The sequence below is a fragment of the Alligator mississippiensis genome, chromosome 4, assembly GCF_030867095.1.
Source record: "Alligator mississippiensis isolate rAllMis1 chromosome 4, rAllMis1, whole genome shotgun sequence".
In the NCBI taxonomy this organism is placed as follows: domain Eukaryota; kingdom Metazoa; phylum Chordata; order Crocodylia; family Alligatoridae; genus Alligator; species Alligator mississippiensis.
Window position 1 is genome coordinate 1,871,584 of NC_081827.1, and position 60,948 is coordinate 1,932,531.

The following is a 60,948-nucleotide window of genomic DNA, read 5'->3' on the forward strand; positions in this document are numbered from 1 at the left end:
CTTTTTTTTTTGAGGTCTGTTTTATCTTTATAACGCAAGTCCCCCCCACATCACCCCACCCATGCCTTACAAACGCTGTGAGAATATATATTTTTAAATTCAGTCTTTATTTCCATTAAAACTTTTACAATATTTTACTAGTTTATTTTGTTACCCCTTCTCCTAAGAAGGATTGTTATCATTTCTAGTGACCATTAAGTCTCATTGTTTTATCTTTACAAAAAAACCCTATGTGTATGTGATTAGAGATCCAAGACACTAAAGCAAACGCTAAAATACATTAGATGTCGAAAACTGTTGTTGGTGTGTTTTACAACCTCACATTCCCCAGGCTCCCACCAAGAACAGCAAAAGATATATGCTCCAACCCCATTTTAATGCTGATGTCATGCACCACATGGGGGGGGTGATGTCACACACCGTAAAAGGGGAAGGGGGGTGAAGGGGCGGGACTTCAAGTCCCGCCCACCTGTCACATTTGCATTGAAGGGCAGAGAGCCTATATACTACTCGCCCTGACATGAAGTAGTTCCTACAGACGTCTAATCTAAACCTACTCTTCAACAACTTGTGGCCGTTATTCCTTGTTATCCCGGGGGCACTAGGGGCAACAAGGTCTCCCCCAAACCCTTCTGGTCCCCCCTAGTGAGTTTATAGACGGTCACCAGGTTCCCCTCAGCCTTCCCTTGTGGAGGCTGAACAGGTTCAGGTCCCGTCGCCTCTCATTGTAGGGTCTGCACTGCTGACCCCTGACCATGCGAGTGGCCTCCTCTGGACCCTCTCCATGCTGGCCACATCCCTCCTGAAGTGCGGCAACCAGAACTGGACACAGTACTCCAGCTGCAGCCTGACCAGTGTCGCGTAGAGGGGGAGGATCACCTCCTTGACCCTACTTGAGATGCATCTGTGGATGCACGATAGGGTCCGGTTAGCCCCGCCGACCGTGACCTTGCATTGTCGGCCCATGTTCATCTTGAAGTCATCTTTGGCCCCTACTGCGCTCTGAGCTGATGCTGTTCAAGACCCGTCTACACTGACTCCAAGGTCCGTTCCCTGAGCCATGGGAGCTAGCTCAGAGCCCGGCACTGTGGACATACGGGTGAAGGTGTTTTTCCCCGGGGGTGTTACCTGGCTCCGTGCCCCACGGGAGCAGCTTCCTCCTCTCGCTCAGTGCACGTGGTGGTTCTGCTTTCCTGCCAAACATAACCTCACATAAACCTCACATAATAGGAGCGGCATCCTCCCACCCTGAACAATACCTGGAAGTAACAGGCTCCCCCGCCTTCCCCCCTCCCCTCCCCCAGCACGGTGGGTGCACCGACAAAGTTATCCCGGGGGCGCTAGGGGAAACAAGGTCTCCCTCAAACTCTTCTGGTCCCCCCTAGTGAGTTTATAGACGGTCACCAGGGTCAGAAGGGACCTTGTAGATCTTCAAGTCCGACCCCCTGCCTGGGCAGGAGAGAAACTGGGCTCAAGTGACCCCAGCCAGGTAGGCATCGAGCCACTTCTTAAAGCCCCCCAGGGTAGGAGCCAGCACCACTTCCCTTGGAAGTCGGTTCCACATCCTAGCCGCCCTGATTGTGAAGCAGTTCCTACGGATGTCTAATCTGAACCTACTGCTAATGCTTTCCTTTCTCTGAGCCAAAATGATGGGTGAGGACCTTCCCAGTACATTCCTCAACGGCCCATAGCACTTCCTCCCTCTCCCAAAGGCCAAGCAGCGAGGGGTTTCATGGGTCACGAATCCTGCCTCGACCTCCGGAGCTCCCTGCCAGCCCCACTTCTCTCCAACTATTACTCTATGATTCACATGGGATTATTACCAGAGCGCAAAGGGTTTAAATTGGGTTTAGCTAGCGACAAGGAAGTAGAGAACAAAGGTGACCCAGATAAAGACAAAGTGCAGAGGCAACAACGGGAGTCTTGACAAGGTCGTCAAAGGGAAATTAGGAGAGAGACTCGGTGGGATGGATAGCGCTTGTGGCTGGACCGCTGCCATGAACGGGTGTCGCTTGTTCAGGTGGGCCTGGCAGGAGACAGAGACGAGGGGACGCTGCTCTACGCACAAGAGAGACGTACAGTTGTTCTGAGGCTCCGCACGACGGAGGACCCAGCCCTGGTGAAAGCCTCTGGGTCAAGGTCGGAGGGGAGATGAGCAAGGATAATGCCATGGTGGGCTCCTTCAATCGACCACACGAGCCAGGTGGAAGTACTGGAATTGCAGGGCTCTGTCCTGGGCCCGCTGCTGGTTAATAGCTTTATTACTGATCCGGATGATGGGACTCAATGCACACTTAGCAAATTTGCAGATGACACCAAGGTGCGCGGAGCTGCAGACCGTCCGGAGGGCAGGGCTGGGATCCAGAATGACCAGGGGAGACTGCAGCAACGGTCCAACATTAATCAAATGAAATTCAAAAAGGACAAATGCAAAGACCTGCCCTGAGGTTAGAACAACCCACTGCACAAATATACTCTGGGCCTCGGCTGTGGTATTGCAAAAGGGGCCGGGGGGATATGATGGGCGGCAAGCTGCGTACGAGCCAGCGGTGTGCTCGGGCTGCAAAACAAGTTGATGCCTGGCAGGGCTCACCTCTTGCCCAGGGCAGCAGCTCTGCAGCGAGGCTTATCCAGGCCAGTCCATGCAGGACACTGCCTGCCTCTGGGATTTATAAGAGGGACGTGGTGATGAAGGCACCGGTGCAAATAAGCCGATGCACCTGCTCCACATCCCAGCGCCAGAGCAGACAGGTGAGAAGCCGTTCAACTATCGGCTGAGCTCCCTGCCAGCCTGGCAGAGGGGGCCGTGGAGCGGCCGTGGCGGAGGAATCGTTGCCCCTCCACAACTTCCAGGGAGAAAAGGCTGGAGCAGGCGCAAAGACAGGCGGCGAGGATGAGGAGCGCTGCGAAGGGGCTTCCCTCGGAGGAGAGACTCAGGAGGCCAGGCCTGGGCAGGGCAGAGATGCTGGAGAGGGCAGGAGAAGGGATCACAACACACGAAATGGCCAAGAGAAAGTCCCTGGGGATCGATCATTGCCCGTCTCTACCCAGACAAGTATGCGGGGTCACAGCATGGACCGAGCAGGTGTCAGTTGGACACGAACACCAGGCCACTCTTTTCTCCCCACGTGGCATTAAAGTGGGGGCTCATGGCCACCAGCTGCGGTGGGAGCTGAGAGCTCGGCCAGATCCACCCCAGACTGGACACGGGCTTGGAGGAAAGGAGCACGGGGAGCGTGGGACAGAGGGAGAGTTGAGAAGGGCATCTCCTTGGGGCAGGACCTATGAAGAAACCTGAAGTTTGCAAACTGAGCCTTTGTCCTTGGCTGTGGGAAGGGAAAACCCAGCCCCCCACTTCCTCCTGGCCCATTCCCAAGCCAGCTCACTCTGGCAGCCTCTGTCTTTGGCAGCGCTCACAAGGGTGGCCCTTGATAAGCCTAAGCCTGCGTGGCTCTCATCTGGCCCCCATCGCCTGGGCCAGGCCCACCTGACGCTCTTGTTCCAGGCAAATTTGCAAACACAAGCTGAGCCAGGCAGCAGCTACAAAACGGGCACTAGTCAGACACGCGGACACCACGGCTCAGACACCCGGAAACAGGGTTGGTTTTTATTTGTAAAAAAACCCAAAAATCTGTGTCTTTCTATATGTACAATGACTCCCGGGGCTCTGCTCGTACACCAAGGAGGGGCGGGAGAAGGTACAGCGGCTCTGCAAAGCAGTGACAAGGGTCGGACAGCTGTCGAGCGAGGCGGCGCTGTACGGACGCCCGACTAAACGCCAGGGGAGCCCGCCGGCCCTCTTCCATCGGTTCGTGTCGTGCATCAGGAGCGCCCTGTGGAAGTCCAGGAGGCTCCTGATGTGCCGGCACACGGACCTCGAGGTGGTAGCCTGTTAAAATGGCCTTGAGCGAACGCCAGTCCTACTAGCAGAAATCAGTAGTAGGGGACAGGGAGGTCACAGACAAATCCACCTGGCACAGGCACACTTGGAGCAGGGTCGTTCAAGACCACCCAAAGCAGGGGTCAGGCCACCTGCAACTCCGGCCCTGGGATCACACTCACGGGAAGGCCTCTAGCCCCAGCTTAGGACTGAAGGGCTTGCTTTGTGCAAGAAAGAGAGCAGGTGTCCATGACTTCTCTAGAAATCTCTTGACGGGAAAGCTGAAGAGAAGTTTAGCCGACCCGAAGAGCAAGAAACACACTCACCCCCGGGACCCCAGCATCTCCAGACTCTTGTGGGTCTGTCTGTTCCTCAGGTCCTTCGATGCCCTCGATCTGCCCCAGGTCCCTAAGCACAGGGATGCAACCATTAATGGCATGCATCTGCCTATGCTTTGATTAGGTAAATGTTAATGCAAAAGGTTGGTCACAAAGCACCCCCCCGCACAGCTAAGGGAAGAATTTATAGGAAACAGGTGGACAATCCCCATCCCTCGTGCCCCCGTAGGACGCCAGGCTCAGCAAAGCTGCGTGCAAGCCGGGAAAGGAAGAGTTACAGCACGCGCCACGGGGCTGGCAGTGGGCAGTGCGTGGACAGTCAATGCATTATTTGGAGTGGTCAAACCGGCTAGGGTGGCACGGTCCCAGACAGCGAGCAGAGTCCCTGTGGGAACCGAGCACTTCAGCACGTCCCTGGAAATCTCCTGTCAGGTGCTGCCACTTCAGGGTCCCCCCCAGCCAACCCCCACCTCGCCCCTGCCCGCTGCAGGCATGTGCATGGACCGCAGGGCACCGGCTTCCCCGCCCTCAACACGCTGCCCTCGGGAATCGGATCTGGCTGACGTCTATTCCTCAGAAAGGCCTCCTGGCCCCGAGCCCGTGGCCTCCGTGCTTTGCCCACAGCCCGGGGGGGGTCTGTAGTCTGGACCGGGGGGCACTTGCATCCTGCTCCTTGCTGTGCCGTAAACCCCTGACAGAACCCCGGGGGCTGCAAACCCCAACGTGAGAGCAGTGCTCACGCTGCGTCTCCCTGGCTGGACCCAGGCACTGGCGCACCTGTCCCCACTTGGGGAGAGCTGCCCCGGGCCGCCCAGACGAGCAGGGCACGGGCACTTCCACTCGCATCCCCAGTGAGGATGGGCTCCCAGTGTGGAGCACACAAACCCAAAGGAAAAATAGTGGGAAGGGGGGAGCGAAGCCTCTCCGTCGTGGGCGGACATGAGTGAGGGACTGTGGCTCTCCCCAGGCCAGGCTGGGCTGCAGGAAGCTGGCCAGGGCGGGCAGATTCCTGCCTCTGTTTGCTTTGGGAGCCGGTGACGGGCTTGGACGTCTGGTTCCTGTGCCAGGGCAGTGGGGCTACGGGCTCCTCCGCCGCACGGGACCATAAATCCCCAGCAGCCGATGTCATAGTTTCATAGTTGGTCGGGTCAAAAGGGAGCTGAGCAGATCATCTGGTCCGACCCCCTGCCATGGCAGGAAAGGATGCTGGGGTCAAACAACCCCAGCAAGGTGTCTATCCAGCCTCCTTTCGAAGACCCCCAGGGTAGGAGTGGGCACCACTTCCCTTGGAAGTTTGTTCCAGATCCTAGCTGCCCTGACAGTGCAGTAGTGCTTCCTGATGTCTAGTCTGAATCTACCCTCTGCCAGCTTGTGACCAGTATTTCTAGTCGCTCCTGGGAGTGCTCGGGGGAACAGGGACTCCCCCATTGCCTGCTGGTCCCCCCAGACTAGTTTGTAACAGGCCACCAGATCCCCCCTCAGCCTTCTCTTGTGGAGGCTGAACAGGTTCAGGTCCCGTCGCCTCTCCTTGTAGGGTCTGCCCTGCTGTCCCTGGATCATGCGGGTGGCCTCCTCTGGACCCTCTCTATGTTGTCCACATCCCTCCTGAAGTGCGGTGCCCAGAACTGGGCGCAGTACTCCAGCTGCAGCCTGACCAGTGTCGTGTAGAGGGGGAGGATCACCTCCTTGGACCTGCTCGAGATGCATCTGTGGATGCACGACAAGGTGCAGTTGGCCTTCCTGACTGTGTCCCCCCACCGTGTCTGTCCCAGTGTGTCTCCGCTCCCTTCCCACCCTGTGTCTGCAGGGCCAGCACTGGCAGTGGACAGCTGGCTCTGCCGCAGACTATGAGGCCTGGCACAAGAACAGCTCGGAGGACTTGTATGACGACTCGGACTTTCCTTGCTGCAGCCCAAGCCCATTGCTTCTTGTCCTGCCGTCTGGCCCCACTGAGACCAGTCCATCTCCATCCTCTTTGCAGCCCCCCTGCAGGGAGGTGAAGGCTGCTATTCAATCCCCCTCCGTCTTCTCTTCTGCAGACTCAATCAGCCCCGTTCCCTCAGCCTCTCCGCACCAGTCCTGTCCCCCAGCCCCACAACCATTTTCAGGACTCTTCAATGTGCCCACATCCTTTCTGCAGTGCAGGGCTCACAGCTGGACACAGGACTCCAGATGTGGCCTCCCCAGTGCTGAATAGAGGGGAGGAATCATTGCCCTCCATGTGCCGGCACCGCTCCTACCAATGCACCCAGGATGCCCATAGCCCTTCTTGGCACCAAGGACACCCTGTTTCAAGGAACCCCAGGCACCTGCTCTAATACCGTGTTTTCTTTTTATTACCGTAAATACAATAAGCAAGCCCCATCAGCCCTGCAGGGCTCGAACTCCTACTTCCAGAAGAACCCAAATGCTCCCAGACCAGGCCAAGGTAATAAGAAGCTTTGGGCACTTGGGGACACACAAAAAATAGGTGTGAGAATCATTTTTGCTGGTGTCCCCCCACACCACCACCTTATGGTCCGTGCGTGCCAATGCTCCTGCTGGCACCAACCCCGCAGGGTCCTGGCTGGAGGGTCTTGCCCCTGCACTGACACTACACTGGGGCAGGAAGGGATTTCCCCCCTGCTCAGACTGGTTGCACTGAGGGGTTCCCCTTCCTCTGCAGCGGGGGCACGGCTTCGACTTGGGCTCTCTGCAGTGCCCACGACCCCCTGGCAGCAGCAGGACGTTGGTGTCCGCGGCCCTGCTGTATCCCAGGGGCAGGGGCAGGGGCAGGGGCGATACCTGGGGCTGTGTCGGGGGGCGACTAGTTTTGTAAAAAGGTCTCATTATGGTTTATCTGGGCTGGTTGGGACAGGGCTGATCCTGCCTCAGTTTCCAGCTCCGGAGCCCTCGAGGGTCCTTCCCCGGGGGCTGCCTCTGAAGGAGTTGACCAGAAGAAGCCGGAAGCGCGGCGCTGGCCAGACAGCTGCGTCGTTAGTTGATATGTTGGATTGGTAATGCTGTGTCCTAAGACTCAGGCGTATTTCCAAGACTGTTTTTTAACTATGCCAATGCGTCACTGCAGTCGGCACGCTGCTTCATGCCAGGCGTGCTTTACAAATGCCCTGGAAACTCACTCTCATTAGGAGAGGTTGAGAGGCCTTTGGGTTTTGCTAGATTTGGGAGTGGTTTATTTAACAGGAGCCTAGACTGAATGAAAGCCATGTTGTGATTACAAGACATGAGCAGAAAGATATATGGAAGTGGTGTTTTTGGCACTTGGACAACCATGAAGACAACCAGATCTGGAAACCTGGACTGCCAGGGAAGAGGAGATGCCACCCTTGGTGCCTTGCTGCGTACTTGCAGTCTGTGCCTGCAGCGGCTTTCAGGGTCAGTCCTAAAAGCAGCCCCCGCCCAGCGTGCACCTCCTGTCCCTCCAGCACGTTCTTGCACAGCCCTACGGACCTTTACTTGGAAACCTCGTGGCAGCACCAGGAGACGGGAAAGCAGGAGCAGCGGAGACGGCGCGTCGTGGACCGCATCAAGACCCCGGAGCGCAGACCTCCCACCCCTCGCCTGCCTTGCCGTGTTACTGCATTACACTGAGGCAGTCCCTGGGGGCCAGACGCAGCTCCCCACTTCCGGCTCTGTCCCTGAGCTTCTCTGCCCAGACTCAGCCCCGGGGTCTCTGTGCTCCCCTCGGGGTGCTTCCCCTTCAAGTCTCTTCCTTCTCAGGCCTCCAAGTCTCCAAGCCAGTTCCCAAAAGCAAATCTCTAAATGCCATTTTCAAGCTATCTGGGGCTTCATCTGCCCCAGCCTTGACCCCCTTTTCTCTACCGGAGCCCATGGTCCTGATCCTCTGCCTCGGACCTCAGCTCCTGGGCTTTGGCCCTTTGCATCTGTGCCCAGAGCCGGTCTCATCCTGCAGAGCACACCTGGTGCCTGCGATGGGGCCTCCACACCTCCCCGGTAGCCACAGCCCAAACCACCCATGCAGCTCAAATACAAAGCACCAACTCAGACGGTCACAATTCAGGTCTCCACTACGGCTCCTAACCCCGGTCTGGGCTGTGGGACAGACTCAGCCCCAGAGCTACGGGGCGACTCTGCCCCCGTGCAGCCTTCCCCGCCCCTCTCGGCTCTCTCCTCGCCCCGGGACCCTCCGGCTGGAGCCCGTGCCTCCCTCCCTCCCACGCCGAGCCCAGCTCCTCGCGGGTCTGCAGAGCCGACGCTCTGCATCAGGGTGCGGACGGGGTAAAAGAGGCTGCAGAGGAGGTAGATGCTCAAAGGGAAGTTTATTGATTCAGAGTAGGGACGTGGCGGCCGAGGACACGGCTCCATGGGGAAGCAGAGAGGCCGGATCCACCTGACCCCGGGGCCCGGGAGCTGTCGTGGCACAGGCGAGCGCTGCCCTAGGCCGTGAGTTTGCAGACAAATGCTTTCTTGTCGTCGCAGGAGGTGCTGCCCCACGTCCGGTACCCTGGGAAGAGGAGCAGGGGGAGTGCTGGGGCCGACTCTCCCTGCCCCACGCCCCTCACCCCACAGAGACACGGCGGCTGGGGTGGACATGGTCCACGAGCAGCCGTATGCTTATGGCTCGGCCAGCTACATCTGGGTCCCAGGCCAGCTGCAGGCAGGAGGCCAATCCCCACCGAGGGTGCAGGACCGGGGAGAGGGGCCGTGTGGGGACAGGACACTGCCTGCCCCCCTCATCCGTGCCCCGGCCCCGCACCTGCTGCTCACCTGAGTCTTCCTCCAGCATGACGCAGAGCTGTTTTCTGGGAGAGACCTCATCCGAATCCGAGTCTGAGTCCGGGTCCGAGTCCAAGTCGTCATACAAGTCCTCCAAGCTGTCCTTGTGCCAGGCCTCATAGTCTGCAGCGGAGCCGTCCATCCATTGCCAGCTATGGTCCTGCAGACACGGGGTGGGAAGGGAGTGGAGATGCACTGGGACAGACACGGGGGCAGCCTGGCACGACGGGCAGCCTGGTACCGAGGACTGGAGGGCTGGCAGCGCACGGCCGTATTTAAAGGGGGCTCTAGAGGGCACGTGCGGTCATACCGCTGTCCTGGGAATACTGGTCGAAATAATAATAAAACCCAAAATTGCCCACCACGGGGCAAACACGACGGGCTGGGGAGGCATCAGCGTGGGGGTGTGAACAGAGCAGAGATGCTGCTCACACAGACACGGTTTGCAAAGGAACAGCATGGGGCTGGCGGGGGCAGGACGGGCACAGGCAGGGCGGAGGGCCAGGGTGCAGGAGCCCATGGTACAAGGTGGCACTTCCCTGCCAACGACCCCCTGAGCCCGGGAGAGATGGGCCGTCTGGAGCTGGGGCCTTGGCGGCCGGAGGTGGGCAGACACTGGGCACTCACCCCCGCCGGCAGCCAGAATCCGATCCAGACGTCGTCGCCGTCCTCGTCCTTGTCGCTGTGCGGCTGATGGCGGCTGACGAGGGCGGCGACGGCGCGGTGCTCCTGCTTGTCGTGGAGGGAGGCGAGGTGGCTCCCCTTCCCCAAGCGCCGACACCAGGTCTGTGATGAGGACGAGGCGGCTCAGCCCCACGGGCAGCAGGAGGGGAGAGAGCGGGAGGCGAGGGGCCAGGCCGACAGCAGGTGCCGGAGCACAAACAGGGGCTGAACCCCGGGGGCTGATAGATTTGGGGCAGCAAGGATGGCTCTGGCTGATGTGCCAGGGACATGGGCACGACGAGGCCAGGCCGGCAGATGCTGCGAGGTGGGGCAGAGCCGTCACCGCCGCACCGAGAAGGCAGGTGTGTGGGGCGCCGGCCGGAGCTGTGCACACAGCCGGCAGAGGAGGAGGAGGGCAGTGTCCCTGCAGCACGAGCCCCTCGGGGTGGCTGCTTCACTTCCCCGCTGCCCCCGGGAGTGCCTTGGGCCCCCGAGCCCACTGCGTCCTGGTGCCACGACCGCTCCTCAGCGCCCTTCCCGCAGCCCCGGCCCCGGGGCAAACTCACCTCGGCACGCATCCAGCTCAGCTCTTGGGAGAAGTACCTGTAGCAGCCGCCGTCGGAGTTGTCCCAGCCCTGGGGACAGCTTGCGCCTTGAGCCCCTGCCCAGCCAAGGGGACAGGGGAGGAAGACACCGTGGTGAGAGGCCGTTTCAGGGCCAAATTGCTGCTTTCCTGCAGCCCTGACAGCACCGGGGTCCATGCGGGCATGCACGGCGGCCAGGCACCCCAGCCCTGGGGCTGCAAGACTCAGCGGGGCTCCCCCCGGTTCCCCAGCAGCCCCTGAGCCCCAGCCCTGGGCAGGGGTAGGGGCTGGGTTTGCAGCTCCATCTCCTCAGGGCGGCTCCGGGCCCCTTCGTCCGCCAGCCCCCGAGGTTGTGGACTCCCAGCACCAAGGTGGATCCTAGACCTGCGGGTCCCTGCACCCGCCCTCCGCAGCCTGGGGCAGGGGAGCCCCGTGCAGCCCAGCTCCGCAGGCCCCAGGGACTCAGTCTCACCCGTGCCCGTCCCATTGCCCCTGGGCTTGTGCTGAGCTGCCTGGTGGGGCTGGGTGAAGGGACCTGGGGGGAAGGGGCTGTGGGGACCCCGCTGTGCTGGTCTCTCCTGCCCGACGGTCCAGCTCGGAGCAGGGGACAGGACTCACTGGCCAGCGACAGGTGGAGCATGAGGCAGCCGAGGAGGCCGAGGCTGATGCCAGTGACCGGCCCCATCTTCTCACGTCCCTGGGGGGAACGCGTGGGAGACGACGGGCGATGGGGTGGGTGCAATGAAGGCAGCCGGGCCCAGGCCAGGAGCTGAGCATTGGCAGCAGAGGAGAGATGGTGAGGGGCACTGTGCCCAGTCCCCTGGGCTGGAGGGGACAGGATCCGGCCTCCCGGGGCATGGGGGTGGTGGCAGCCCTGGGTGCAGGGCCTGGGAGAGAGATGCCCTCACCTGTCCGTCCGTCTGTCCGTTTGGCCCACGGGGTGCAAGTGCTGGGGCCAGTCGTCGGCTGCTGGGGATTTATAGTCCCATGCAGGGGAGGAGCCCGTAGCCCCGCTGCACAGGACCCGGGCGTGCAAACCTGTCACCGGATCCCAAAGCAAACAGAGGCAGGAATCCGCCCGCCCCAGCCAGCCTCCCGTGGCCCAGCCCGGCCTGGGGAGAGCCACAGTCCCCCACCCGTGGCCCCCACTCCAGCAGCAAGTCCCTGCCGAAGCCCCGTGCCCAGGAGACCGTCCCTCACCCGCAGGGCCCGGGCTCTGCGGCCCCAGGTGTGACCGCGAGGCAGTGGCAGCAGCGGTCAGAGAGGAAAGCAATGGTCAGGCTGGTGATGCTGGTGCCTGGGGACCCACGGGAGATGCGAACATAACGGGAACAGGCACTGCCTGTTGTCCGAGTCCAAGCGGTGACATGGCAGAGCGGGGAGGTGACAAGCAGCACAGCAGCAGACCCGGCAGAGAGCAGAAAATAGGGGTGCAAATCAGATAGAGAGCAGGGAACAGAAAGTAGAGCAGCAGACAGCACAGGGCAAGGGGGGCCGGGCAGGGAGAAGAAAGCGGAGCAGCAGACTGGGCAGCAGGCACAGGGCTGGGAGCAGAAAGCAGAGCCGCAGACCGGGTCCCCAGCCGGCAGAGCAGAGGGGTTGCAGCACTCTCCCTGTGGGCCCAAACCTCAAACGTGTGCCTGCAGAAGGGACGACGTGCCGTGGCGGCCCGTGGTGGCAGGGCTGGACACTGAGCCACGAGCCCCGCTGCTGTGTTACCCAACCGGCTCCCAAGTCTGTTCTTAAGGCACCAGGTCATGGGCAGTCTCACCTAATGGTCAAGCCACAGAGGGCAGGCAGGAGCCAGGGTCTGAGTCAGGATTTGGGAGGGAAACCCAAGGGCAGAGTCCAAAACAGGCCCGGCCGGGGCTGGGACCGGCGCGCGGAGCCAGAAGGCCCGAGGGACAGTCTGCAAGCCAGAGTCCATGGGATTGCACCAGCGTTGCTGGATCTGGACCGAGCCCAGACCTCGGACAACTGGGCAGGCCCAGTTTCCTTCCACGCTCGCTGCCACGTTCCCCATGCAGAGACCTCGCTGCTCAGGTCTTCCTGGCTGACCCCGCACTGACTAATCCCTTACAGTAACTGCCCGCCCAGGGGATTTTTATTCCCCTCCCTCCTCTCCCCACAGGGGTTTTGCAGTTGACAGCACCGTGAATCCGGACAGACCAGTTTGTGAACTCCAGGTTCCTTTTAGTTATTGCTACCTGGGTGTAACATGGCAAGAAAAGCAGGGGGGCACCTCACACCAGCTGGCAAAGGGTCTCGGCACTGCAGACTGCATGGGGAGGAGCCGGCTTTGAAGCTGGGATCCAGTCATTGATTTATGTGTCTATTGATTATCGTAGAAGCAGGGAATCCCAGGAAAGTCAGGCTGGAAGGGAGCGGTGGGGTCACAGCCAGTCCAAGCCCCAAAGCAGGGTGAGCCCTGTCTAAACCAGCCCAGCAACAGGATGTAGCCCCTGGCATTGCCCCAGCCCCTTCGATTTCTGCAAAAGCTCAGGGCAGCTTACAATAAAGGAGAACCATGGTGCACTGCACGGAGGCAGGCTCCAGCATAAAGCAGGTAGCGCTGTGGGCAGTGCCAGGGCTGGGGTGGGTGGGAGTGGCTGAGCCACTCCCTGCTTTGTGCTTGGGTTTCCCCAGAATTTGCAGACAGGCTCGGTGACGCCTGCGTACCAGCTGCTTTGACCGCAGGGCTGGTGCCTCGGGCTGGTTGGACCCAGCAGCACTTGCAGGGCACTTGGTGTGGGACCCAGGGTGGGGTGTGCAGGGCCCATTCCCCCAAGCAGCTCGCAGGCAGCTGGGAGGCAGATCCGAGGCTAGCCGAACTAACAGAACAGCAAGAGCGTTAAAAGGACAGGGGGTGTTAATGCCTCTGGAGTGAAGAGTTTAGCAGGAATTGGGGAGATGCCAACGAGCCACGAACTCCCCCAGTGCTGCCCAACTAAACATGTCGCTGCCTCGGCAAAGCCGTCGGTGTTGATCTTTGGGTGGAGCAGGAAGATAGGGGTGCAAGTGCCCCAATGCACCCCCTGCACCCACCCCTGCTCCAGGCCTGGGAGGGCACAGAGCTCCTCATGGCACCACTCCCTGATCCCCACATCGGACCCCCAGAACAGGCCCTCCTTGAGGGCTGCCAGGGGCAGATGGAGGGGCTGCACTGGGGCATTCCCCCCCCCCCAGCTTCCTGCTCCGCCCAGAGCTTGAACCCAGCGCGGGGGGAGGGTGCCTGGACTTCACAGCTCACTGCCACCCCCCGATTCCTGCTAAACTCTTCACTCCCCAGGCGTTACCACCCCGCTCTTTGCTTCAACAGGCTTGCAGTTGCACCCCTCCAACTAGCCTCCTCCTGCTCCTGGTAGCCCGCAGCCTGGCAGGTGGTTTTTGGCTCCTTCCTGCGCAGCTGCATTTGCACTTCCGTCCCCGGCACCAGCAAAAGCAAAACTCCTGGTTTCTAGGCAAAACTCCCGGTTACCAAGCAAAACTTCTGGTTTCTGAGCAAAACTTCTGGTTACTGAGCAAAACTTCTGGTTTCTGAGCAAAACTCCTGGTTTCTGAGCAAAACTCCTGGTTTCTGAGCAAAACTCCCGGTTTCTGAGCAAAACTCCCGGTTTCTGAGCAAAACTCCCGGTTTGTGCCCCACTGGAGAAGGCTGAAGCAGCAAAGGGAGGTGCTGCGGCGCGTGCCCTGCACCCCTGCTCCGGGGAGGGCGGCCCGAGGCGGCGGGGATGGCCGGTTGCCGGGAGACCCGCAAACAATGGGCCGGGCCGGCTGGTGCCTCCCGGCCGCGCTGCCCGTCAGTGCTGCGGCCGCTGCCGCCGGTGCCAGCGCCCCGCGGGTCCGCAGGTGAGCGCCCCGGCTCCGCCCGGCCGGATCGGGCCCCGGAGCCTCTTGCCCCGGGGCAGCTGCCCCCCCAAGCCCCCCCAGGACTGGCCCCGGCCGGGGTTGCTGTGCAGCTGGGCGGCAGAGGCGGGAGGACCCGGCCGGGAAACTGCCCCAGCCCCAGCCCTCGGGTGTCGGGGCCCCGCGGAGGCTGCGGGCGGGGGAAGAGCAGGAGGGGGACCCCCCCAGCCCGGCTCCCTGCGGCAGACCCCCCTCGGGCTGGGGCGAGCCAGGCGGGGGTCTCACGAGGACCCTCCAGCCCCAGACGCCTGTGAACCGTGGCGGCACCCCGGGGGGGCGGGGGGCAGGGGCTGCGGACCCCATCCTGCCTAGCCGGAGGGTTTGGTGGGGCCGCGCCCGGCTGAGGTCACAAAGGGGCTTTCACCTCCCAGCTCTGCAGCCCCCTTGGGCACTGCCGGCCTCAGACCCAGCTCAGCCAGTTTGCCCGACTTCCCAAGGAACCCGCTCCAGGCTGAGACCCAAAGCCATGGGGCTGGGGGAAGCCCGCAGGCAGGACCCTCTGCTCCCCGAGAGGGAGGGGTGCTCCGGCCCCAGCCGGCGCTGGTGGGGTGCACCCGCTGCTCCTGCCCCTCTCTCTGAGCGGGACCTGGGCACTGCCGCCCACCCCTCGCTGGACTCAAGGCCCCCACCCTGGACTTGAGACACCCCACACTAGACTCGGGGCACCCACACTAGACTTGAGACCCCCCACACTGGACTCAAGGCCCCCCCCCATAACTTTTGTGAATTGAGTGGCACCAGTTTCACTTGTCTGCTTATCTCCTCACACCTGGCAGCACCCTTCAAAGGCCCTGGCAGCACCCCAAGGGGCCCCAACCCCTGCTTGGGAATCACCAGCCAAGGGACGCTGGCGTGGGAACGCTTGGCCTCAACAGCCAATGGCCCCCTGGCATTGGGGGAACAGCTGTCACCTCCTAACACGGCTTCTCCTCCCCTTCGCAGCTCCGAGACCGTGCCGAGCGCCCAGCATGTCGGCTGATGTGTGGGTGGGCCCATGGAGGCCCCACCGGCCCCGCGGTCCCATCGCCGCGCTCTACAGCAGCCCCGGGCCCAAGTACGGGCTCCCAACAAACGTAGGTGAGAGATTCACGGGAAGGGTGCCTGCCCACCCCGAGGGACTGTGCGTGAGTCAGGGCTGTGCTTGAGTCAGCCCTGGGCTTGGCACACTCGGCCCCGCGACCGGCTGTGTCTCTCCTGGCCCCGCAGGCTACCAACTCCACGACGCGTCCCGCTTCCGGGCACCCGCCTACAGCTTCGGCCTGCGCCGCCTCCAGCAAGAGGACGACTGCTCCCCCGGGCCGGCCTACATGCTCCCCGCCAAGACGACCATGAGGGGCAAGGACGGGACCCCCGCCTACTCCATCCACGGCCGCCCCAGGGACCTGCAGAGCTTCCGCACCCCCGGGCCAGGTCAGCCCTGCCGCCAGCCCGGCCCCCGGGGCACCGCGGGGCCGTGGGGCAGGAGTTGGCTGCAGGAGCAGGGGTGGGGGGCTGCTCCAGCCCCAGCTGGGGGCACTGCGGGGCTGGGGGCAGGAGCCGGCTGTGGGGGGAGCTCCCAGCTGCCCCAGCCCTGTCAGGGGCGTGTGCAAGCAAGGCCACCCCTGGAACCCGGCACCACCACCTGCCTGTGTTGCAGGTCGCTACTACCCAGAGAAAGCTGGGAAATGGGCCTTTCCTACGGCCCCCATCTACTCCCTGTCCTCCCGCACCAAGGAGTTCTCCAATGACCAGACGCCAGGTAGGATGGGCAGCACGGCGTGGTGCATGCCAGCCCCCCTCGCCCCTAATGCCCCCTCCATCCTCCCCTCTGGCTGGCTCCTGCCTGCCCTTGGGGGTACTCAGGTCTGACCCATTGTCCCCCCAGGGCCTGCTGCCTACGGGCTCCCCCCGATGATGGGGCCCAAAGTCATTGGCAAGAGCTCGGCCCCCAACTACTCCATCCTCGGGCGCAGCCTGATCGGTAGCTTCTGCGAGGACTTGTGCAAAGTGAGTGGTAGCCGCGGGGCCAGAGTGGGTGGGTGGTGTGGCGTGGCATGGTGTGGCGTGCAACATGAGCTCTGCTCCACTCTCCCCCTTGCACAGACACCAGGCCCCTGCAACTACCGTGCGGTGGACTCCAACGTGTACAAGACACGGGCACCCCAGTTCAGCATGCTGGCTCGCAACATGCTCCCCGGTGACAACACTCAGAAGCCCGGTCCGGGCACCTACAGCCCTGAGAAGGTGAGGGGGGAAAAGGGATGCCTGGGCTGTCCAGGCAGGGGAGCTGGGCATGTGCTGGGCAGGAGGGAGACCCCCCTGACACAGGGAGTGTGACACAGGTTGCATGCTTGATGCCACATGTGCAAGGGTGATGGGTGGGGGTACAAAGGAGAAGCCAGGGCTGCTACTGGAGGGTGGATCGGAGATCTCAGGTGGGTGTGCATGTGTGTGCATGTGTAAGATGGGGGGGTGAGGTCCCCTGAGGGAGGGGAGTGTATGGATGGTGAGGACAGGAGATGAGAGGTTATGTGGAGTACGTGTGCACACGCATGTGTGACATGCACAAGCTCATGCAGGATTGCAGCAGAGAGACAGAGCAGATGAGATCACATGCTGCTTGTGTGCCTGGGTGGTTTGTGTGCATGCAGGTGCATACATGTGCATGCATGTGAAATGCATGAGCTTGTGTGATTTGCTACGGGGAGCAGGCATGCACAGCTGCAGCAGGCATGTGTGGGTGTGTAAAACAGGGGAGCCGTGCCCTGGCACGTCCCCCCTCGCACCTGCATGATGACACCAGTGCTGCCCCTCCTTCTCCCCGCAGTACTCCCAGCACCGTGGGCAGACCTTCGGCATCCGCCACTCGGACTACCTGGCTCCTCTCATCGTGGACGTGGCAGATTAACCATGATGCGCTGGGTGGCCTGGCACTGCCGTGGGCGCCCAAGTAGGATGGGCTGGAGAACAACCGGGCATTCGTACACGTGGGCTCCTGGTGCTTAGTGCCGTCGCAGCGGCTCCTCCAGCCCCGGTGCACCCAGAACCAGGGGCTGGTCTCCCTCCGCCCTCCCCTTCCACCACACGCTCAGCCCTGGGGTGGACCAGGTCAGCTCGGCTCCGTGGCCTTGGTGGCCTCTCTCAGGGCCACGTGACCCAGGGACCCCAACATCCTGGCTGCTACATGGGGAGACCGGGAGGTTGGGGCCGGCAAACACCAGCTGTGCCAAGCCAGCCACGGACAGGTCTCCCCAGGGTGCCCAGGCCCCCCTTGCCCCTCCTCACTGGCCTCTCTCTGAAGCCCACATATGCCCCTGCTTCAGCCACCCCCTTGCCCCATGAATCACAGGGACGTCGGGCTGGAAGGGACCCCCCAAGTCACATCTAGTCCAGCCCCTGCTCAAGGCAGGATCCTCCTTGCTTGAACCAGCCCAGCCACGGGTCTGTCGAACCCGCGCTGGAAAAGGTCCACGGATGGAGAACTTCTCCGGGCGCCTGTCCCGATGCTTGACCTCAGTTTCCCCAGCTGCAGCTGGAGTCCGTTGCTCCTGGTCCTGCCCCCTGCAGCCATCTCCATCGTCTCTGCCTTCACCCTTCAGGGATTTGAAGGCTAAATCCCCATGAATAGCCCAATTCATCCCGCACGAGCGGCCGGGCTCTCCTCCATGCTATTCCCCACCCCAGCAGGTCAGAGAGCGTGGGAGGCATCAGGAGACAGCCGGAGGGGGAAGCGCGGAGGGTTTTCTCTGCCCCCCTGCCTGTCCTAGACAAGGATGATGCCGTGAGCGCTGTTCCTCCACCGTCTCCGTTCCAGGGCTCCTGCATGACCCCTTGTCTGGGCTCCCCCTGCCCTGGGATGAGGGGTCTCCGAGTCCCCCAGCCGCTCCTGCAATGCTGTGGTCACCAGCCTTGGTCTGGTTTCTTCTCACCCACCCTCCTTGCCCGTTGCTGCGGGTCGAGCATGCCCCTCGACCCACAGCTCCAGGCAGCAGCTCCACTTGGGAAGGGCCCCTGTGAAATGGGAACGCAGGGGTGGGCTCCCCTGTGCTGGTGACAGCTTAACACCCCCCACGCGTGCACACACACACGCTCCTGCTGGCTAGTCCCCGGCTGACACAAGCTGTGTTTTCTGCTCCCGTCTTGCCCTGGCTGCTCACACTCAGTAGCTTCCTACCATCCCCTCTGTGTCCTCTTCGGCACGGCTGCCCCCCAGGACACCGTCCCCGCGGTCCTTGCATGGAGACCTTGCATTTGGCTGTGCTAGGAGTCACGTCACTGAAAGGAGCCCCGGGCAGAAGCCGTTCGGGTCCATGCGTACGCTGCCCCCGCCAGCCGTCGTTTACCCCACCGGCAATTTTGACATCAGCTGCTAGTTTTACCAGCCGTGATTTGATACGGTCTAAAGATGATGAATAAAATCCTTGAATAGCATTTAGCTTCCCTTATCAATCGCCTGCATGTCCTGTGTGCTGATCGCTCCCCCTTGCTACCCCTTTCCCTGTTTCCCATTTGCTGTAGGCTGGGAGATGTTTCTATTTCTGCCGTGATTTCCCTCTCATCCTGGATGGCTTCTTCCCCAGGGAAATCTCCTGTGGGCACAGGTTGTGCTTTGCTGGGCCTCGAACGATGCATTTCAGTGCTTTTCCAGCTCTCACTCACATGCTTGGATTTAAACTTTTCCTCTCACTCAATTAAGCCCTGGGTTGCTTCCAGCCTCAGGGAACCTCCAGGGCTGAGATAGTGCAGGGCATTTGGGTGTCTAGTGCCCCTTGTCCCCCAGTGGCAATTTGGTGCCTATATCCCTTGGGGTCTATGGCCCAGCTGTCCTCAGCACTTATACCAAGTCCACCTGATCATGATACCTGCAAGCTTCAGAAACCATCAGCAACCTGGAGGATGGGATGCGGTGCACCCTCAGCAAGTTTGCAGATGACACCAAACTGGGGGGAGCAGTAGATATGCTGGAGGGTAGGGCTAGGATGCAAAGTGACCTGGACAAATTGGAGGATTGGATCCAAAGGAATTTCATGAGGTTCAACAAGGACAAGTGCAAAGTCCTGCACTGAGGAGAGAGTAATCCCCTGCACCGGTGCAGGCTGGGGGTGACGGGCTGGGCAGCAGCTCTGCAGAAAAGGGCCTGGGGGTGACAGGGGGCAAGAAGCTGAACAGGAGGCTATGGGCTGCTGGTGCTTCGCTGGGAAACATGTCTGCGTCCTGGGAGCCGCGCGAGTGATGCGGTGCGAAGTCCTGCCCAAGAGCTCCAGCCGCAGCCTGCCAGACCGGGCTGCTCAGTGCGTGGACCTCCTCGTGCCACGTGTCTGTGCCTCTCCTCCCTGCCATGGCCAGCGCCTCCTGCTCCTCTCTTCCCATCTGCATCTCCTTTCACGGCGGCAGGACCACCATGAACTTCATCGAGGCAGCGCTGCTCATCCAGGGCTCTGTCTGCATCTACAGCGAGAAGGTGAGCGCCCAGAGTGAGGGCCGTGTCAGGCCCCTGCTCCCAGAGCCAAGCCGCGGGCGCCGTGGGGAGCTTCGCCAGGCTCAGCAGGGACCGAGGCAGGGCCCAGCCTTAAGGCCCGTTGCTTTATCCGGGCAGGTGGAATATCTCTACTTGCTGGTCTACCGAACCCTCAACTTCATCTCCAACAAGAAGTAAGTCAGGGCCCAAGGGGCCTCTGCTGCCGACTGGGCTCAGCGCTGGGGGCTCCCCCAACGCCCCTGCAGCCAGCTCGGCCAGCAGATCTGTGCCCCACCGGTGCAGTCCTTTGCCCTCCCCAAGCCTCTTCCGAGCCAGGGCCTTGCAGCGTGGCGCGGGGTCAAACCGGTCCCTGCAGCACTCGCTGCCCTTGGCGGGGGGAGAAGCTGCCTCTGGTTTGTGGTTGGCAGCAAAGTGACCTGCCAGGTCCGGGGAAGGAGGCGCTGGCAGAGCTGGGAGCCAGTGCCCCACCGTGTGCTGATGCGCAGCTCCAGGCGTGGGGTCTGCTCCCCCGGAGCTGCTGATCCCCGGGCGATGCAGCGCTGCACGAGGCTCATGGGCATCCCTGGTTCCCTTTAAGGCCAGCTGGCAGGGATCCAGGATTGTGGCCTTGCTTTGTGGCTGCGTTGCGCAGCACCGCTGTTGCAATTGTGTTGATGAAGCAACACGCTGGCATCGCCCAGTCCTGGGGACCAGCGTCTGCTGTGGGGACCCCTGACCTGCTGCCCCTCATGTTGGCAGGACATGCCTGCTTCAGTGCCATGCCACGTGTCTCTGCGGGAGCATCCTCCTTGCCGCATGCCCCCGACTGTCCCCGGCGCTGCCCGAGGCGCTCCCCCATGTTGTCTCGGGGCTGGTGGCAGCTGCAGCTGTTACCGAAAGCCCGGAAGAGCGAGGCTGTCACTACCCTGATGTGAAACTAGCACCAGGCTTTTGCCCCACAGCCGACTTCCCCAGTGAAACCTGCTGTGTCAGACATTGAACAACTTCATACTATTTTGCCCATGCCGTGGTATGTGTGCTTTCTAGAGCCGTCTGGGACCTCGCTGTACAAAATAGTCCGGGGGATCCGGTCTCCTCCCATCCTCCCGACGCGGCCGAGCCATCGCACCCCTCTCTCCTGGATGGTGGTTTCTAAGCGTGTCCGTCCCATGCGCTCCACCACCTCCGTGCTGCATGTCTAGGCAACAAAGAGTCAAAATAACCCAAAGAGACCGCTTGCTCCATCGGTCCTGGAGTCATGACAGTTATATGGATGCTTTATTCAGATTCATAAAACAAAACCTAGCCTTCTTGAGCAGCTTGACAGCGCCTCCCGTGCTTCCTTGGCAGTGCTAGGAGGAGTGCATGGACTACCGCCCTGCACGGGGCAACCGGCTGCACGGTGCTAACCCCCAGTGCACAGCCACACACGGGTGCCTCTTTCAGGCTGCCTTGGCCCCCTCCTTCTGCCCCAGCCCCAGCCCCAGCCAGCCCGGGCTGCATTGCAAAGCCCCATCCAGCCAAATAGGAGCCGGCCTGGCTCGTGGCAGACACGTGTGGCCCGCCCCACGGAGGAGCGGCTCAGGGCAGGGCAGGGCAGGGCAGGGCAGCCCTTGCCCTAGTCCCTGCCCCTCCTCCGCGGGGAGGAGCCGCCCGCCCGCCCGCCGGTCCGTCGGTCCGGGCCATGGAGCCGGCGGAGGAGGATGCGGGCGGCTTCCCGCGCCTGATCCAGAAGAAGCGGGACGGCGAGCAGCTGCAGGCGGCCGAGATCCGGCGCCTGGTGCGGGGCGTGTGCGGGGGCAGCTTGCAGCAGGGCCAGATCGGTGCGGACCGGGCCGGGGGCTGGACGGGGCGGGCGAGGCGGGCGGGGGTCCGGGACCCGCACCCACGCGCGATCCTCCGCAGGGGCGCTGCTCATGGCCGTGCGGCTGCGGGGCATGGACACGGGCGAGACGCTGGCGCTGACGCGGGAGATGGCGGCGTCGGGGCGCGTGCTGGCCTGGCCGCGGGGCTGGCAGCCGCGCCTGGTGGACAAGCACTCCACGGGCGGCGTGGGCGACAAGGTCAGCCTGGCCCTGGCCCCTGCCCTGGCCGCCTGCGGCTGCAAGGTAAGCCCCGCCGCGCCCGGCCCAGCCCCGACCCCATCCCGCGTGCGGCACAGCCCCGGGGTACAGAGAGCCGTGCCCCCGCTGCAGAGGAAGGGGAAACCCCCCAGTGCACCAGTCTGAGCAGGGGGGAAATCCTTCCCTGCCCCAGTGCAGCGGGGCTGAGCCTGAGACCCTCCAGCCGGGACCCTGCGGGGTCGGTGCTGCGCAGCCCGCAGCACCTCTGGGGGAGGCTGCAAACCCCCCGACACATGGAGCAGAAAGGGGGTTCCCTTTCCCCGGCCAGCCCACAAAGGAGGCTGGGAGCAGGAGGCATCAGTGCCCTGCAGCGGGAGTCCTTGCTCCCGCACCCCCTTTGGGAAATCCTGGGCCTGGCCCCAGAGGCAGGAAAGGTGGCAGCCGTGTGCTCGCACCCCTCCCAGAGCTGCTGCCAGCAGAGATGGGTGTCCCCAGCATCCACATGCCCAGCACGGGATCCCCTGCCCTGCCCTGCCCTGCTGCCCCTCACCAGGCCCCATGGGCCGCTCCTCCACCGCCAGGTGCCCATGATCAGCGGGCGCGGGCTGGGCCACACCGGGGGCACGCTGGACAAGCTGGAGTCCATCCCAGGGTTCAACGTCTCCCAGAGCCCGGAGCAGGTGAGGGGGTCGTGGGGGGCAGGGGAGGGAGCATGAGCATCGCATGAGGAGCCGTGGGGTGCATGCCTTTGGCTCTGGGGGAAGCATTTGCCATCTAGGGAAGCCGGGCTGCAGGGCTGAGCCCAGGGAAATGAGGTCCTTGCTCCCAGAAGTGGCGGAGGGGGAATTGAACCATCAGGAGCTTCCTCTCCAGCGCTTCCTCTCCGGTTCCAGTGCCAGGTGGCACGTGTCACGATTGGGGCGTTGCTCAAATAAGGAGCTGGGCTACAATTGGCCACGAATCATGGGGGTATATGTCATGGGGACCCCCGGCCTGGGGGCAAGGCTTGGGGGAGGCTCAGGAAGCTGGGCTAGGCTGGCGGCACATGGACCATGGCTCCTTGGGACACCCATGCACAGATCCCTGCAGCTGTGAAGCCGGGCTGGAGTAGCTGGGCTGCGGCACTTCCCAGTGCGGTGAAAGGTCATGGAGCTCCCCTCAAAACGCATGCCCTGCCCTGCTTCTTCTCAGTTGTGGGGCCAGATAGGAGTGCAGGGGAAGCCATGCACCAGGCTTGGGGTGCAAAGGAAGCCTTGCACCAGGCGGGGGTTGCAAGAGAAGCCCTGCACCAGGCTGAGGTGAAGAGGAAGCCTTGCACCAGGCAGGGGTGCAGGAGAAGCCTTGCACCAGGCAGGGGTGCAGGAGAAGCCTTGCACCAGGCTGGGGTTGCAAGAGAAGCCCTGCACCAGGTAGGGGTGCAGGAGAAGCCTTGCACCAGGCTGGGGTTGCAAGAGAAACCTTGCACCAGGCTGAGTTGAAGAGGAAGCCCTGCACCAGGCTGAGTTGAAGAGGAAGCCCTGCACCAGGCAGGGGTGCAGGAGAAGCCCTGCACTGGGCTGCAGTGTCTGCAGTGCCACCCAAAACATGAATCTGGAAGCAGCTAATCCCTGTCTCCCAGTGAGAGGGTGGGGAAGGCAGGACAGGGAGGCTTTGCCTGGGAACGAGTTGCCAGGGGAAGAGGAACCGCCAAGGAGGAAGCCTCGGAGGGAGGGCACGTGAGCTGATGCCGGCCCCTGCTCCAGGCTGCAGCAATGTACAAGGCGGCAGGTGCAAGGACGAGGGAGCAGGTGCCTGTCCTGGGCGCTGTCCTGGCAGGACAGAGGAGAGGTCTTGGACGTGCAAAGTGGCCACCGGGAGAGAGGGTCTGGAATTGCCAGTGCTTGCGCTGCACACGCAAGTGTGGAAACCACTGCTCCAGGGGCATGTGGGCAAGGGTCAGCGGTGACCCACCAGGAAGGGGACAAGACAGAGCAGCAGGTGGGCAGTTGGGGAGCCGGCGGGAAGGCCGAGATGGACACATCAGAGCAATCCCCAGCTCTCCAGGAGTTGCCTGCGGCAGACGTCCCTGCTGCGCGTCCTTGCTCTGGGAGGCAGGAACTCCTGCGAGAGGACACGGGAGGCTGTGCTGCCTCCTGGAGATGGCCCCATCAGCCTGGGCTGGAAAACAGTCATTGGGCAAGTCTCTGCCAGTGGCTGCATGCATCGCATTGGATTACACAACTTAGATGCCTGCAGGGATCTTACAGGGCCACAAAGCAGCCGAGCTGGAGAGCAGTGGGGGAGTCATCCGGGCCGGGCCTAGGTGCTGCCCTGCCTTAGTCACCCCAACATGCATCTGTCTACCCTGCTCTTAAACCCCTCCAAGGATGGAGACGCGGCAGCTTCAGTGAGGACAGAAAGTCCCCCCTCGCCTCTGCTACAGTCGAAGCCATCGTGTCCTGTCCCCAGGGGACATACACAGCAGCTAATTCTCCATCTTATAGCAACCCCTTCTTGTGTCAGAAGCTGTTGTCCAATCCCCACCTTCTCTTCTCCAGACTAGGTCACCCTAAGTGCCTTCAGCCTTTTCTTACAAGTCTTCACCTCCGGGCATTTTTGTCGCTCTGCGCTGGACTGTTTCCAATCTGTGCACCTCCTTGAAGCAAAACTGGACACAGGACTCCCCTTAACCTGCATAGGATGGTCCTGCCAATACCTCCCTTTTGCAGCCACGCCGAACCAGTGGCTCCTATTCAGCTTTCCATCCACTGAAACCCCTGAGTCCTCTTCTGCATGGCTCTTCTCCAGCCAATCGCTCCCCAGGTCTTATCTGTGCCGCCCGCAGTGCTGGTCTTTGCCCTCGTCCCGGCTCAACTTCACCGGACTGATTTTTGCACTCGAGGAAAGTCAATTGCAAAAATCAATTGCACTTGATTTTTGCAGTTGGCTGCAACCCTGTCCCCTGCCACACCTGCTCCCAGCCCCCCTCGGCACGGCCTGCAGATCTGCAAAGCAGGCCCTCAGCCCTTTCTTGCAAGTTGTTAGTGCAGATATTAAAAAGTACAGGATCCAGGACAGACCCCCACACGGTACCTTCCCCTGTTAGGCATAAGCCATTGAGGACTGCGCTTGGAGCACAACGATCCAACCCGTTCTGCATCCCCTTGCAGGACTTCCACCTAGCCTGTCTCCTTAGCTCATTAGTGAGTCACAGGAGACAGGGTTGAAAGCCTTGCTATAATCACTTATCACAAATCAAGGTGCATCACGCTTGTCACAAGGTGCATCGTATACGAGGAAGGTCCTAGTGGTATTTATAGAGCAAGATGAGGCAAAAAACACTGGCTCTGCTACCAGGCTGGGCTTTTGGACTCGTGGAACAGGGTCAAAGATCAACAGTTAATCAACAGCAGCAGCAGGAGTGCTTGAGAGGCCGCGATGGCCCCGAGCCAACCCGGAGAGCAGGCCGAGGGATCCCAGCAGCGGGAAGGCAAGGTGTCTGGGGCTGCTGAAGAGCTGACAGTGACCCAGCAAGATCGATCCTGCACCCGCTGCGATGGAGCGGTGACTTGGACCTGGTTGTGATGGATAAAGACTAATTTTTAAGGAGGCTTAAATGCTTCCAAGGGGCTGGACAGAAAATGTCAGAGGGAAAACTATCATTAATGCCTGGCAGCATCTCTGAGAGGAGCTCTTTAGAGACGCATTTAAAAAGAAGAGAGGTTTGGTGGAGAGCCGCTCATTTTGGGGCAAAGCGAAGGCAGTAATTAGAGATATGAAAGCAAAATATAACACGTGGCGCAGGAGGCTCAAGAGACAGCAGAGGAAAGTGTGAAGTTGTGATCCAAACCGCCTCCCAGTGCACACCAGTCTGCGCAAGGGGGAGATCCCTTCTTGCCCCAGTGCAGCGTGGGGCTGAGCCTGAGCCCCTCCAGGCAGGACCCTGTGGGGTTGGTGCCAGCAGGAGCCCAGCGTTGCAGGAGGATCTTGCCCCTTGCGACCAGCCAGACCCCTACGCACCAGCAGATGGGCACGGGGGCCAGGCCGAGCTGTGGGCTGCAGAGTCCTGCTCCCAGACTGCTGCTCCCCGCACGGTGCCCCAAGCTGCACCCCAGCCAAAGCCCCGCTCACTCTGCCTTGCCCCAGTGCATGCCCAGAGCCTTCGGCATGGGCACGGAGCTGCAGCAGGCACTGGGAAGGCGGCCAGCCGGAGCTGCGCTGTGGTCCCGTTCCTGGGTGCTTTCAGGATGTGACATGGGTCCCTGGAGCCGCTCCGTGCCGCTACCCCTGAGCTTTGCGCCTCAAACCGGAGCAGGGCGGGTGCAAAGGCCAAGGGATGTGGCCGTGCAGGGGGCTTGGCTGGTCCCTGCCCCAGCTGCAGGGCACATGGGGGGACAAGGGGCGAGGGCAGACACTGAGGAGCGGCTCTGGCCACAGATGAGGCAGATCCTGGAGCAGGTGGGCTGCTGCATCGTGGGGCAGAGCGACGAGCTGGTGCCGGCGGACAAGGTGCTGTACAGCCTACGGGACGTCACGGCCACAGTGGACAGCCTGCCCCTCATCACAGGTACGGGGCAGACTCCACACGGCTGCACCGCGTGAGGGGAGAGGCCGAGGTGGGGGCAGCGCTGGGCTCCCGCACCCCAGGGCTGCCCCGGAGAAGGAGGTGTCTGGGCTCCAGGGCCTGAGCGACCGCCTCGGCCTGCAGCCTCCATCCTGAGCAAGAAGGCGGCGGAGAACATCTCGGCCCTGGTGCTGGACGTGAAGTTTGGCAGCGCCGCCCTGTACCCTACCCTGGAGAGTGCCCGGCCCCTGGCCCAGAGCCTGGTGAGTACCAGGCAGCAGGGGGGACCTAGCAGGCTCTGGGTTTCCCCCCACCCGGGCACCGGCCACTCTCCTCCGCCCTGCAGGTGTCGGTGGGCAGCCAGCTGGGCATCAAAACCGCGGCCGTGCTCAGCGAGATGGACGGGCCCCTGGGGCAGCGTGTGGGCCACTCACTGGAGGTGCTGGAGACGCTGGAGTGTCTGCACGGCGGGGGCCCCGCGGACCTGCGTGAGCTAGTCACCACCCTAGGTGCGGACCCGGGGGTGGCGGGGCTGCCGGATCCTGCACCCCTTCAGCCCAGCCGCCCTTGCACCTGGGGCTGCAGCAGCAGTGCCCAGCCTCGCTCTCCCCGCGCAGGGGGCTGCCTGCTGTGGCAGTGCGGCGCAGCCGAGTCAGCGGAGGCAGGGTCCGGCTGCATCGCGGCAGCGCTGGACGACGGCTCGGCGCTGCGCATCTTCCAGGCCATGCTGCAGGCGCAGGGCGTCGCACCCAGCGTGGCCCAGGCCCTGTGCACAGCCACAGAGGAGCAACGCTACCAGGTGCTTGGCCGGGCCCGCACCCAGGAGGAGCTGCTCGCACCCCAGGACGGTAGGCAGGGGCCGAGGCCGGGGCAAGGGGGGACGGGGAGAGTCCCACCAGCTCCTGGGGCCTAGGCTGCAGCTCAGCACCACGGGGCAGTGCCAAGAGCTGCACTGGGCACGGGCTGGAGCCTGGCACAGCCCCGGGCTGACAGCACACCCCTACTCACTATCCAAGCCTCGTTACTGGCAGAAACGTACGTGCACACGTGTGCAGACACGTGTGCCTGTTGCATACACAGTATATACTACAATGCACGTGTTGTGCATACGCATTTGCACATCTACATGTGCATTCACCCATGCAGTCATGCATGTGTGCACTTACACACGTGCCAGCACGCACAGATGAAGGCATGCACACGCATGTATACAGGCTCGTGTACACATGCACGCTCCCCAGCCCCCCAGCCCCGGACCCACAGCCCCACCACGGCTGGAGGGGCCGTGGTCCAGCCTCCCCACCCTTCTCCCCTTACTCTGCCATTGGGTCTGTCTCAGCGCCCCCGGCCCGGCCCAGCGACTCCATCCCCCCAACCCCTGGGCTCTGGGGCTGCTTGGCCGAGGTCAGTCCCCATGCCTGGCTCCCATCCCTCCCGACCCAGTCCACCCGGGTGACCAGGTGCACACTCTCCCGGTGCTGGGGTTGGGGACCCCAGTGACGTGGGCTTCCCCCGACAGGCACGGTGCAGGGCATCCTGGCGCTGCCCATCGCCCGCGTGCTGCACAGCCTGGGCGCCGGCCGCACGCGCCAGGGGCAGCCCCTCAACCCCCGCGTGGGCGCGGAGCTGCTGGTCACCGTGGGGCAGCGCCTGCGCAAAGGTGACGCAGGGCAGGGGCCAGGCGGGCTGGGGCCGGGGCCGGGGCCAGGCGGGCTGGGGCAGGACTGACCCTGCGTCCCCCCCCAGACCAGCCCTGGCTGCGGCTGCACCACGAGGCGCCGGCGCTGGAGGCGGGCGCGGGCCGGGCGCTGCGGGACGCGCTGCTGCTGTCGGACGAGCCGCCCTTCGCGCCGCCGCCCCGCGTCCGCGACCTGCTGCTCCCGCCCCCGCCCTAGAGCGCAGCGCCCCGCCCCGCCCCGCGCACGTGTGTCCGCGCCGCCCAACCCGCCACAGCGCCGCCGCGCCACTGCGCACGCGCCACGGCTAGCCCCGAGAACTGCGGGGCACTACGCATGCGTCCCGCGGGCAGGGGGTGGGGCGCGGGCTCCGGCTCGGAAGTGCTACTTCCGCAAGTGTTGCTGGGGGAAGCGCTTCGTGACCGCCCAGGCGGAGAGGGGCAGCACGGGGCTTGGGGGGCAGGTGAGGAGTTGGGGGGGGTACTACGGAGGGGCGTGGGGGGCAGGTGGGGAGTGGGGGGCTTGGGGGGCAGGTGAGGAGTGGGGGGCACTACGGGGGGGGCAGCACGGGGCTTGGGGGGCAGGTGGGGAGTGGGGGGTACTACGGGGGAGGATGGAGGGGCTGTGGGGGGCAGGTGAGGAGTGGGGGGGTACTACGGAGGGGCGTGGGGGCCAGGTGGGGAGTGGGGGGCAGCACGGGGCTGGGGGTAGGGGCAGGTGGGGAATGAGAGGCACCACGGGGCAGGTTGAGCATCAGTCCAAGGCCCTGCCCCCCCGCCCCCCCAACTCACACCCACACGCACGCACGCACTGTGGCCAGGGCAGCGCCCAGCCCGGGGCTCCCTTGTCTTCCAGCCCAGGATGCTGCCGACCCTGCTGCTGCGGCTGCGCAGGGCCGCGCACGCCTGCGCTGCGCTGCGACGAGGGTGCCCCCCGCGCCCTGCATTGCACACCTGCCCTTGGCCCAGCCCGAGGCTCCCAGCATGGGAGCCCCTCGCCAGCCCCGCGCGAGCCCTGTCTGGGCGGGCAGGAGCCGGGGGCAAGGCCCCGCTGCCCCTGCGGACGCGGCTGCTGGTGGCGGTGCTGCTGGGGGCCGGCGGGCTGGGCACGTGGCTGTACCTGCGCCGGGAGAAGGAGCTGCAGCAGTTGGAGCAGCGGGTGGAGCAGCTGCGGCACGTGGCCGTGGGCCAGGGAGACTTCCAGCTGGTGGACCACACGGGGCAGCCGCGGCGCAAGGCCGACTTCGCCGGGCAGTGGGTGCTGCTCTACTTCGGCTTCACCCACTGCCCTGACATCTGCCCCGAGGAGCTGGAGAAGCTGGTCGAGGTCGTGCACCTGCTGGAGAACGACTCCCACCTGCCGCCCGTGCAGCCCATCTTCGTCACCGTGGACCCCGAGCGCGACGACGTGGCCGCCATGGCCCGGTACGTGCGGGACTTCCACCCGCGCCTGCTGGGGCTGACGGGCAGCCCTGAGAATGTGCGGGAGGTGGCAAAGGCCTACCGCGTCTACGCCAGCGCTGGGGATCCCGACGTGGATGGCGACTACATCGTGGACCACACGGTGCTCATCTACCTGCTGGCACCGGACGGGCTCTTCCTGGACTACTACACCCGCGGCAAGAGCGAGGCCCAGATCGCCCAGAGCGTGCGGCAGCACATGGTGACCTACCGCCCTTTCAACCAATAAACCCCCTGGCCCCAGCCTCTGCTCCTGGTCTCCATCTCGGCTCCTGGCCCTACAGCAGGCCACAGCCCCGAGCCCTCTGTGTGGGCACGGCCAGCCCCTGGCATGTGCTCTCCCTCCCTCCTTTGCACGCACGGGCTTGTTGTGACACGACCTGCGGGTAGAGCCGTACCAGCAAGAGTAGGAGCCAGCTGTAGTCTCATGCCTGGTCCTCCTGGCCCTGCAGCCTAGGGTGCCACTACCTCTGCCAGGCCGGCCCCGCCTTCCTCACCCACTTGTGGCAAACAGGCTCACATGCTTTGGGGCAGGGCTGGAGCCAGAGCCACGGCCCCAGGGGCAGCGGTGACCTCAGCGTGGGGGGTGCCACAGGCTGGGGAGAGGCCCGGCCCTGTCCTCCTGGCCTGGGTTCAGCAGTCCCAGCCTCCACCCAAGCCAGGAGCCTGGGGTGCAAGGGGGCAAAGCTGGGCACAGTGCAGAGTGACAGGGATGGGGCTTTGTGAGCGTGAGCAGCCAGCCCCTACCCACAAGCATGGAGACAGCCGGTACAAAACAGCCAATTTACTGCACGAGGGGGCAGAGAGTAAGGGTAGGGCCCAGCTGAGGGGGGAAGTAGGGATGTCCAAGGGGCTCGCTATGTACAGGGGGCAGGACCGCAGCCACTCGGGGAGACCGTCAGGTGCTGGAGACGGATGGGGCCGTGTAGGTGTGGAACCGCTCGTGCGCCCGCTCCTGCGTGAGCAGGCGCAACCGCATGGTGTCCACGGCTTCCTCCAGCCCAGGCTCCTGCGCCACCTCCACCGTGTAGTCATTGGCCTGTGGAGGGGGGGAAGGGGTCAGGGTGTCTTAGTACCAGCTGCAGCTCTTGGGGCACCAAGTCAACCCCCCAGTACAAGGCTGTGGGGGGGACCTGGCTCCAAGCAAGGCAGCTATGACCTTATCAACCCCCTGATAAGAATGAGCGGGGAGGACCTGGGACCTGCACAGGACAGCTTTTCTATTGGAGACCAGTCCAACCACCCCTAGGAGGCCTGGGTCTTCCAGCACCATTTCCCTGACGCTAGAGCAAACCAGCGCTGGCCGGTGGATCAGCAACCCCCAGCACCCAGAAAGGCTGGAGTGGGAAGGATCCAAGCATAGCAATGCCCGTGCTCTGCTGTGGGGGTGTCCCAGGCTTCTGGGCTGTACTACTTGTCCCCCCACCCTGTCCTGCTCCGTGTGTCAGTATGCAGGGTTAAGCATCCGCCAGGGGTGCTGGATGGGGCTGGGCTGTGCCACTGCTCCTGCTGGCACCAACACCACAGGGTCCTGGCTGGAGAGGCTCAGGCTCAGCCCCATGCTGCACTGGGGCAGGAAGAGATTTCCCCCCCTGCTCAGACTGGTTGCACCAGGAGGGGGTTTGCCTGCCTCGGCCTGGGGTCTCTGCAGCACCTATGACCCCCCTGGCAGCAGCAGGACGTTGGTAGCTGTGGGGGCAATGTCTGGGGCTGTCAGGGGCGACTGTCGTGCGGCTCTGAGGTCGGACATGAGGTTTGTCTGGGCTGGTTTGCACAGAGCTGATCTTTCTTCAGGCAGGGCTAGGACTGGACGTGACCCTGCAGCTCCCTGCCAGCCCCGTGACTGGCATTTCTCTCATTTCTGTGAGGTGGCAGGGGGCAGAGCGGCTGACCTGCCCCGAGTCACAGGGGCACTGGGACGGGCAGACACCCCCCACCAGCACTCACCAGCTGCAGCGAGGCCAGCATGAAGCGACACACTTCGAAGGCCGGCTGCCCAGCCACCAGGCTGGCGAAGGAGCGCCATTCCCCCACGCGATCGAAGCGCGATGTCAGCCGGTCCCCGTAGCTGTGGATGTCAAAGACGGCCCGGTCCTCCTGCCAGGGAGGAGAAGCGGGCATCACCCCCATGCCCAGGGAATGAGGCTGGGGCTTCCCCTCCGAGAGTTACAGCATCCAGCCTGGCTGGGGGAACCAGCCTAGAGCAGGCCCCATCAGGACGGCTCTAGAGCCAGAGCAGGGCCCAACCCACCCCGAGGCAGGCAGGGAAAGGGCCTCACCTGCTCCTGCAGCAGTGGTCCCATCTTGTCCTCCCAGTCGCAGATGCGCCGGGACAGCACGGTCTCCCGCGCGTACTTCTGGGAGTTGGCTATGAACAGCTCCTGGGAGGGAGGAGGTGGGATCAGCATGGCCCCTCTGCCTGGCTCGGAGCGAGGGGACGTGCTGGGGGCACTTGCCAGGACAGGTGGAAGTGGAGCGATGCGAAGGGGCTTAGCAGGTGCTGAGGTCTGACCACGGCAGGCAGAGCCCCGGAGCTGCAGCTGGTGGGACATGGGGCTGGGCTAAGGTCTGCTCGCAAGTCTGTCCTGCTTGGCCCCGAGTAGGGAGCCCCAGGCCACTGACTGCAGTGGCAAGATGGGCGGGGGGAGAAGGGGCGATGGGCAGGTTGGGATGGGAGTCTGGCTCCCCCCACCACCACCCCACGGGAGGGGGCTACGTACCACGTTCTTCCGCACCAGCTCCTCGTAGCTCAGCGACTCAGGGATGTCCGTGGGGCCTGCAGGCACAGGGCAGGCTGTAGCGAGCACACTGGGTGCAGCAGGGACACTGCTTCCCCGCTTTAAGGCACTGCCAGTTTCCCCTTCCCCCACCCTCCACCGTGCGCTGGAGCAGCGGGGGCCGTACGAGCCCCCACGCAGCTCCCTGCCCCTCTTGCTTCCAGCGGAGCATCCCGGATGCTGCAGTTCTGCGCCTATTTCTTGCAGGCTCCCCCCACTGCAGGGTCTGTCTAGCAGGAGCCGGTGCTGTCAGTGCCTCCCACCCTGAGCTGGGCCGCGCCCACGGCCAGGTCTGCAGGAAGAGGGCAGTGGGGACCGGGCAGGGTACGTTACCTGGCACACCCTCGGCCAGCTCCACGAGGGGCTCCAGCGGGATGTTCTCGGGCTCCAGGAAGTCATCTGCGGGAGGGAGAACCCAGGTCAGGGCCCTTGCAGAGCTGTCGTACCTGCCTGGCCCCAGCCTACAGCCCAGGGCAAGGACTCGGGACCCTAGAGCCTGCCTGGGCCCAGCCCCCTCCGCAGAAGCAGGGGAGTCGGTCCAGAGCGGCTGGTTTGGGAAAACCTGGGCTTGTTTCAGCCTGGGGCCTCCCCTCCAGCTCAGCTTGGCCCCATGGGGCAGGGCTGCAAACAGCCAGCACAGGAGGTGTCTGTGCCCCAACCTAGTGCTGGCAGGGGCAGGGGCAGGGCCAGGGCCACTCACAAAACCCCAGTGCCGGGGAGAGCCCTGGGGTAGGGCTGGGTCGATTCCCTGCGTGCCCAGCAGCCCCCGCTGGGCGTGACCACACCTGCCTCACCGTCATCGCGGTCCAGGTAGTTGTCCTCCTGCTCCACCTCCACGACAGGCAGCTCCTCCTCAGGCTCGTCGGCATGATGCTCCGGCAGCTGGTTCAGCAGCTGCAGCCCCTGGCAGGCGAGACGCATGGGCATCACCACCAGCCTGGCCGCTCGGCCTTCGTGCTCGTTCAGCCCTGTCCCTGGAGAGCTCCCCTGGGAAAGCCCCCGGCTGCAGGGCAGCCTCCCCTCTCTGCCCACATGCCCAGGCCCAGCAGAGCGGCCAGGGACTGGCGCCCCTGCCCCACGCAGCTCCCCCCTTACCATCCTCCTCTGCAGCTTCTTCTGCACGTTCATCCGCTCCCGCAGCTGCCTCCAGTACATAACCTCCAGATCTGCACGAGACACGGCAGCAGCTTGGCAGGGAGACGGAGCCCCGGCCCAACCAGGGCCCCTACTGCTCCCATGGACCCCAGGAAACACCCCGGGCTGGCTGCAGTCTCACAGGCCACACAGGCTCCGTCCTCACTCCAGGTGGAAGGGGAACCCCAGCACAGGGTGGGCACCATGGGTAGTAGCTAGGCCTGCCAGAGCACCCCTGCAGCGGGCAGCTGCGTGGGCCCCAGTGCCCCGAAATGAGAGCTGCTTTGGCAGAGGTTTGCTGGAGGATGGGATGTTAGTGGGGGGAGGAGGCCAAGTACACCCAGGCCACTCACCAGCAAACGTGGGCCCTTTCCTCCTTGTCCTTCTGCTGTCAGCTCCGCCGTGCTCTAGAGAGGCCAAACACAGCTGCAGTTAGACCTGGCCGGAGGACGGCTCCGTCATACCGTGGCCCCCCTTGCAGCTGCTGCCAAATTGGGTCACCAGGAGGCTGGTGGAAGACGCGGGGGCAGAGGGGCTGGAGAACCAGAGCGCGGTACTCACGGGTGGCTGTGAACCACTTCATGAAGTCCTGCAGCTTGCTGAGCCGCCTCTTCCGCTTGCTGCCAGGCTGGTCGTCCAAGCCACGCGGCACTGAGAAGGGTCTCCCTGGAGCCGGGGGAGAAGGGGGTGAGGGCTGCACCAGGCAGCCGCTGCCTCCACTTCCTGCTTCCGTGGAGCGAGGCCGGGGCCAGGATGGCCCAGATGGAGCCAGAGCCAAGCAGACGCTGAAGCCCAGAGGCAGCCGGGCACCAGCCCTGCTACCCCCGCCTCACCTTTTTTAAAGGGCTTGTCCTCAGAGTTGTCGAAAGGGTCGAGGCTTCGCCACGGATCCAGCATCTCCTGGTGCAGAGAAGGCAAGCATGGAGAAAAGGCGCCCAGGCCGTCTAATCCCGATCCCGTCCCTGCCACCCACTTGGCACCAACAACGATGCAGTCGTCCAGCTCCGTGGCCACCCCCAATGGCTGCAGGGTCTGTGCTCGGCTGCAGTTGCCCCTGGCATCTGCAGGGCAGTGGGGGCAGTCATAGGTGCCTTCTGCACTCACCTCCAACTGGGCCAGTGCTGGCAGGGACCGGTCCTTTCCCTATCGGTGCATCACAACCTCTTACCTTTACGTGCGCGCTGTGGTCCATGGCAGCAGCCCTCTCCCGCAGCATGTAGCCCTTTGTCTGGGAAGCGCACTAGGAGACAGGACAAGCAGCGCCGTGAGGGATACAGCAGGAGCGAGTCCCAGCCCCCACCTTGCCCAGGGACCCTGGCACAGCCCCTACCTTCTGCTGCTCAACGTGCTCGACAACAGCTGGAGCTGCCTCCACGTCCTCCTCCGGGACATCAGGAAGGAAACCACCGCCACCATCGCCGCCACCATCGCCGCCTCCATCGTCATCAGCGTCACACTCGGGCGCTGCTGCACCTGGTAGGGGAAGCACGGTTAACTCCTCGGGAGGAAACACGCCTCCCCATCCAAGCAAGGAGAGCCTCAGCGAGCTCCTGCACCCTGCCTGAAGCCTCTCCTGGGGGAGGACAGTTGCTTATGTCCCTCCAAGCAGGACACCTTCAAAGCCTGGGAATGGGAAGAGAAGAAAGCACATCCATCCCGGTGATGCAGGGCTCGGCGCACCCACTCCCCTCCTCTAGCACAGGACAGGACTAGAGGATTACAGCATCACCATCAGATTTTGTACTGGAGAACCAGCCCCCCAGCCCTCCCTCTGTCGGCACAGTGCCTCCCCAAGACACGGGAGCCCCAGGTCATGCTCAGCTGCCAGGCAGCACGCCTCACCTCCGTCGTCAGAGAAGTTCAGGACCGGGATGGGGGCCTCGCAGACACTGACCTCCCTGGACCCGTCTCCCCCCCCCGGGGCGGCAGGCTGCAGTCCTGTCGGGGCTAAGGAAAAACAGGGGAGTGAGGACAACACAATTTTAGTACCGTAACGGGGAGGGATCTACCACACGTCATGACTCGTCTGACTGCTTGCTCGCGGCTGGCATTCAGATGATGACTGGATTTAAATAAATGCATAAAGCAGACAAGAGGACTCTGAGCTTGAGGGCAGGGAAGCTGGAAACAACTGGAAGGATGACAGAGGAGGGATGTGACCAGCTGTGCCAATGGTCTCACTGGGACTTAAAGCTGCAGGGTCCTGGCTAGAGGGTCCCGTCCTCCCCTCAGGCTCAGGTGGACACTGCGTTGGGTCAGAAAAGAATTTCCCCGATCAGATCAGTATGGATTGAGGGGGTTTTGCCTTCCCCTGTAGCCGGGAGCACGGCCTCTGCCTGGGACCTCTGGGGAGTCCCAGCTGCGGCCCCCCCGGCTTTCCCTGGGGCAGGTTCAGTGCGATGCCTGGTGCTGTGTCAGCAGTCACGGTAGTTTTCCTAACAGGTTAGAGGATGGATTTGTCCGGGCTGGTTTGGACAGGGCTGATCCTGCCTCGGCAGGGGGTTGGGCTTGGTAACCTCTGGAGCGCCCTGCCAGCCCCACTTCTCTGGGACTCAACATCCCCAGTCACCTGCACCGTGCGGCCAGCCCCGACCCCACTGCCCTCACCCAGCACGCGGGGCCGACTGCCGTGTTTATAAAGCTCAGCCTCAAAGGTCAGACATATCCTTCCCCCTCCTCGATTCCACAGCCCGTGGCTCCGTTTTGCAAGGGAGACTCAGCCCATTTATTTCTTATTTCAGTATTAAAGACATCGGAGTCCCCTGTGGTTCAGTGGTATAACCCATGTCTACCACGCAGGAGACCTGGGTTTGATTCCCAGACGCTTATACAACTACAGCCACGGAGGCACCAAACATCTGGACTCAGTCTGGTCTTTGGATTCTGTCTCAGTGACCTAAAGAGCGGATGGCAGGCCTGGGCAGCCTCCACTCCTCCAAAAAGGGAGAGACCGGGCTGCTGCCAAAAATGCAACAAGCAGGAAGTTCCCATCCTCTTGCAAACACACCTGGAAGAGGGTAAGCGACATCTTCCAGGAAGACAAGGAGGTTTGAAGGAAGGTCTAACAGCAGAAGACACACGTCCCAGTGCTGCATCTGCATGGGGATCTGCCCAGTCACCGGTTTCTTACGCAGCCACTACAACCAGCTGGTTTCTATAGTCGCCCAAAGCAGAACCCAGGTACGCGGAGCGCACCTGTTCTCACTCACTGCCGACGTGCAACCCCTGCGGCGCTGATCAGCTGGCCAAGCGCAATCCAAGCCTCTAGCTACGTTCCCTACGTCATTTCTTTACGTTTAAGTACCACGTGCCAATAGCCAGGGATGAAAACAAACCACACAGGGCCAGGGCTGGTCACAACCACGCTGCATACCTGCCGCTGTGTCACGGTTCCCGTCCTGGCGCTGTGCCTCGAGGTGCTGCATGGGCGAGAGGCCGGCCAGCTCCAGCATGAAGGCGCCGCTGGGGTGAGGGGTGCATGTGTTCATGCGGAAGTCCTTCCGGCTGGCCAGGATCTCTCCCTTCCGGCTGAGGGGGGGAAGACTCGTGTGAGAGGCCCCCTCTGATGTGGCACCACCCCCCCTCCTGGCAGCGTGTTCCCGGGAGCCGGGGCACGGCAGCGATTGAGGACAGACAGAACAGGGGGTTCTTGCACACAGCATGGGCGTTAGGAAGAGGAGGAAGGACCCAGTACGGACAGACCCTGTGTCCCATCCCAACCAGCACAGAACATGGGGCTGGAGGGATCACTCTGGAACCCAGCCCCGTGTCTGCCCGCTCCTGCGCACACCCAGCACCACACCACATGGGCACCCCCAAGCCCGTCAGGAAGGCAGTGATGGAAAGGCACCATGAGGCTAAACTCTACCTGAACAGGGGGTTGCCCTTCTTCTCAGCTTCCTCCGGAGGCACCAGGGCCATGGGAGTCAAGGGGACGATGTTCACGGTCTGTGAAGACAAGGCTGCGTGTCCTCCTGTCGCTCCGTCCTGCCAGGACACCACAGGCCCAAGCCGGGAGCTCCGAAGGCTCCCTCACCCCCCAACAGATAGTGACCAAGGTTTCTGGCTCCCTCCCCGCAGCGAGGAGTGCACCGCGCAGCCCGAGGGGCTCAGCTGCCCGTGCTCCCAGCTGAGGTGGGATCCACCCAAAACCCCTGCCAGGAAGGGGGTACAAGAGGCCGGGGCTGGAGACGGTATCTCTTACGCTGGGCCGATGGTCCTTCCTCATGTTCACATTATCTGCAGACGCATCCTGAATGTCATCCAGCGAGAGGAACTGTGCGGAGAGAAACGAAGAGCGCTGAGCAGGCCAGCGGCGGAGGGTCTGGAGAGCTGGATGGAGACGGCACGTCTGGGACGCCGACAGGCGGGTTTGCCAGTATCCACTCTGAGCCCCCAAAGAGCTCTTGCACCCGGCCAAGAGCACCGGACAGTCCACAAGAAGCTCCTGACAGCCTAGGACGACCTTGGACCTCCCTGCATGCCTCCCCGAAGCAGCGAGGGCTCGCCTGCCCCACGCCGGCCATCCTACCTCTTCCTCCTCCGTCCCGGTCCTAACAGTGGCGTCGGCATCGTGGCCGTCCTCTCCCACGGACGCAGGCTGCTTGTCCCGCCTGGGTCAGGAGGGAAAACAAGAGAGTGCAGGCATCTGAAACTGTCGCTGTCAGCAGAGAAGTTCCCTGGGGCTGCGACTGGGGCATCGGTGCGACCCCAACCAACGACACTGAGGAAGTCACGGCCCGTCTCCCCCAGCTCCAGGGCAGGCAACGCATGCAGCTACCAGGCATGTCTGGCCCTTCCCATGAGCAAACGTGTCAGAGACAGGCCTGGCCTCAGTTGCTGTTAAAGAGTCCAGGAGGGCAAACGAAGAGGGCGAGTCCCCCGATGGGCATGTGGCTTCTCCAGGGACAGCCAACGCTGAGCCTTCCCCCAGCAAAGGGCACAGCTGGCAGCGGGGCCACAGCCTGCCGCGCTGGAGGCAGGCCTGTACCAGGGTCTCTCCCTGCTGGCAGACGGGGCAGAGGTGCCGGGTGCCCACAAAACGCGCCAGACACACACCCATGGAGGCAGCTCCATGCGAGAGAAGCTAGCTGCAGTCCCCGGTGGCCCGTGGCATCAGGCTGCAGCATGGGCTGGTCCACCAGGATGCTTCAGAGCCAGGAAACGGGACGGGGAGGGAAGCAGAGACCAGGTCTGGCTCCATGACAGTCACCGTCACGCAGCTGCAGCAGCTCCAATGCCCCAGACACCGCCGGGCCCAACCCAACAGAGCGCAGCAAGGGTCCATCCCGGCGTAGAGGCGCCGGCTCTGACACAGCAGGTTTCACTGGGGAAGTCGGCTGCAGGGCAGGAGCCCAGCGCCAGTTTCACACCAGGGCGGTGAGAGCCTCGCCCTTCCGGGCTTTCGGTAAGAGCCGCAGCTGCCACCAGCCCCAAGACAACGTGGGGGAGCGCCTCGGGCAGCGCTGGGGACAGCCAGGGGCACGTGGCAAGGGGGAAGCTCCCAGAGACGCCTGGCACAGCACCGAAGCAGGCCTGTTCTGCCAATGAGGGGCGTTGGGCCCCCAACACGGCTGTCGTTGCCGCAACGCAAGGCCACGATCCTGGATCCGTGCCAGGGGGTCCCAAAGGGAACCATGGATGCCCACGAGCCTCGTGCAGCGCTGCATCGCCCGGGGATCAGCAGCTCCAGGGGAGCAGACCCCACGCCTGGAGCTGGGCGTCAGCACACGGTGGGGCACTGGCCCCCAGTTTTGCCAGCGCCTCCTTCCCCGGACCCGGCAGGTCACTTTGCTGCCAACCACAAACCAGAGGCAGCTTCTCCCCCCGCCAAGGGCAGCGAGTGCTGCAGGGACCGGTTCAACCCCGCGCCACGCTGCAAGGCCCTGGCTCGGAAGAAGCTCAGGGAGGGCAAAGGACCGCGCCGGCGAGGCACGGATCCGCCGTCCAAGCCGGCTGCAGGGGCGTTGGGGGAGCCCCCAGCACTGAGCCCAGTTGGCAGGAGAGGCCCCTCGGGCCCTGACTTACTTCTTGTTGGAGATGAAGTCGAGGGCCTGGTAGACCAGCGAGTAGAGATATTCCACCTGCCGGGATAAAGTGACGGGTCTGAGGGCTGGGCCCTGCGGCTGCCCGTCTTCTCCACCAACGCAGCCCCTGGAAGGGGTTTTCTCCCGGGCGGCCGATCCCTGGACTCGGCTTCCGCAGAGCGAGGCCGGGGCTGGAGGCAGCCACGCGTGGCCCCTGGCGAAGCTCCCTGCGGCCTGGCCTCGCTCCGGGCGCTCACCTTCTTGCTGTAGATGCAGGCGGAGCCCTGGATGAGCAGCGCCGCCTCGATGAAGTTCATGGTGGTCCTGCCGCCGTCGAAGGAGATGCAGATCTGGTCCAGCTGCGGGGAAAAGAGGAGCAGGGGCTGCTGGCCGCGGCGGGCAGGAGCGGCACGGACGCGCGGCCCGGTCCAGCGGGCTCTCCGCGCGCCGCGACCCCCACCCCGCCGCGCCGCGCCGCACCACCGCGTGTCCGCACCTCCTCCAGGTACTCGCCCAGCTGCGCCGCCACGTCCACCTCCCAGTTCTTGGTGAGGTCGCGGATGGGCTGCAGCAGGTGCAGGAAGCGCGACTCCGCGTCGTCCATCGCGCCGGCCGGCGGGGCGGGGGCAGGGGTGGGGCGGCTCCGTCTCCCTCTCACCCGTGTGCTGCCATCAGGGGCGGGGCACTGCTGGAGGGGGGGAAGCAAGGTGAGGGCTCAGCACCACACGCGTGTGCATGCACACGGGGACTCCCGCTGCAGGGGGTGGGGGTGCCAGGGGGTCTGCCGGAAATGGGGGGAGGGGGGATAGGGGGCCTGGGCTGTTCCATGAAGTATGGTGGGGGTCCGGGCTGTACCATGGGGTGGGGTGGGGGGCCTGGACCATACCACGGGGCACCCCAGGCTGTACCATGAGGCAGTGGGGGGGGGGTTGTGCGGTCCGGACTGTACCATGGGGCTGCGGGGGTTCTTTTGGGGGGTACCACTGCACCGTGGGGGGGGGGGGGCGCGGACCGCACCACGCACTCACCGGCACTGGGAGGGGTGGAGCGCGCTCCCGTCGGCCCCCGCGCGGCGGCCGTTTCGCGCTTCCCGCGCGAGAGTGACGTATACCGCGCGCTGACGTGTTCGGGGCGGGGCGGAGGGCAGGGGGCGTGTCCTGCGCGGGCCCCGCCCCGCCGGCCCGAGGCGCGGCGGCCGTTTGGCGCTTCCCGCGCGAGGTTGACGTGCGCCGCGCGCTGACGTGTACGAGGCGGGGCGGAGCGGGGCGGTGGGGGCGTGTCCTGCGCGGGCCCCGCCCCGTCGGCGGGCGGCTCCCGGAGCTGTGCAGCGCCGCGCACCGCCATGGGCGACCCCGCGGGCCTGGCCCGCCGCCTGCTGCTGGCCGGCATCGCCGCCGCCTACCTCGCCGCCTTCGCCTCGCTCTACCGCCAGCTGCCCGGTACGGGGGGGGGGGCACTGCACTGTGTACATGGGGGGGCGGTGCAGTGCAGTGCAGTGCAGTGCAGTACACACTGCAGTGCGGTGCAGTGCACGCTAGGGGGGTGGGGTGGGGTGGGGCAGGGGGAGGGGGTGTGCACGGTGCTGCACGCCCGCCCTGACGCGGTGGCGGTGTGCTGTGCGCAGGGCTGTACGGGCGGGACGGGGTGCTGCCGGCGCGCCGCACGCTGCGCTTCACGGGCCGGGCGCTGCGGGAGCAGCTGCGCGACGCGCCCACGCTGCTGTGGCTCGGGCCGCGCCTGGGGCTGGACACGGAGCAGGGCATGGAGCTGCTGTGCCTGCTGGGCGTGCTGGCCTCCTTCGGCGCCCTGGTGTGCGACCGCCTGCGCGACGCCCTCGTCTTCCTGCTGCTCTGGGCGCTCTACCTCTCGCTCTACCAGGTACGTGCCCCCAGACCCGCCCCACGACCGCACGCCTCCGTCAGGCTCGCACGCTGCTTCACACACGCACATACGTTTATAGCTTCGCACGTGGGCACACACCCGTGCACGTGGTTTGGCATACACATACGCACGCCTGGTTCAAACACGCGCACGTGCACAGTTCTAGCCTATTTAAAACTCGTGCACACACGTGGTTCTAGCCTAGCACGCACGCAGTTGTAGCCTGTTTAACACCATCACCACGCAGAGTAGTAGTTTGTTTAACACACGCGTGCACAGTTTGAGCCTGTTTAAAACACACAATTCTGGGCTGTTTAACGTGTGCATAACATGCGCGCACACGCAGCGCTAGCCTGTTTAACATGTACGCAACTCTATCCTGGTGCGCACGTGTTTAACACGCATTCACACGGTTACAGTGTGTTTGACATGTGCACCGCAGCGTCCGGGGCTTTGTAACGTGTGCACGCGGGTTTGGCCTGTGGAAGCGCTGTCTGGCTCTGAGGAGCTGGCGGGGGGGGGGGTGAGTCAGCTGCTGGGAGCAGGGGGGGGCAGTTTCTCTTCCTCGCGAAACCGAAGGAAATAAGCTCCGGACACGTCAAGCTCATGCTGCAGCCTGCTGCGAGCTCCCTGCAGGGCAGTGGCTGCGTTAGCCCCCACGGCGCCCGGGTGCAGCAAGGCCTGCGCGAGATCTGGGCCCAGCAGCACTGAACCCCCCTGGGTCCGAGTGCCCTGCCTCTTCCCAGCTGCAGCTGAGCCCCGCCCCCCCCCCCCCCCCCCGCCAGGCGTTCCCCTTGGGGCAGGGAGCCTGGGCCGCGTGGTGCAGGGGCTGCCGAGCCGTGGGGCTGGGGGTGCCCCCTCCGGAGCTCCCCCAGAGCCTGCGTTTCCCTCCTCCGGGCTGGGCTGGGCACTCGCTGCGTCTGCCCTTTTAAGGGGAGGCTGGAGAGAGACTTCCTCCCAGCTCCCTCCCTCCGGAGCAGCTGCAGCGATCGGTCTGCGGGCAGGGCCCGGGGGCCGTGCAGCACAAGCTGCCCCCGCGGATGCCCTTTGCCCCCCAGCTGCAGCCTCTCGCACCCTCGGGCCTCTCCAGAACGGACGGGAATGACTAAACCTGTCCCGGGCGCTAGGCCAGAGCCGGGCGGCTCCTCTTGCTGCCGCTCCTGGTACGGCCCGGCCCTGGCACACCGGCCGCAGGCACCGTCTTTCTCTGGGCTGGCCTTGGCCCCGTCCTTGGGTTTGGCCCGGCTCCAGGGAGCTGGGTGATATCCTGGCGACGGAGCCAGACGTCTCTGTCTCCCTGTTCGCCCTGTGCCTTCTGGAGGGGTGGGGGGCACCTTTCTCCGTGCCTGCTCACCCTGGCCCTCCCTCTCTCCGCAGGTGGGGCAGGTGTTCCTGTACTTCCAGTGGTAAGTGCTGCCCGTGCTGGCCTGTCCGCATGCACGCGTGTACATGTGTGTGCACACACGTGGGAGCTGGGCCTTGGGGCTGCCTGGCACCCTCGCTGCCCAGAGTTCGTAGCAAAGCTGGAGTTGTCCCAGGCCAAGCAGCCCCTTGATCCCAGCAACGCGCTGCCCCCCACCCGGGCGGGGAGGAGAAGGGAGGGGAATGACGCTTCACATCCTACGTGTGGCCTGGGGCTGTGGAGATGTGACGTGGGAGCCAGGACGTGGCTGTCGCGGCCTCCCGCAGCTCCACAAGCGAGGTCAAGGCTGCATTTGGACCCGGGCTGCAGCGACGGAGGCATTTGGGGCTCCGGCATGGGGGCTTCAGGGGCCCTTGCTCTGAGGCGAGGCAGGAACGTGGACTCCAGAAGCAGTGAGGAACACGGCTCCTGTCCTAGCAGCTCTGTGCCCCCACCAAGGCCTGAGTGCCCGGTCGTGGGGGGCAACCCTGTGTGACTGCCCCTCTGCCAGCACATGCCTTTATCGGCTCCTCCAGGGCCGGGGTCTCCGGCAGGCGCTGGATATTGTCCTCCGGCCGAAGCTCCCTAGCTTTGACCCCTGGGTATGTCCCCTCTTCTCCCCGCAGGGACAGCCTGCTCCTGGAGATCGGCTTCCTGGCCGTGCTGGTGGCTCCGCTGCACCTGCTGAAGTGGCGCAGCACGGCCTGGCGCCCCCACGACGGGCTCCCGTTCTGGCTGATGCGCTGGCTGCTCTTCCGGCTCATGTTCGCCTCGGGCGTGGTGAAGCTGACCAGTCGCTGCCCTACCTGGTGGGGGCTCACAGGTGAGGGCCCCGCTTTCCCCTTCAGGGCCACCCGGGCAGGCCCTGGTGCTGGTAGCAGAGTCCCAGCCCCTGCACCCACTGGGCCGTGCTGCCCCTCCGGGGTTTTGCCTTCCTCTGCAGCGGGGGCACGGCGTCGGCCTGGGATCTCTGCAACATCCATGACCCCCCTGGCAGCAGCAGGATGTTGGCAGCCCCCTTGTATGGCGGGGGCAATGCCTGGGGCTGTGTCATGTAGCTCCAAGGCCGCGCACAGTGTTTGTCCGGGCTGGTTTGGACAGGGCTGATCCTGTCTCAGGCAGGGCTTGGACGGGATGCGACCTCGCAGCTCCTTGCCAGCCCCGTAACTCTAGGACTCCGATTGTATGGCCTGGTCTGTGGGTGGTGTCCCTCCGTCTGCCCCCGCACCCTGCCCCTCTCCTGCTCCAGACCCTCTCGCTACCCTCCGTGCCAGGCACCTGCCCCGCTCTGACCGCCTGCCCCGGGGGCCCGCTGTGTGCCCGCAGCCCTGACCTACCACTACGAGACGCAGTGCATCCCCACGCCAGCTGCCTGGTACGCCCACCAGCTGCCCGTCTGGTTCCAGAAGCTCAGCGTCGTGGCCACCTACGTCATCGAGATCGCCGTGCCGCCCCTCTTCTTCGCGCCCATCCGCCGCCTCCGCCTCTTCGCCTTCTACTGCCAGGTGCGTGGTCCAGCTGGGCCTGGGGGCTCCGGGGCCCTGTGCCTGCCCCATGGGCTGTGTGGGTCCCAGCCTCGCTGCAGGGGACAGACTGATGCCTGAGGGTCTGTGGGCAAAAGCAGGGTCCTGCTGTCATCTACACCCTCTGAGGCTCGGAGCCACGGAGCCGGGCTGAATGCAAAGCAGGCCTGTCCCTCACGCTCCAGCCCCAGGCATCTCCCTGCACCACAGTCCTGGCCTTGTGGTCCCTGGCGCCAGCAGGAGGAGGGTCCTGCGGCTGCCGCCTGCATGTCTGGGCAGCAGAGATTGAATGGGGCTGGGAGGCCATGCAGCAATCAGTGCCATGCAGAGCTCCTACCCTGCAGGGTCTGGGTGGGAGGGGGCGCCCCAGCCCCCAGGAAGGTGTCAGGGGGCTTCTGGTACGGTGCCCCCGCCCTGGCTCTGAGCTCCCAGGGTCCCTACAGGTCTTGCTGCAGGTGCTGATCATCCTCACGGGCAACTACAACTTCTTCAACCTGCTCACCATCGTCCTGGCCTTCTCACTGCTGGACGACGAGCACGTGGGGCTTTGGCTGGGGCGCAGCCGCAAGAGGCACGGCACCGGTGAGTCCCTTGTGGGGAGGAGGAGATTCTCCTCTGGGTTCAGCGCCCCCAATTCCTGGGTATGGGTGCAGGGGTGGGTCCTTTTCCCCGTGCAGCTAGGGGAGTTGTGGGAGGAGTGCGTGGCTGGATAGAGCATTGCCAGCCCAGCTCAAGCAGCCATCGCTAGGTTTCAGAGTCAACGCCCCACACAGAGGGCTTGCGTTTCAGACACTGGCGGGTAGCTCTGTGTTGGCAGCGTTCAGCCGTCGTGACGCGGCTTGTCCCATCTCCTCCCCGCAGCCTGGCCGCCAAGCCTGTCCTCCTTCCTCTCCGCGCTGGTGGAGCTCACGGTCTACGGGCTGCTGCTCTACGGGACCGTCCTGTACTTCGGCCTGGGCATCAACTGGGAGAAGCAGCACGTTGAATCCAAGATCGGTATGGCACTGCCCCCCTCGCTGCAGGGCGGGCCCTGCTAAGTCCAACACCTGGGCCTGCGTGCCCCCTCGAACCCCAGGACACTAGCAGGATGCAACCCCTAGCAGCCCCTGGGTTTCACCATGCTGGGAGAGCCCCTTCAGGTTGAGGCTGGCCAGGCTGCCCCCAGGCCTCGGATACAGCATCGCTCGAGTCACCATCATTAGGCTTAAGAGTTAACGGCTTGTGGTGCTATGCCTGGGAGCTCATGTTCCAAGCTCCCTTCGTGCTCTGGTACGTCTGAGCAGCCTGGGCCCGGCAGCTCTCAGCCTGATCTGCCCTCTCCACGCTCGGTGCCTGTGGCTCCTGCACCCCGCCGCGTCCCCAGGGGGTGAGGGGGTAGGGGCCGCGGCTGTCCACTCCTGCCTAGTACTAGCTGACTGCTGTGTGCCCCCCCCTTTAGCTTTCACCTACCATGAGTTCATGCAGTGGTTGAAGACCGTGATGTTGCCTCTCATCGGGCTGGGGCTGCTCTCCCTGGGCTGGGAGATCCTCTCGTCCATGTACCGGTGAGTGACCGCTGGGGGCCTGGGAGGTGGTGGAGGCATGGAGGAGAGGCTGTGGAGCCCAAAATCATAGACCCTTAAAGCTGTGAGGCTGGCAGAGAGGATCAGCCCCGTCCAAACCAGTCCAGACAAACCTGTGCCCGACCTTATAGCCACACGACACAGTCACCCCTGACGCAACCTCAGGCATCATCCCCGCCCCTGGGAAAGCAGGGGGGCTACGGCCACCAACATCCTGCGGGGTCGTGGGCACTGCAGAGAGCCCAGGACGAGGCCGTGCCCCCGCTGCAGAGGGAGGCAAGACCCCCCAGCGCAACCAGTCTGAACGGGGGAAATCCCTCCCTGCCCCAGTGCAGCCTGAGTGCAGGGGCAAGACCCTCCAGCCAGGACCCTGCGGGTTTGGTGCCAGCAGGAGCATTGGCCCAGTCCAGCCCCTTCCCCAGCCTGGGCTGCAGCAGCACCAGTGCCTCGGGAGGAGGCTTGAAACCCCCCGACACATGGAGGAGAAACGGGGGCAGGGGGCAACCAGCACAGCCCAGAAGCCTGGGACACCCCCACAGCAGAAGGACCCGGGCTCTTAGTGCCCAGGGTGAGGCTGGCTGTGGAGGGAGTGGGGGCATTGCCGGCAGCCCTTCCCACGTGTCTGCATCTGACCCAGACCTGCCCCGTGCTCGCTCCCCCAGGTGTGCCTGCATCCGGGGCTTCCTGTGGAAGCTGTGGGCTGCGCTGCAGTGGGCCGTCTTCACCATCGCCACCTTGGGGATGTTCGGCCTCTCTCTGGTGAGTGCGTGCACCCGCAGCCAGCATCCCATTGCTGCAGCAGGGAGGGCACAGGGCAACCTGGGTTGCGGGGCTGGGCTGGGCCTCCTGCCGAATGCCATGGGGAGAGGGAAAAGCTGGAGCCTGTGGGGGTTGCTGGCGGAAAGCCTGCGGGAATGGGAGCCCAGGGATCTGGCCCAGCTTTGAGCTATAGTAGACAGTGGTGTCAGCATTGCAAGGAGCAGTGCGTGGGAATATTGAGCCTGGGAATTAGGGATTAAAGCACCTATGGAGCATGGGAGCGAGGGGCATGGCCTCTGCATCAGATTGCCTGGACTTTCAGTGCTGGAGGCTGGAAGGGAGAGGGAGCAGGGGAAACCCTGCTTGCACCCAGTCGCTCTCCTGTCCAGCCTCCACTCCCTGCTCCGCGTGACACCGGAGTCTGGGCACGACGGACCTGGGTCTGACCCAGTCCACGGCAGCTCTGATGCTCTTGTGGCTCCGGGTGCGAGTTCTGCTTAGGGCAGCGCGGCTGGGGCTGGCGGGCAGCAGGTTTTGGGTGCTGTCAGAACCGTCCGTGCCTCGTGACTGTCTTCTCCGTGGCTGCTCAGGTACCATTCACCTACATCGAGCACGAGTCAAACGGGAAGCTGTGGCCCAGCCTGCACCAGCTGTTCGGTGCCGTGGACCGCTACCAGCTGGCCAACTCATACGGGCTCTTCCGGCGCATGACGGGGGTGGGAGGCCGTCCCGAGGTGGTGCTGGAAGGCAGCTACGACGGGGAGCACTGGACGGTGAGTGGAGGGCTGGGCAGGAGTGGGGGTGTGAGCGATGAAGTTCCCCCAGCTTAGCCGGGTCACCCTGCTGGCTTTGGGGGCCACCGGGTCTCCCATCTGAGGACCTGGCGTTTATAGGCTGTGAATCAGGGGCTTTAATTAGGGTCTGTGTCACACGGGGTGTCCCAGGTTCTGGGGAGCTGATGCATCACCCCAGCCAAAGCTCATGGGCCCCACGAGCACCCTGGGTCCGTAGCACACAGCATACCCGTGCCAGTCGCTGTCTCTCCCTCCTTGGCTTGGTCCCTTTGGCCGCTGCTGCGGCCCCCCCCACCCCAGAGCCAGCTGCCTTTCAGAGAGGGGCAGTGATGCATGCACAGGGGGTGCACTGCTGGCTGCAACGCCAACCTCCCCTCCCCATCGCCACAGGAGATCGAGTTCATGTACAAGCCGGGGAACGTCAGCGCGGCGCCGCCCCTGGTGGCCCCCCACCAGCCCCGCCTGGACTGGCAGATGTGGTTTGCGGCCCTGGGGCCCCACACCCACAGCCCCTGGTTCACCAGCTTCGTGTACCGCCTGCTGCAGGGCAAGGAGGAAGGTGAGCAAGGGGTGGTGGGGATGTACGTCTGGGTGTGCGCCCTCAGCCGGCCCTCCTGCCACTCGCTGGCCCCGTAGGGCTGGGGCCGGGCATAGCGTGGGGTCCTGAGCTGATACCCCCTGGTCCCTGCAGTGATCCGCCTGATCCAGGTGGACGAGTCCAACTACCCGTTCAGCGCGCAGCCGCCCACCTACCTCCGAGCCCAGCTCTACAAGTACTGGTTCACAGAGAGCTCCAGCAAGGGGTAAGTGCTGGGGGGTGGGGGGTCCCCCGTGGCCTCCAGGGCGTGGAGGGGGGAGCTGGGCTTGCTGGGCTTTGACGGAGCACTTGGGTGACCGTGCATGGGACGGAGATAGGGTCGGGGCCCAGCTGCAGCCCTAGGGAGGGAGCTGGCCTGCGGAGAATAGCTCCCCACACCACAGGCAGGGTGATCCCTGCAGCGCTCTGCCTGGTCCGAACGAGCAGCAGAAAGGCAGGTGCCCCCAATCCTATGGAGGGCGGTGGGGTCAGCTGGTGGGTCAAAACCACCCCCTGGGGAGGGAGCGGAGGGCTGGGCTGAGCCTGTCCGTCCCGCAGGGAGCCCCCGCAGCAGTGGTGGCGGCGGCAGCACATGGAGCAGTTCTACCCCACCGTGTCCCTGGGAGACCCCACGCTGGACGCCCTGCTCAGCCAGCACGGGCTCAAGGTAAGCACCGCCGGCAGGGCCGTGGGCCGGGGGGCTGCGTGCCAGGCTTGGGAAGCGCCCGGCCCCCCTCACGGCTGCCCCGTCCACCTCCCTGCAGGACAAGTCTCCCCTGAAGCGTCCGGCGGAGGCCACCCTGCCGCGGCTCCTGCAGTTCATGCGCAAGCTGAGCCGCCCCTACACGGCCCCCACCCTGCTGTGGACCCTGTACCTCATGGCCGCTACCATCCACCTCCTGCGGGCGCTGGGCAGCCGGGCGCCGGGCGGCACCCCCAGCGGGCGGCACAAAGGCCCCCGGCCACGGCTGGAGGGGGGCGGCGCCAGCGGGGACCCCGGCGGCAGCGACAAGAACGGGCAGGTGCGGCGGCGAGAGGCCGAGGAGAAGGGCGAGGGCCGTGTCCGCACCACCAAGAAGTAGCCGCCAGCGCACCGACCCCCCCCAGTCTTCCGGGCATGGACTGACGGCGCCTTGTGTCTGCACTCGCGACCCCCCCAGGTCTCAGCCTCCTCCGACCGCAGCCGTGTGGGTCCTGGCTCTGCTGGGGCCCGGGTGCCCCTGACACCTCCCCTCCCCTTCCCCCAGACACCGGGCCCCATTCGTCGGTCCCTGCTGGGCTGGAGAAGGGCCGTGGTGGGTGCGCTCCCTTCCCCACGGCCTGCCTAGCCCTCCAGGTCTGTGCCTTCAGCTCCAAATCTGGCACCTGCAGGTCTGCCGGGGCCGGCATGGTGCTTCCAGCAGCTGTGCCGTGGGGTGACCACTGCCCCCCACGTGCCTGGCAGCTCAGGGTCGTGTTGGGACCCCACCTGCTGTTACGACCCTCCGTGGGTGCTCACGGGGCCTTTCTGCCTCTATCCAAACCACTTCGCTTATTCTCCTCCCGTGCCCCCTGCGGGGCTCAGCCCTGGGCAGGAGGGTCCCCGGTCCGGAGCAGTGCTGGGGCCCGCGGCCTGCTTTCCGCTCAGCTGCGGCAGGGCCCCGCTGTCACGTTCTTCCAGCTGCTGCCCCCAACAGAGACGTTTCCTAGTTTTCTAAATAAAGCTTTGACATTCCAGGCCTGGGTTTCTGCCTGTCCCAGCCTGCAGCAGGACCGCGTGTAAGGGGTCCCTGCCCTTGCTGACATCCCCCGGAGCCCGTGCCCCCCTGGATGCAGGTGCTCGCAGTGGAGGCCAGTGCAGCCCCTCCTGCCAGGGGCCGTGGAGCTGGGGCAAGGGGTAGCACTTACAGCAAGCAGGGCTGAGGGGAGAGCAAGCCCTCCTGTGCCAGCATCAGCTAGGGCCCTCCACCCTCCTGCCCTGCACAGGGTCAGGGCCCTGCATCTACTGTTTTACCCCTGCCCAGGGGTGTCGAGCAGGGCCGCGCTGAGGCAGCCGACAGGTGAGCGCGCGCAGCACAGGCTTTATTATGTTTGCACAAGGAAGTGCTTCTTGGGGTCGTGGTCATTTGGGCTGCACTGCTTTCTCCACACCCATCTTCGTGCAGGTGCAGCCCCTGGCTGGCGATGTGGGGTGGGTGGGAAGCTTTGTGCCCGGGAGTGCAGAGAGGATGTCCTGGGGAGGCCTCTTTTCCGAGACATCAGCAGGAACCTGCACCCCTCCCCGCTGAGCGGCGCTGCCGTCTCTCCCCCATGCCCAGCCCTGGAAGCTACAGGCCAGGCCCCCCGTCACCAGTACAGCTGCCCGGGGCAGTACTTGTCCACGAGGGACTGGTAGTAGGATCTCAGCTGCTTCACCTCAGGTAGGTCTTCGCTCTTGGTGTACAGGTCGAACTTGCTGCCAGGGAGCAGATGGCAAGGGCCAAGTTAAAGGCAGGACCTCCTCAATTTGCCCCGCCTTTCCACCCAGCTCTTGCCAGCCTCCTCGCCCAGGGACACGCACTTGAACTCCTGCACCCAGGGCAGCATACGCCGGTCCTCAGGGCTGCACAGGTGCATGTAGTCGCTGCAGGTGTGCCAGGGGTAGAAGGAGTGGAAGCGGATCATGTAGAAGGCCTGCAGGGGCACAGCGCGGTGACGGGGCCGCCCCAGCCAGGTCTCAGCCCCCCGCCACCCCTGACCTGGCCTCACGTACCTCCGGGGGGAGGGAGAAGTTGTTGAACCTCATGACCTTGTACATGTACTCTGCAGGCAGAGAGCAGCGGGTCAGCGCCAGGCCCCCTTCCCGCCACCCCGCTCGGCCTGTGCCCCCAGCTCGCCTCGGAGGCCGGGCGTGCGCTGGACACCCTGCTCGTGTCTGCAAGCGTCGGCCCTGGTGCCTGACACCGCAACAGCCCATCGCAGGGGAAGCAACTGCGCGGCAGCGCCGAGAGGATCAAGCACTCGGCCTCGGACAGATCTTGGGGTCTGCTGCTCCCTCCGCCACTGATGGACCCATCGCCCTTGGTCCACTCCCTCCCCTGTCTGTCCTTGGCCGGGAAACGGATGGATGCTGCCCCTTCCCGGCATGCACCCCATCTGTGCATTCCCACCCCAGGTCCTGGCGTGTCCTCACCGTCATGGCCCCAGGACATGAGCACGTTCTCCAGGCCGCAGTGGGGCCGGTACATCCCGTACTCGGTGCTGAGCGAGGGAGAGGGGTGTCAGAGTAGATCCTGCTAGCCTCCCCCCACCCTGCTCGGTGGGCCCCCGGGGTCAGGGTGCCCGGCCCCATGGGGAGCAGTGCAGGAGGCCGTCATGCCAGGGTTAGCAGCTGGGGGCAGGGAGGGTCTTGGGGCCGGGGTCAGGGCGCTCACTTGTACAGGGGGTTGCGGGTGTCGGGGTTGTCGTGGAAGGTGGAGTCGCTGAAGACGACCGACTTCTGGACCTTGCAGCCCACGGGGAAGGTGTCACCCACCACGGCCCACTGCAGGGAGAGCATGGATGGGGCTGGAGCAGGCTGCCCGTGCCCATGAAACGCCCGTCCTTGGCACCTGGGATGATGCTGCTTCCCATTGCTGGAAAACCATGCAGCCCCGTGCACGCCTACTGGGTCCGGCCGCCACGTGGAGCCGAGAGTCCTGCCGGCTCCTTCCTCCAGGGTTGAGCGTGTTCGTGCATCCCTGGCTGCCCTTTCTCCTCTGTTTAATTTCATGGGGACCTGGCCACAGCGCTTGCACGCCGAGGGCACCACCCTACTGCCGCTGCCAGCTGAGAGCCCCTCATCCTCTGGCCCTGCTGGCTGGGGTGCAGCACGGCCGGGTCAGGGATCCGGCCCTGCCACTGCCCGTGGCGCACATGCACTAGTGCCTGAGTGTGACACACAAGCAGCTCCGGCTGCGGCGGCCATGACCTAGATGGGGGGGCTCAGTGCAAGAGCCAGTGGAGACTGGATCAGACCCAGGACCATCTTGCAACCCCACAAAGTCCTGGGACCTCCTGGCCAACCTCCTCCTGGCCTTGGCCAAGCTAGCAGTCTACCTCACTGGGAAGGGGGGTCTGGCTAGGTGACCCCCAAAAACCATGGGGCAGCTTTCCTACCCCTGGTCCCGGGCAGTTTCCCTGGGCAGTGTCCACTGGCAGCTTGGACTGGTTGGAGGGCCAGTGTGCGCTGTCCCACGGGCTCTCCCCTTTCAGATCCCTTGTTTTGAACCTGTGAGCTCCTGTCCCTGTTTGCCTTTGACCTTGCCCCAGGACATCAATACCTGCTTTCTCAGTAGCCTTTTTGAGGGAGGCTTAGAGTCTTTCTTGGTGGGCACTGGCCCATGATCCCTTAACTTAGCAAATAGGCCTGTGTCACGCGGGGGCGGAGAGCGGAGCTGGACGGGAGATGACGGGGTCCAAGCAGGGTTTTCCCCCCTGCTCCTCTCTCCCTTGCAGCCTTTAAGGTCCAGTCCGGTCTGATGCGGAGGCCATGCCCGGAGGAACAAGTCGGTGTCCCCCTTCCAGAACAGGCAGGGGAGCCAGCTCCTGCCTCCACAGGCTGCTCCTCCGCGCCCAGCACATGCACCCTGCTCGGAGCAGACATCCCCGGGGCCCACCACTCACCTGCGGCTCCCCGGAGAGGGCGAGGATTTTCCCCAGGTCATGCAGCAGCCCCACGAGGTGGAACCAGTCTGCAAGGCAAGGGCAGGGGCGGCGTCAGGCGGGCACCCCAGGGAGCAGCAGGGTGCCCCAGGGCTCCCCCCATTCCCACCTTTGTCGGGGTGCGCCGTGCGGATGCCCTCGGCTGTCTGGTAGGCATGGTAGGAGTTGGGGAAGTCCACGTCCGGGTCCGACTCGTCCACCAAGTTGTCCAGCAGGTCCAGGGCCTCCATGATGCTCAGGCGGCGATGGGAGCAGGCCCCGTACTCCACGTGCTGGGGACGGCCTGGCCGTGAGCCCCTGGCTCGAGCACCAGGGCCGGGACTGGGGGGTCACCCCAGCCCCCACCCTGGGGTCAGGGCCCGTCCGAGGCAGGTCGTTCCCGGACTCTGGGGAAGGGGTGGCCGTGTGCCAGGGGTGGGGAACGTACCTTCCTGCGGACGAAGTCAACGGTCTGGTGCGTGTGCATGAGCAGGTAAGTGTTGTACACACGGTCCAGGAGCGTGCCATCCTGCAATGGCACCCAGCCTCAGAGGCACGCCAGGGGCAGGTCGGGAACATTGCCTGGGGCAAGCGTGGCAGTGCCGGCCTTTGCCAGCAGCAGCCTCCGGTCCTGTCCCTGCCCAGCTGGGGCTGATCCCGGTGCCCCAGCATCCGGGGGGGAGGCAGGAGCTCACCGTGTAGTTCCTGAAGTCTGCCTTCGGCTTGCCCGGCACTGCCCCTGCCTCTGGACGGTACGTCTGCGAGGGGTCTGCATCCTGGGGGGACAGGAGCCGTGAGGGGAGGACGGACACGTGGCCTCCCAGCCCCTCCACCCCACCGGCATGGGTTGAGTCAACGGCACGGCCAGCCATGCGTCTGACTGCGTGTGAGTGTGTTCAGGATGCCTGCCTGCCTATCTGCCCAGCTGCATGTCAGGGTGCCCGCCTATCTGTGCAGCCAGATGGGCGTCTCTCTCTGTCTATCTGTCCATCCAACTGTGTCTGTGACTCAGCACAGACATCTGCATGCCACTCGCGGTGTCCGTGTGTCAAGCGCTGGCCTTGCATGCCTCCCTGGCCCGATGCCTGGCTGTCTAGAAGCTCTTCCCAGGCTTCCTTTGTGGCCACAGGGGCAAAGCTACATTGCGCACAGCTGGCGCTGGTCTTGCCCCCCTCCCGGAGGGGGCACATCTGCACAGTGCCAGCTGCCTGCGTGGAAGCAGCAGGTCGTTCAGGGCAGTGGACCTCTGTTCCCTTTATGGCATGCGAGTGCAAGTGCGGCGCGGCCTGGAGCTGCCCGTGCTCTCCGGCTGCCCCGGGCAGGTGCTCCTGGGACGTGAGGGGCCCCATCCTGTTCACCCCGCAGGATTGGGCCCCTGGGAGCCCCTGCCTCACTTTCCCTGCTTGCAGAGACACCCGCATTGCAGACCCAGCCGCTCTCCCTTCCAGCCTCCGCCGTCTGCCGTGTGACACCGGAGACCGGGCACGACAGACCCGGGTCTGACCCGGTCCAGGGCAGCTCTGCTGGTCTTACGACCTCTGTTTCTTTGCCGAAGCTGTAGCACGGGGCAGGGAGGAAGACGGCAGATCCCAAGAAACCAAGGAGGGGCCCCAGGTTTGCATTGAGGGCACTATCAGGGCTCAGGCGACTGCCTCCCGTGTAGCTCTGCTCCCTGCCCTCCCTAATCAGCACCCGGTGACGAGAGCTCACACCTCAGAGGTGGTTGAACAGACGCTGCCTTCGTCCCTGGACAGAGTTTGACCCGGATCAGAAATACCTCGGGATGGGCACATACACACACTGCCCTTGCGATCGGGGTTTAGTGAAGTTCTGCCTTTGATTCCAGGATGCGATCCCAGGTGCCCTGCGGCATCCCGGGATAAACTAGCTGTACTTCTTATCCTGGGAACCTTTCTAAGCTTTATCTCAGGACAGCAAACACAGACGTCTAAATGACTGCACTTTGTCCTGGGATAACATGATGCACCCCAGGATAAATGCATTGTCTGTTTGTAGCCTGTAAGGTGCAAATATCCCTTGCCCGCAGAGCCTGAAGGGCCACCCCAAAATCTGGGGGCTGGAGCCCCTGAAGAGAGGCCAGATGATGACCAGAGCAGCAGAACTGACCCTCAACAACAGGGAGACTTGGCCAAGCAAATCTCCTGTCCAGGGCCAGGCTGATGTGCTGCTCTCAGAGGGAGGGGAGGCCCCAAATACTTCTGGGGAAAAGCCCAGAGCCCCAAACAAGCATGCAGGGTCAGTGCCGGGTTCATCCAGGACGGCACAAGCAGCAAGCGCGGTGGTGTTACGCTACCCTGAGCTTGGCAAAGAGAAGGGACCTGCCAAGGGCTGCGTCCTTGTCCAAGAGGCTGGGAGCACTGGCAAAGGGCACCGCGGGCCCAACATGGCATGGATGGCACAGCACAGCGGGACCCAGATGGACGGGCTTTCCAGCAGGAAGAAACAGGACCTGGGTACTTTGGAGCCAGCCGGGCTCGAGGGCTAGCATGCTGCCTGACGTGCCGGCAGGAAAGCCAAGGGAATATGCATGAGCCAAACTCGCAGCTTGTCCCCAAGACGGGGGCGTTGAACCATGGGGGAACCAGGGGCATGGGGGAAGCATGCATGGGAACAGACCCCTTGGGTTATACCTGCAAGGGGGGAAGCACCCAGTCATAGCTGAAGGGTGCCAGGTCCTTGATGTCCCCAGGAGGGTGCGTGCATGAGGGGTGCAGGGACCAGCACAGCTGGAGCACGTCTTCCAGCAGGCAGGGAAATGCTACACGGCTGCACCCCTCATGCCCCCAGGAAAGCTCCCTTCCCTTCAGGACCTGAGGAAGGCCTGGGCTGGCTCATGGCTCCATGCATCGCAGGGCAAGGAGAGGACCCAGCGGGTATGGTACCCAGCCCCTTTCAGGAGCTCTGATGTGGTCCCACCACTGCCAGGCTGGGTTGGGCACTGCGGGGACCCCTGGAAAGTGCGGCTGTTCTGGATGGCATCAACGGTGCCAAGGTTCATTTCGACCAAAGGGAAAAGCAAAGGAAGCTGGTAGCTGCGGGCTCAGAGCGACTTTGGAGAGATGCTGGATTACACGAGCTAGCTGCCATGGATAGCGCACCCCCGGGACAGCAGTGGACAGGTGGTCGCAGGAAGGACGAGGCCAACCCCAGCAGGGCTGCCCAGCAAAGCCAGGACGGGACAGAGATCCCTTGGACCCGGGAAGGGAATCCGCCAAAGTTAACAGTGCAAACCAGCCACCTGAGCAAGCAAAGCCTGCCTGTGCAAAGAGCTGACAGCCAGGGCTGCAAAGCTAGATAAAGAGCTTGAGAAACTCAGAGGGTTTGTTAAGGGCTCAGCCTGGAGGCATGGTGGCAGGAAGCAGAGCATTTGGTCGCCCACCAGCGCTCTAAGGAAGGTGTTGCAGATGCTTCTGCATCACAGACACGGTCCAAACCTGCACGCTGGGTCTTTAAAACGTCCAAAGATGGGGACCCCACCACCTTTCTGGGTAACCTCTCCCAGTGCTTCACCACCCTCCTCATGAGAATTTTTTCCTAGTACCTAACCTAATATCTAATCTCAGAAAAGGAAAGTGCACGGGTGCATCCAGACCTCTCCCCTTTATTCCTCTGTTATTCGCTCCCTCCCCGTGGACCGTACATGTGTCGCTGCAGATGGATTAATGGGCTCATTGGATCTGCTTTATCTAAAACAGCGCTGGCCACCTAAAAATGCACGCGTTCCTTTAGGGAGAAGGAAAGGCCCCGGGTCTACAGGTCTTCCTTTAATGTTAAGGATGCCAGTGAGAATACGTCAGCTAGATGAGGGCAAGAAATAAACCCTGGCAAAGGGAAGAGAAGGGCAGGAGGGATTTCCAGCTCCACCCAGCACTTCACTGCATGAAAAGGGCATGGGGGAAGTCCACAGCAGGGACCCGCTTTGTGCAATGTGGCAGCGGGAAGCGTGGACCCCAGCCCCAAATGACACGAGCCACAAAGTGCTCATTGCTGAGCCCTGTCTGCCCCAGTGTCCGTGGGTCCATCCTGCTGGCTCTTTTCTGTAGGGCCAGATATCAGCCTGCGGGCGAGGGGGGTGCACGGACGCTTCGCCCGGCCCCTTGCACACTCCAACGTGGCTCAAGCCTGGCCGTGGCCTGGGCATGGCCCTTCGTGCCTCCCGATATATGAGCACAGATAATACAGCTCCTGAATACGCAGGATCCTGTTGGGCAGGCTGGGTCTGTGCCAGCAGGAGAGGGCATGGGGGGCTGCCCAATTGAAGGCTGAGGGGGGCAGGGTGCACCAGGTATCTGCCAGGGGCAGGGGTCTGGGAGCAGGGGATCAGGCTCTGCGGGGCGGCCGGAGAGGGCAGTGGGATGGGGTCAGTACTGTCCATGGGGGGAAGTGGGGGAGGTTGGTCATGCAATCACACCCCCCTTTGATTCCTGCTCCAAAGTTTAAAAGCAGTTGCCTGGTAGGCGCAATCAGAGCCAAGGGAGCCGGTGGATTCCAGGTCTCCTCTCTTGTCACCTTGATTCCTGCTAATCTCTTCACCCCACAGGTGTTAACAGGCCGTGATCTCCTTTCTTCTTCTTTTATCCTGGCTGTTTTCTCTGCCTCTGCTCAGCCCCGCAGCCCATCAATACAGCTGCATTGCTACCTACGACCCTGCACTGGGCAGCTTTGTCCTTTGGGCATTTGAACCCAGGACAAATCAGAGACAGGGACAGAGAGGGGAGGGGTGGGAGCACAGGTGCAAGGAGCTGGCTGAGCATGGGGGAGATGTGGGGAGCCGGGGGTGTCTGAGGGGCAGGGTTAATGCACAGAGGGCAGTGAGGGGTACTTCGGGGCCATGGGGGCATGTCTGACCCGGTCCATGGAAGCTCCTGGGACACTGGAAGCCAGGCAGGCGCGAGCCGCGGGAGCTCATTGCAAGGTACGCTCCCCGCCGGGGCTTGGGGTGACATGGGACAGGTAGGGCATAGCAACTTGGGAGCTCTTCCTCTCCCTCGGCCCCGTCCGGCCTGCTTGTCCATACTCACCATGCGAACGACCTCCATCCCGGCTCCTTCCCTGCAGCCCCGGGACGGAGGCTGTGCGCGTGAGGATGGGAGACGGGCGCCTCTGGGGCTGGGACAGATGCCTCCGGGGGGTTATATGGGGGGACGACTTATGCAAGGGCTGGGGCTGGTCACAGCCTGTGCCGGCCGGAGCAGCAATGAGTCACCAGTTAACCAGCCCTTGACCAAACTCTCCGGACGCCGAAGTGGCCTCTGGGGGGTCGCAGTTAATGTTTGAGCCCACGGGCCCCTGGCAGAGCGGGGGGAAGAGCATGTGCAGGAAGGGGCCGGGGATGGTTGCTGGGGAGAAAAGCCTGAACGTGTGCCGTGTGTACCCAGGCGGCACCAGCCAGTGGCACATCTGGGGAGCGCCGCCTCAGGCGCGGAGGGGGTACCCAGCGGAGCGCGCCGGGGAGGGCTCCTTGCGCGGCCGGACCGTTCAGGGCAGGGTGGGAGATCGCAGTGTCCTCGGGCGGTCAAGAAGCATGGAGGGGGCTCCCACCTGCACCCCAATGAGGCTATGGAGGGCAGGGGTCTCGGCTGAGGATGTCCGTGCCATCCGGGAGAGCAGGGATGGAGGTTATCCTTTGTCCCAGGGAGGCACAAGCCTCCTTCTCCAGAGCTGCCCCCCCTCCAAGTCCTGGGCCAAGACCAGGGGGTGCAGCGCATGCACAAATCCCCTATGCAAAGGGCAGCCGGACCCCAAAGCACCTATGCAGTCCCCCTGACCCTACAGGCCTCCCCCTCGAGCCTAAGTCACTTGGGGTAGCTATCCTTCTCTCCATGCGCTCGTCTAGGCATCTCCCCCACGGTGCCCAGGCTCTTTCCGGGTAACTCAGGCAGCGACGGGACCGCGCAACCCCAGCTGCTTCTCCGCACGGGGAGCATTTGGCTCCTTGCGACTGCAGTTGGGTGGAAAACACGCCTCATTAGATTTCGTTCGTCATCTTATTGTGCTCCTGGCCCAGGGAAAGCAAAAACCGGCCCACGTCGGTGCCCGGAGGGAGGAGGTGGATGTTGATCTCTCTACAGCGTGGGAAACGTTGGTTTGGAAGTGCAAGTGGCTGCCGGGGGGATGCTCAGGCTGGGGCCAGCTGGTTTCTGACCTCAGTGATATATTCTGCTGTCTGCAAGAAATCGCAGAGCCGGCTTGGCCGGCGCCGCACCGCGTTTCTGGTGCAGCCCGGCCTCAGCAGAGATGGTAGCGATGCCCAGCTGTAATCGCTTGCACTGACATTTCCCAGGCCAGGCGTCTGCGCAGGAATTCATTGATGTGGAGCGCTGCAGCTAAGCAGGTTCGGCCGTCCCTGAGGACAAGATACAGACTCACCGTGCGAGGCGGGACCTCTCCCATCCTTCACTGCAGAGCACCCCCGGTCCCTGCGTATTGACAGGCCTGCCTGCTCCATCCTGCAAAACAGCTGAGCTTGCTACAGCCTGGGGCTGAGCGAGGATTTCCCGGGGGTCCAGTGGTCTCAGCGCAGCGCCGTTGGGACTCAGAATACAGAGGGAATGAAGGAAGCAGGGGTGCAGAGGGCGAGGGCTTAGGTTAGACGGCTGCCGCTATGGGTCAATCCACCCTTGACCTAGAGCAAAGCCTTTGCTGCACCAGACCTCAGCTCTGCAGCCAGCCCAGCTCGGCGGTGTCCTGCGTGATGGGGTTTCTGGGCTTTTGTGCAACATTTAAGCTCTTAAAACATTTAGGGAATTGCATTTAAATAGCTGTGCATTGAGGTTGGAAAATAGATTCTCAACCCATCTACAGCACCCTGGGGTGCCCTGAGATCCTTTCAAGGGTGCAGCATGGGGCCGTGTGTTGTTAGCGCTGTTAGAGGCGCAGACATGATTCCCGAGCTAACCCCAGAGATGTTAAATAGAAACCAGGAGTGTTGAAACCCGCCGGCCCTGCTGCGGTCTGCCTGAGTTGCCTGCAACTGGAGATTTGCTCCAGCAATTTTATGCAGCCAAAAAACCAAGTGAAAACTAAGAGCCGGCCCTTTTCCGAGGGGCGCCGGGAGACTAAGGAGTGAGTCTCAAAAAGGTGGAAACCCTCTGCCATGAAGCTACACGTTGCAAAGCAAGGCAGTGCATTGCCCAGTGCGACCTGCCGTGGCTCTATCGAATTAGCGATCGTGAAGCATCCAGATGTTACGGTGAAAACACCCTCCGGATATCCAAGATGACGAACAGCATCCAACTCCGTGGTGGGGCATGGGCCTGCATACTCAGCGTGGAGGAGGGCACGAAATAATGGATAAATGCCCATTCACCAGAGAGAGACAACGAAGGGGATGGAGTCGCTGAAAACTGAATCTTTGTGCCTGGAAACGCTGCTAGGGCAGAGGTTTGCAGTCTGCAAGTACTCCACTTTGCACCTCTTCATGGAGCTTGTTAAAGCGTGTTCAATGCAGGGTCTCCTCCTGCTTCATCGCTGCAAAATCAGAGCATCTTCCCTGGGCTCATTAAGTGCTCTGGCTAATAGCGGCTGCCTGAAGGGGCGGTTTTAGACTGGGCTTTTGATGCTCCCTGCCCTCATCCATGAGGACGAGGCAGAGATGTGCATGCAGAGCTCGGAGAAATGGTGGGAACGTTTCATTCCCAGGGGACCTTGTTCCACAACCCCAGTAAAGCCCTGTCTGCTTCATGGAGAGGCATTACCCAGGCCATAGGGACACCGGCTTGAGAGGGGTCTCCTGGCCCCCAGAGCCCAGCGCCCTGGTATCGCAGGCCCCCGCCGTGTCACCCCTCGTATGAGCTGGTCCCGTTGCACCTGAACAGCAAGTCGCTGCATGGAGGGGGTGGCAGCGCAGCAGCCGTTGTCACAGCGGGGGCTGATCTTGCCCCCGCAATGGGCACAGCAGAGGCTGGCACTGCCCTGGATGCCACGTAACCGCCCCGGGTGCTGCACCTTGCTAAAAGCAGTGAGGATTTCCCGTGTCCGACCTTGGAGCCACACGACATAGTCGCCCCTGGCACAGCCCCCTTCCCTCTGCTCAGACTGGTGCAGACTGGGGGGGTTTGCCTTCCTATGCAGCAGGGGCATGGCCTGACCTGGGCTCTCTGGAGTTGCATTAACAACTTTTACAGCAGCAGGACGTTGGCTGCCTTGGTCCCCTGGCTTTCCCTGGCACAGGTTCAGGTCTTACGTTGTGTTGGGTTGACGGTAGCTCTACCAAGAGGCTAGATGATGGGTTTGCCTGGGCTGGTTTGGACAGGGCTGAGCCTGCCTCAAGCAGGGGTCGGACTAGATGCGATGTCTGGAGCTCCCTGCCAGCCCCCGGCTCTACGATACAGAATGAAGGCAGGGTAGATTTGCACTTTATAGACTAACTAAAGTAGAGATATAGAGAGCACAAGCTTTTGCAGGCTAGAGCTCACGTCCTTGGGTGCTGTGCAAGGATGTGCAGGGATGAGCAGTGCAGAAGGGGAGGCAGATTTGGCCACCAAGGCACAAGGGAAGGGAAGGAGTTGAGATTGTTTTCTAAACGTTTGCTGCCTAAGAACAGCCGCCCTCCGGTCAGCGCT

General features: G+C 63.5%; 7 protein-coding genes across 10 annotated transcripts; 4 read left to right on the top strand and 3 right to left on the bottom strand.

The window, feature by feature from the left end:
* Positions 1 to 8,479: 8,479 nt before the first annotated feature.
* Positions 8,480 to 11,260, bottom strand: LOC132249921 (struthiocalcin-2-like). Its single transcript, XM_059725596.1, has 6 exons — positions 11,111 to 11,260; positions 10,821 to 10,971; positions 10,185 to 10,279; positions 9,583 to 9,741; positions 8,947 to 9,115; positions 8,480 to 8,683 (listed from the first exon to the last, which is right to left on the bottom strand). Exons 2-6 carry the CDS (start codon positions 10,885 to 10,887, stop codon positions 8,616 to 8,618), a joined length of 558 nt encoding a protein of 185 aa, XP_059581579.1. The 5' UTR covers positions 10,888 to 10,971; positions 11,111 to 11,260; the 3' UTR covers positions 8,480 to 8,615.
* A 2,685-nt stretch (positions 11,261 to 13,945) lies between these two features.
* On the top strand, positions 13,946 to 18,518 carry CIMAP1B (ciliary microtubule associated protein 1B). Its single transcript, XM_059725597.1, has 7 exons — positions 13,946 to 14,051; positions 15,051 to 15,185; positions 15,315 to 15,518; positions 15,745 to 15,846; positions 15,973 to 16,094; positions 16,191 to 16,331; positions 16,915 to 18,518. Exons 2-7 carry the CDS (start codon positions 15,077 to 15,079, stop codon positions 16,993 to 16,995), a joined length of 759 nt encoding a protein of 252 aa, XP_059581580.1. The 5' UTR covers positions 13,946 to 14,051; positions 15,051 to 15,076; the 3' UTR covers positions 16,996 to 18,518.
* Positions 18,519 to 21,173: 2,655 nt separating this feature from the next.
* On the top strand, positions 21,174 to 28,062 carry TYMP (thymidine phosphorylase). Of its 2 annotated transcripts, XM_019490098.2 has the most exons (9): positions 21,174 to 21,368; positions 21,451 to 21,653; positions 22,190 to 22,288; positions 26,025 to 26,154; positions 26,296 to 26,414; positions 26,498 to 26,660; positions 26,769 to 26,999; positions 27,671 to 27,811; positions 27,898 to 28,062. In XM_019490098.2, exons 1-9 carry the CDS (start codon positions 21,230 to 21,232, stop codon positions 28,044 to 28,046), a joined length of 1,374 nt encoding a protein of 457 aa, XP_019345643.2. In that variant the 5' UTR covers positions 21,174 to 21,229; the 3' UTR covers positions 28,047 to 28,062. The 2 variants fall into 2 exon arrangements, with proteins under 2 accessions (XP_019345643.2, XP_059581585.1); XM_059725602.1 differs by lacking the exon at positions 27,671 to 27,811.
* LOC109283760 (protein SCO2 homolog, mitochondrial) lies at positions 28,062 to 29,531 on the top strand. Its single transcript, XM_059725603.1, has 2 exons — positions 28,062 to 28,290; positions 28,683 to 29,531. The coding sequence occupies exon 2, from the start codon at positions 28,689 to 28,691 to the stop codon at positions 29,514 to 29,516; it is 828 nt and encodes a 275-aa protein (XP_059581586.1). The 5' UTR covers positions 28,062 to 28,290; positions 28,683 to 28,688; the 3' UTR covers positions 29,517 to 29,531.
* Positions 29,532 to 30,056: 525 nt separating this feature from the next.
* Positions 30,057 to 40,341, bottom strand: NCAPH2 (non-SMC condensin II complex subunit H2). Of its 3 annotated transcripts, none has more exons than XM_059725600.1 (21): positions 40,253 to 40,341; positions 39,721 to 39,912; positions 39,482 to 39,583; positions 39,226 to 39,281; positions 37,730 to 37,811; positions 37,403 to 37,474; positions 37,067 to 37,146; positions 36,572 to 36,726; positions 35,041 to 35,145; positions 34,529 to 34,671; positions 34,367 to 34,438; positions 34,032 to 34,098; positions 33,760 to 33,864; positions 33,552 to 33,605; positions 33,160 to 33,230; positions 32,850 to 32,967; positions 32,398 to 32,463; positions 32,008 to 32,063; positions 31,567 to 31,668; positions 31,235 to 31,384; positions 30,057 to 30,326 (listed from the first exon to the last, which is right to left on the bottom strand). In XM_059725600.1, exons 2-21 carry the CDS (start codon positions 39,826 to 39,828, stop codon positions 30,186 to 30,188), a joined length of 1,905 nt encoding a protein of 634 aa, XP_059581583.1. In that variant the 5' UTR covers positions 39,829 to 39,912; positions 40,253 to 40,341; the 3' UTR covers positions 30,057 to 30,185. The 3 variants fall into 3 exon arrangements, with proteins under 3 accessions (XP_059581583.1, XP_059581584.1, XP_059581582.1); XM_059725601.1 differs by having other exon boundaries at positions 39,721 to 39,909; positions 40,253 to 40,318; XM_059725599.1 differs by lacking the exon at positions 40,253 to 40,341 and having other exon boundaries at positions 32,859 to 32,967.
* A 169-nt stretch (positions 40,342 to 40,510) lies between these two features.
* Positions 40,511 to 49,438, top strand: LMF2 (lipase maturation factor 2). The gene is made up of 14 exons (XM_059725598.1): positions 40,511 to 40,663; positions 40,849 to 41,102; positions 42,483 to 42,511; positions 43,134 to 43,330; positions 43,834 to 44,012; positions 44,474 to 44,612; positions 44,892 to 45,026; positions 45,469 to 45,574; positions 46,255 to 46,351; positions 46,942 to 47,124; positions 47,536 to 47,704; positions 47,837 to 47,948; positions 48,281 to 48,389; positions 48,487 to 49,438. The coding sequence occupies exons 1-14, from the start codon at positions 40,567 to 40,569 to the stop codon at positions 48,802 to 48,804; spliced, it is 2,124 nt and encodes a 707-aa protein (XP_059581581.1). The 5' UTR covers positions 40,511 to 40,566; the 3' UTR covers positions 48,805 to 49,438.
* Positions 49,439 to 49,766: 328 nt separating this feature from the next.
* Positions 49,767 to 57,513, bottom strand: MIOX (myo-inositol oxygenase). The gene is made up of 10 exons (XM_014600627.3): positions 57,406 to 57,513; positions 53,059 to 53,139; positions 52,812 to 52,892; positions 52,494 to 52,656; positions 52,346 to 52,413; positions 51,115 to 51,224; positions 50,874 to 50,941; positions 50,454 to 50,503; positions 50,262 to 50,374; positions 49,767 to 50,156 (listed from the first exon to the last, which is right to left on the bottom strand). Exons 1-10 carry the CDS (start codon positions 57,421 to 57,423, stop codon positions 50,048 to 50,050), a joined length of 861 nt encoding a protein of 286 aa, XP_014456113.3. The 5' UTR covers positions 57,424 to 57,513; the 3' UTR covers positions 49,767 to 50,047.
* Positions 57,514 to 60,948: the final 3,435 nt, after the last annotated feature.

Excerpts from the sequence above, each read along its gene's own strand:
- LOC132249921 (XM_059725596.1), bottom strand. The coding sequence starts at position 10,887 with ATGGGGCCGGTCACTGGCATCAGCCTCGGCCTCCTCGGCTGCCTCATG. Across the intron at positions 10,280-10,820 it reads GCTCCACCTGTCGCTGGCCA|GGGCTCAAGGCGCAAGCTGT; the intron begins GTGAGTCCTGTC and ends TTGGCTGGGCAG. Across the intron at positions 8,684-8,946 it reads CATGCTGGAGGAAGACTCAG|GGTACCGGACGTGGGGCAGC; the intron begins GTGAGCAGCAGG and ends TCCTCTTCCCAG.
- CIMAP1B (XM_059725597.1), top strand. The coding sequence starts at position 15,077 with ATGTCGGCTGATGTGTGGGTGGGCCCATGGAGGCCCCACCGGCCCCGC. Across the intron at positions 15,186-15,314 it reads CGGGCTCCCAACAAACGTAG|GCTACCAACTCCACGACGCG; the intron begins GTGAGAGATTCA and ends CTGGCCCCGCAG. Across the intron at positions 16,095-16,190 it reads TCTGCGAGGACTTGTGCAAA|ACACCAGGCCCCTGCAACTA; the intron begins GTGAGTGGTAGC and ends CCCCTTGCACAG.
- TYMP (XM_019490098.2), top strand. The coding sequence starts at position 21,230 with ATGGAGCCGGCGGAGGAGGATGCGGGCGGCTTCCCGCGCCTGATCCAG. Across the intron at positions 22,289-26,024 it reads TCTCCCAGAGCCCGGAGCAG|ATGAGGCAGATCCTGGAGCA; the intron begins GTGAGGGGGTCG and ends CTCTGGCCACAG. Across the intron at positions 26,155-26,295 it reads CAGCCTGCCCCTCATCACAG|CCTCCATCCTGAGCAAGAAG; the intron begins GTACGGGGCAGA and ends CTCGGCCTGCAG.
- LOC109283760 (XM_059725603.1), top strand. The coding sequence starts at position 28,689 with ATGCTGCCGACCCTGCTGCTGCGGCTGCGCAGGGCCGCGCACGCCTGC.
- NCAPH2 (XM_059725600.1), bottom strand. The coding sequence starts at position 39,828 with ATGGACGACGCGGAGTCGCGCTTCCTGCACCTGCTGCAGCCCATCCGC. Across the intron at positions 39,584-39,720 it reads TGGGCGAGTACCTGGAGGAG|CTGGACCAGATCTGCATCTC; the intron begins GTGCGGACACGC and ends TTTTCCCCGCAG. Across the intron at positions 34,099-34,366 it reads ACCACAGCGCGCACGTAAAG|GAGATGCTGGATCCGTGGCG; the intron begins GTAAGAGGTTGT and ends TCTCTGCACCAG.
- LMF2 (XM_059725598.1), top strand. The coding sequence starts at position 40,567 with ATGGGCGACCCCGCGGGCCTGGCCCGCCGCCTGCTGCTGGCCGGCATC. Across the intron at positions 40,664-40,848 it reads GCTCTACCGCCAGCTGCCCG|GGCTGTACGGGCGGGACGGG; the intron begins GTACGGGGGGGG and ends TGCTGTGCGCAG. Across the intron at positions 48,390-48,486 it reads TCAGCCAGCACGGGCTCAAG|GACAAGTCTCCCCTGAAGCG; the intron begins GTAAGCACCGCC and ends ACCTCCCTGCAG.
- MIOX (XM_014600627.3), bottom strand. Across the intron at positions 52,414-52,493 it reads CACGGCGCACCCCGACAAAG|ACTGGTTCCACCTCGTGGGG; the intron begins GTGGGAATGGGG and ends CTTGCCTTGCAG. Across the intron at positions 50,942-51,114 it reads ACCCGCAACCCCCTGTACAA|CACCGAGTACGGGATGTACC; the intron begins GTGAGCGCCCTG and ends TCCCTCGCTCAG.